The sequence below is a fragment of the Zonotrichia leucophrys genome, chromosome 13, assembly GCF_028769735.1.
Source record: "Zonotrichia leucophrys gambelii isolate GWCS_2022_RI chromosome 13, RI_Zleu_2.0, whole genome shotgun sequence".
Lineage (NCBI taxonomy): Eukaryota > Metazoa > Chordata > Aves > Passeriformes > Passerellidae > Zonotrichia > Zonotrichia leucophrys.
In genome coordinates this window covers 8,701,142-8,772,270 of record NC_088183.1, presented here as the reverse complement: position 1 = coordinate 8,772,270, position 71,129 = coordinate 8,701,142, and the positions used below count along the sequence as shown (strand labels likewise).

Sequence of the window (71,129 nt, the reverse complement as noted above, 5' to 3'; positions counted from 1 at the left end):
GAAGGAGAGGTGTTATGGGTGCACAGACACTGAAGAAGGTTTTCCTTGAGCTCTGTTTTGCAGTCTGGTGCTTTGTAAAATGGCTCTAAGCTGCCTGCTCTTTGCAGTTTTTTTCCCATCTCTCCTGAGTGCAGGGCTGACTCCAAATTGCTCATAACTGTGCAACATTTATTTTTATTTCTTCTCTCTAAGAGATCCTAACAGCATTGTATCTTGCTCTGGTCTTTCAAAAACACATCAAAATGCCATTGCAGTGTATCTAATGCACTTGTGATAATGTGCTCTCAATAAAACAGCTTTCAAGTGAAGGATGGTGCATTGGGGATGTCTCAGTGCCTTCCCCATCTTCCCTGGGTGAGCTGGCAGGTGCAGACCTCTCACCTGGGGCACGAGGAAGCTCAGAACAGAAGTCGAAGGGATGCTTTTGTTGGGCTCAAGATGTTAATGTACAGTTGGTAGGTGCAGTTGTGAAAGAATGAATTGGCCACTGAGCACCCAGTAACAGAAGGATATGGAACAACCCTGCATTGCACAGTCCTGGGAGCTGCACTTGCACCATTTCCTTCCCTGTGGTGGCAAGCAGGCATGAAAATGGAGGGCAGCCAGGTGGGTTAGATTGGGAAATGCTGATTCCCTTCTTTTGCACTAAGGCTCTGAGGTCCCCATTTTTCCTCTTCAGTGTCAGTATTAACTTAAGAACACAAAATATCTTTTTGCTACCTATGTTCTGTCTCCTGGGGAGGACAAAACTTTAGCTGAACCCTCCAGAAGTCCTTTAAGGCTTGAGGAAATGGAAGGGCATAGCACAGATTTGGGTTGCAACTTTAAGCAGTTAGTCTGGGACCTTGTGATATAAACCTATAAAACAAAAGGGATAGAAGGGAATTAATCTGTGCAGAACCAGTGCAGAAACAAAGAAAATCTGCATGGCTGAGTTTGCTAACTCTACTCAAAAGCCTAATTGTCCCTCTTTCTTCCCCCATGACCCCTTCCTCTCACCTTAAACATTTCTAGAACCTGTGTATTTTACCAGCTCTTTCCCTCCCAGAGTCAGCTACACATTGTGTTTTCCCTTCCTCTAGACCCAGTTAATTTTTAATAGACTGAGAAGATAAAACTGGATTTCCTTATACTGTTTGCCCCAACTGGTCTGTAACCTGAAATAGAAACTGATATTTATTTGTTCACCTCTGCTGCTGGGTGGCAGCCCCTGCTAAAACTGTGAGGTTTTATGTAGGAGCATCCCTGTGCTGCTGAAAAAACTCTAATTAAATAATGAATCCATGAAAATGTTTGGGAAACTGTCTGTGAGACACACTGGAGAAGTGCTGAGCTGTGGTCATTGATGGACAGGGGGAAATGTTACTTTTGGAGGGGCAAAGCTGGGGTTGATGGAGGCTCAGAGCCCTGCTCAGTCACAAAAGTCATCTCAGTTCTCATTAGGGTTGCATGGAGAGCTGGGGTTTTGAGTGGGTTCTTCTCCTTAAATGTAAGCTGATAACTGTGTTAGAACACAGAATTTCAAACAAGTGAATTGTAGGTGGGAGTCTTTCTTTCATAAGGGCAACCAAATTCCTGATAGAAGTTTTAAAATATTTGTCAGCCTGGATAAAACTGGAGACTTCTGCTGAAATATAAGCAAAAAAAAAGGATAAGAAGGAAAAGCGTTGGGGTTTTTTTTCACAACAAATTCTCACAGCTCAATTGTACTGACTTGCCTTCAATGTCTGGTCACTATCTGCCTCTGCAGGTGGGGCTGAATATTTACGTGGACATGCTGATTTTTCATTCACAGCAAAATTAAAGTGGTTCCTGGGGAGGGTGAATAAAACACAGCAGGTTTAACACCTCTCACAGGTGCAGCAAACACCTTTCTGTGGTTAGAAGAAATAAACATGCTGCCAGGACATACTCAGCCCCCACAGAAGCTGCTGTGCTAGGAAATCCGTGAGCCTGCAGCACTCACAGAGCACTTCAGCCCTTGCCACTCCCAGTAGCAAGTTGGCAGCCTTGGCCTGAGAAGTTTTGCTGTTTCTGTTAACAAGAGCTTGTTGTCCCAGGAAAGCCTTCAGCTGATTTACTAATGGAAAGAAATGCCTCACTTGGACAAAGAGAAACCTGAGTGTGCCAAGGCAATCCCGAGGCAGGAGTCTGGGGAGAAGGAATGAGTTACTTCATCACTGCTGCTTTATGGCTTTGGTGATGGGCCCCAGGGAAGATTTGGGTTTCAGCTTTATACAGGTTTTTTCTCCCCAGCTGCCTTAAAAAAGCAGAACCTAGCCCAAACTCTATGACAGCACCAAAGAAATTCAAAGCAATTTGTAGTGAGGCAGCCCTTTAATAATGTGATTTTCCATGTTTAAGCACAAGTGAAATTTCTGGCTTATTAAAGAAATCTTCACTTTTGGCTGAAAGAAAGCAGGGAAATCCAAGAGGAGTGAGCTGCAGCAGGGCTCAGGCTGCTGAGCACTGAGATCCATCTCCTGCCACCACCCCCTGTCCCCCCTGCAAGAGCCCCCACTCAAAAGAACAGTGATGGACTGGACACAATAACAGCTTTAAGGCAGGTTTGGACCTTACTCTGAGTCTGGTCTTGCTCAGATAACCACCAGGATTTGATTCATGGATATTTTTGAGGTGGAACAACTGCTTGAGGCTCAGTGGTGTCCACTCTGCTGGAGTGACTGCCTGTGCCCAAACAGTGCCCCACAACTGGGGGGCTGCAGGTTTGACCCTGATGTGCAGCCTCCTGCTCACAGCTGGGACAGGATCTCCTGAGGCACAGTTCTGGACATGGAATATCCATATATCCATGCAATATAACTGTGACCATGTTCACAGGGGTCTGAGGATGAGGGAAGAGGCAAGGATCTGACTCCATGTTTCAGAAGGCTTGATTTATTATTTTATGATATATATTATATTAAAATTATACTAAGACAATAGAAGAAAGGATTTCCTCAGAAGGCTAGCTAAGAATAGAATAAAAAGGAATGATAACAAAGGCTTGTGTCTTGGACTCTCTCTCTGAGCCATCTGACTGTGATTGGCCTTTAATTAGAAACAACCAACATGGACCAATCACAGATCCACCTGTTGCATTCCACAGCAGCAGATAACAATTGTTTACATTTTGTTCCTGAGGACTCTCAGCTTCTCAGGAGGAAAAATCCTAAGGAAAGGATTTTTCATAAAAGATGTCTGCAACCTATAACCCCTCAGTCACCCTTTGCATGGGCACCAGGACACTGATTTTCACTCCCTCCCTATGGGGCCACTGTACTCGAAGGTTTTGATGTAAAATATCTACACATAGAATCCTCTCAACACAGGAGAGAGAAGGGGAGAAACTTCCTCCCATGAAATGGTTTCAAAGTCTGCCAAAGCTGTAACATTCAGCAGCAAAATACAAATGACAATAAAATGATCAGCGATTTAGCAGCAATGCTTTAAGAAGCAGCAAAGAGTTGACATTTGTGTGTGGGAAGAGCTCAGCAGGCACCATCCCCTTTGGGCTCTGGGAAGAGGAAGGGAAAATTATATGCTGGCACTGGAGGTCTGACCTCAAAGAGTGCAGGAAATCTCTAATGCCTTCCCTAAGTAAAAGAGCCCAGGCCCTAGGCAGTCTTCATTTATTTTATGAATTGCGTATTCTTTGTGAAGTCAAAGGTGGTTGCATTAAAGACAGAAACATCTCTGGACACTCTCTGTACTGATTGTCCAGTAAAAGGCTTTTAAGAAATCAGGCATGCTTGTAGTAATCAATACGCCTTAGCTGATTCTTGCTTATTCAATCAATATTATTTCTTCAAGAAAATTTTTCCACAACCCTTGACCAGCTGATGATGGGCTGGAGTTTGCTTCAGAGTCTGATGTTTCAGCTCCAGAGATCAGCAAGATGAGAGGGGGCATCGTGCTGCTCCTGTTACATGGGGATATTTAAGCCCTCACTCTCTTTCCACACCCTGCTCTCCCATTTGGATCCCTGATGAATTTTTTCTCAAGAAGAAACTCTTGGTGTACTGTTTTCCTGCTTGTCAGATGTCATATATAGAGAGGGGAAAATCTACTTGACAGTAAAATTGTGAAACAAGATGTTTAGACAGACTATATAGGCAAAAAAAAAATAGTAGCTACTTTTGTGCACTGCTTCCCATGCTCAGGGCTCAGCTAAACCCAGCCAGATAACATTGCACCATCCTAAATTAATTTTGTTAATTACCAATTTTGTTTGAGAGATCAAAGAGGAGAAAAGAATGAGTGAAGCAATTTTATGTTTCCTCAGAAAATGAGTGGATTTTTCCTAATTCTTCCAATAAACATCATGAGGGCTAAATACTCTCAGTTTCTTGTTGCACACTCAGTTCAAAGCAGTGGAGGTGAATGCACGGTGGTGAGAGGCCACAGGGAAACCCACCAGCTTCAGGGCATCCTTCAAACACAACAGCAAGGCCACCAGCCTGTGACAAGAAGAAGCAAAATGGGGAACTGGTTATGTGCAAGTAAGCACCACAGAGCAATCAAATTAAATGTAATTCAAGTAAGATTAAATTTAAAAGACAATGGCATTAAATTCTAGCTCTCAAACTCATAAAAGTCTCTAAAAGCAATTTCCAAAATCGTAACCATGCTGAGATCTAATAAAGTTTTCACTGAAGAGGCAGTGCTTGACTCAGTCTGTCACTTAGCAATAGGAGAGTTGTTTTCCCTGTTATGGAGGGGATGCAAACAGCTATAATAGTTTCCTTTCTGTTTTACCAAGTACCAAGGCATGACTAAAGTGGTTGGCAATGCTTTAAGGGATGTGAATCCCCAACTTATGCTAAAAATGCTCTTTTGGTAAGACAGGTGTCTGAAAACTCACAGCCTGTTCTGGCCTGTGACCCAACAGACTAGATCCTTGTTTTCTTCATTCAGCAGTCAGCACAACCTGACAGACCTCAATGTGCTTACACAGAGACCCAAACAGAGTGAAATCCATGGTATGGGCAGGTGCAGAGAGGGAGAAAGGGTGATTTGCTTTCCTGAATGTCAGGTTTTGGAAATATCCAGGTTTTGCAAGATTCTGGTTTAATTTCTTACAGGAGATAAGCCCTGGGGCACAGCACTGCAGATGCCTATTAGCAGTGTCTTATTTTTCCTCAGGTTTTTTTTCTTGCTGGTGATAAATGCCATATGAACCATGTGAGATGACAAGCTGCAATTCCCTGTGCCAGCACACTTTTCCTCTGAGTTGTGTCGCTTCTACTTTCCTAAAAATTTTCCTATTTTATGCTGCAGACTGCATAAAAGAGGGCCTGAATTAGTGTAGAAAAGAGCTGTTTATGGGGATAACAACTTATTGTTTCTGTTGATTATGCTTATAAAATATTAATTTGGATTAACCAGAGCGCACTGTGATGTCCAAAGGCAGCTTTTGCCTTCCCTTCTCTGATAACATTTTGGACCTTCAAAAAGATAGGACATAGTCTAACATCAAAAAGTCTTTGAAAAATCATTTTTCAAAGGAAATATTGTTGTTAGGATGTAATGGATTCCTGAAATGCAGCATCCAACTTGTGTAATGTGCTCTGAGGGAAAGGATGGTAATGAAACCAAATTTAACTAATAAGTGTAATTTAGAAAGAGACTTTACTGCAGAGTTTCACAGGAAATAGTTTAGAAACATTCTGCCTGTGGAGAAGAAGGGGTTTGTGGTTCTTCAGAAGGCCTTGCTTCAATCTGCAGAAACACAATGTGGTTTTTTATTAGTTAATGTGAGCAACAGAACCGCTGTGTGCAATCCTGGCATTGCAGTTGTGCCCCCAGTGCTGCCCTGGCTGAGGGACAGCTGCCCCTGCCTGTCCCACAGGATGCCCACCCAAGGGACATCAGTGACTCTCTGCACTGTGACAGTGGTCACAGGGATTTTCAGGTGAGGGAAGAGACGAGAATGTTGACTCCATGTTCAGAAGGCTTGATTTATTATTTTATGATATATATTACATTAAAACTATACTAAAAAGAATAGAAGAAAAGGTTTCATCTCAGAAGGCTAGCTAAACTAAGAACAGAAAGGAATGAATAACAAAGGTTTGTGTCTCGGACAGAGAGTCCAAGCTAACTGGGCTGTGGTTGGCCATTAATTGTAAACATCCAAGATAGGCCAATCACAGATGCACCTGTTGCATTCCACAGCAGCAGATAATCATTGTTTGCATTTTGTTCCTGAGGCCTCTCAGCTTCTCAGCAGGAAAAAATCCTAAGGATTTTTAATGAAAAGATGTCTGCGACACTGCATCACATTGATCATTTAGTCCATTATTAGTTTAAAACCCTGCAGTTTTCTGTGCACAGCTGGCAGTTGCTTCTTGCAGAAAGGAATTTTTTGAACTCCCAGGCCTCCATCAACATGGCAGGGATGAGCTGCACAGCCCCATGTCCTGCTGTGGTGCATCAGCTTCAAGATGTCCCTCATGTCCCACCAGGTTAATGGTCACCCTCTGAGGTCCCCATTAGTGATCTTTTCTCTGCTCTTGTCCTGTTGCTGGGCTGGGGAGTATTTTTGGATGCTTTTTTCTCCCATAGTACTTGCTGAGCAAGAGCTCACCTTGGCACATCAAGGCTCACCCAGAACAAGCCTGTGGAAACCTGATCCCAGGCAGGACTTGGCTTTGGGCACTGCAGAGCCAGGGATGGGCAGCACTCGCGCTCCAGAGCAGGAAGATGATGCTGAGATGAACTGGGCTGGGCAGGGACAATGAAAATGGCAGGGCTGTGCCTTCCCTCACATGGAAGGCAGGCAAAGTGAGTGTGCAAGAGTGTGAGTGAGTGTGAGTAGTGTGCAAGAGTGTGGGTGAGTGTGCAAGAGTGTGAGTGAGTGTGCATGAGTGTGAAAGGGTGTGAGTGTGCAAGAGTGTGAGTGTGCATGGGTGTGGGTGAGTGTGCAAGAGTGTGCGTGAGTGTGAAAGGGTGTGTGTGAGTGTGCATGGGTGTGGGTGAGTGTGCAAGAGTGTGCATGAGTGTGAGTGAGTGTGCGAGAGTGTGAGTGAGTGTGAGTAGTGTGCAAGAGTGTGAGTGAGAGTGTCCCGGTCCCTGCGGTGTCACGGGTGGTGCCCCCGTGTGCTCACCCTGGGCTCAGGGTTGTCCCCTGTGCTGGGCTCACCCTGGGCTCAGGGATGTCCCCACGGGCTGTGCTCAGCTGCGGTGCAGGATGAGGAGCCATGCAGAGCATCCTCGCTGCCATTCCCACAGAAGTGTTTCATCTTGGTGAAGGAAACAGCATCCAGTGTTTATTGAGAGAAAATCAATGCCAGAACAGATCACAAACAGCAGCTGCTGCCTGGAAGGACATTATCCCTCTTCCAAAGCACCTGGCATTCAGGGGTTATGACCTCAGGCTGCCTGGGTGAAGGACAGAAGAAATCAGATCACAAAATTATTTTGCTTCTGTTTTCTTCTGTTAATGGGTCCAGCTTATTTCACTATAGACTGGATATCTAATTATGAAAACACATAATGGAGACTATAAAAATAAGCCATGCAGCTCTTGTGGTGACTGCCACTCTTTTGTGTTCAGCAGATTTCTTTTACCCTTTCAGAGGAGCTGTTGATGGATTTGGGAAAGCTGCAGACAGAAATGTGGTGCTGCAGTGGGGCTGGTTTTGCTCATAGGCAGAGGCAGACACCACCTCTCCCCTCACCTTCAGGCTGGCAGAGCCCTGTGCCCACGAAAATACCAACTGTGTGGGCATGGCCTCCTGGCAGGTCTCTGAACAGAACCATATCATTATAAACCACTGTCTAGCCTGAAGTGCTGCTAAATGTCTGAGCTATCACATTTCCACAGCTCATTCAGGGGTATTTTTAGTGCTGGTGGAGAAAGTTGCTGACTCTAGCTCAAGTAATCTCTCCCAAGGTTTATGGTCCTGATTCAGGGAAGATTTGGTTAAATGTTTGTTTTAGTAAAGCCTCTCTCCCTGCCCCAGCTTTCCCATGGGAGGGGACTGGGCCTCGGTTGCAGGCATGAAGAAAAAAAAAAAACACCTTACACTGGCATTCAAAGTAGAGAAAATCTATCCTGCTAAAATGTAGATCTCATCTCTGTCTAAATGTCATTTCTCTAACCTGTTTCCATTGCTGTGCTGGATTTCCCCAGAGTGGAGGCAAGCAGCCTCCATGCAAAGTGCCTGAGGCTGTTTGGGGCTCAGGAATCCAGCTGTGCAGCACAGCTGGCTCAAGAGCTTGGATTTGTTTGTTTTACACAGGAGTCTCTTGGTGAGACAATGCAGGGAAGGCATTGCTAGGCTGTCACTCACACTGCAAAGACAAGAGCCAGAATCTGGAGTCTTGCAGGGCATTTGTGGTGCTGTTTGTGTGCCCAGTGACTCGCTGCCCCATGGCTGATGGTCCCGTGTCCCTCGTGGGCAGGGATGTGTGACAGCCACACTGAGAGGGGACTCACAGGGCTGGACCCACAGCAGGGACACAGCAGAGGGACACCACGGTGGCCAGCACTGGGGGAAGGGCTCAGCTGGCTTTTCCATGCAGGAGGAAACTCACAGGGGACAGCTGAGGAGGGTTTCTGGGTGGCGGAGAAGTGTGGGGGTACCAGTTGTGGGTTTCTCTGGTTCTGGATTGAAGGCACTTGAGATAGTGTTTCATGTTCAGACTCAGGTGTTTATTATTTCTTATCAGTAAAACAGTCTCACTACTGTGAGTTCAGCAGCTTTTTCATTAGAAGGCACAAAATGGCCAACAATCTCTTGGTACAAGGTCTTTTAAGACTAAACTGTCCAATTAAGAACTGACACCTGGATTATTTTCCCTTTTAACCCAATAATGATCCCAAAGAGACTTCAATGTGGACTTTTCTGCCCAACTACAAAATGCTGTTGTCATTTTATTGCAAAGCTCCCATACCGTCTCAGGGATTTCTCATGGGCACCTCCTTGTAGCACTGACTTCTTCTTCTTCACAGCACAGCCAACAAACTCCAACAGCTCTCCCCTCACCCAGCTAACCCACTCTTTTGGGGCACGCTTCTTCTTAGTGGACACAGCTGTGGCCTGTTAAGGGCAGGCCTGTTTCTAATCTTTGGTAATCAGTGCAGCTGCAACTCCTCAGGTGTGAGACTGCCTTCTGCACTATCTTTATTTTCTTACATTCTATCCCTCCACAAAATGCCACCCAAACCCATGGAAAAGAAGGAAGAAGAAGCATGAAGAAAAAGAAGCCCAGGGTGACACCCTGTGCCCTCCATCTTGCTTCCATCCACAACATACTAAAAATCCCAAAACCTCAATTTCTGACCAAGTGATACCCTTACACTGCTGTCTGCAATCTATTTCACACTTTTGTGGATTCTGGTCTATATTGAAGTCTAGGAAACTTTCTCCATGAATGAGGGTCAGAGTCAGTGCTCCCCAGCAGACAGGGAAATACTCCCTGTGGTGCCCTGGGTTTGCACAGAGCAGAGCTGTCCTGCAGGAGGAGGACAGCTGGGTGATGGGAAGGAGCTGTCCTGCAGGAGGAGGGCAGCTGGGTGATGGGAAGGAGCTCTCCTGCAGGAGGAGGAGAGCTGGGTGATGGGAAGGAGCTCTCCTGCAGCAGGCAGGCAGGGCCCTGGCTGGAGCTTGCCTGTGGCAGGGCAGGTGAGTGGGGCTGGCAGATTGCAGTGGGTGCTGATGGTTTGACAGCACGTGGGAGGAGACCAGCCTTGGGATGAGCTGAGGAGCTGTGAGATGGAGATGAATCAATGAGTTTGACATAAGAGGGAAGCCATGGAGAGAGAGGAGTGATGTGGTTGTGCTGACAAGCCAGGAGATGAGTCTGGGCTCCTCTGAGTGAGGAGATATTTGACAGCAGAGCCACAAATGCTGGGGCCAGAGTGCATTACTGAAATCATCCAAGTTCTTGTCTAATTAAAAATAAATTCTAGAAAATACATCCCATTTAATTTTAACCTGCCAATGAGGATCCAGCAGCAAGTCTTTCTTGTGGGCAGCAATCCCTCAGAGTGGAGGACATGAGCAGGGTCTCCCTTGATACATTTGAGGGGTCACAGCTGCTTTGTGACACCCTAAATGCCACTTCCAGAGGTATCAGCACCCTCCTGCTGAACACGTGCTTCAGGTTTGATAACTGCATTTCACCACTAAGAGAGGGTTTGTAAATAACTCCTTCTTGTGCCATTAAATCCACTGATCATTCCCTGTGGTTTTATTACCTTTGTGCTGATAACTTTCCTCTATGAGTTCTCTCTGAAAACAGTATTTCCTGCTAAGAGCTTCCTTTCACTGGTGGGTGAGGATTAATTAAAACATCCCTAGGATTTGGTGCTTTGCTGCAATGAGGGATAGGGTAGCGGTTTTCCCCTTTTAAAAAATAATCAATTGTCTGCAGGTAGTCTGCATGCTCCTGCATCTCTCATGAGAAATTCCTATTTTTTTTTGCAAGGTCCTTCTTGGACTCACAGCTTTGAATTAGTTGACCATATTTTGAAATTGGGAAGCCCTTTGGCTCTAGAAAACCTCATGGACTAATGGTTTGTTATGGAAACTAGGAGTGCTCTATCTCAGGCCATGGTTGTCCAGCTCTGGAGCTTGATGATGCCTGTTTGTTCCCCTCAGAATTTGGCCATGCCCCTCCAAGAGCAATGGGATGTGGTCAGGGGCTTACATGGGGCTGAGGATCCCCAAAACCTGCTCAGGTTTGGAGTTTGCCCTGGGCTGAAATACACCCTGATTTGTGGGTGCTCTTCACCCCAGCAGCAAGGGGTGCCTGGCCCTTCTCCAGCATTTCTGACCCAGATATTCCCAAACCAGCAGTGTTGGATCTCCCCCATTTGCTCCTGCATGCTGCTGCAAGTCTGTCCCTGAGCACTTTTGATACTTGGGCTGGAAAGAGGTTTAATTTTAATTATTGCTGGAAACAAACTTGTCTGCTGCCCTATTATCTTGCAGGTGTGGCTGACACTGAATTTATAATTCTTCTAGATAGCACAGTTTACACCACTGTTCATCCTTAACTGGGATGAGAGATGCTGTGAACCACGCTGTGCTTTCATCTGTGCTGTACAACTGGAAAGACATTGTCAGGAAAAATTGATTTCTGTTGTACAGGACAACACATAATGCTGTGCATGGACAACATATAATGTGTGTAGCTTGCCTGAAGTCAGTCTCAAGTCCCCTCTCCAGGCTCCAGCAGAGGGTGCAGTGGCTTTTTCTGTCTCCAGAGCCAGCTTTTAGGGAAGGTTGTCTTCCCTCCCTTCTCTTTATCCTTTTTTGTTTGATTGCAAGGCCCTTTTGCTTCCTGAAAACTGAATTTGTTTAATGCCCATAACAAAAACAATCTCTACCTAATCTTAGAGAAAAATACTGCAGTATTATAGTCCATTCAGCAAACATTCTGATATCCAGCTGTCTGAAACCTTTGTCAATAGGCAACAGATGGGAGGTTTATTAGAGTGTGTTTATATTTAATCTTACATTTTTAATAAAGCCTTTATCTATCAAATTGTGTTGCAGCTGTTACAATTTTGTAATACTTTTTGGGATGTGCTGAGCAGTGTCTGTAGTGAGGGCAGGATATTTCTTTCCTCATGTTGCCAGTTCTCAGTATCACAGATGCCACAGCAGAGCATTACCTGGTGCATCATCTGAACTTTAGACTCTTGCTTCCAAAATGCAAATACTGTGCAAAATTAGCTTTCCTTTACAGAAAGAATGAAACCTGTCCCAGTGCTCAAAGGCTGCGCCTTCCAGTGTCTCTATAGGCTGATGGGGGCTTTTTCCCTCAGAATAGCAATTTTTGAAAGGTGTCCATGCTCTATGCACAGCTGGGTGGCAGGAGCCTGACACCACACTGATGAAGCTCTCCCTTGTGGTGCTGGGTTCAGAAGTCATTTTGATGCCTTAAAATTTTAACCTTTACATTTTTCAAATCCTGTACTGCATTAGTGCCTAATTCTAAACTCCATATAGAATGTCAGCTGCTGTCTTCACATTTTGGGCAGACAAAACAATCCCTCTGGGCCTGAAGCTCAAGGACAGCCTACAGCCTCAGGCCCTGAAAAGTATAAACAAAAGTGAATTAGGGGGGAGTGAACTGGGGGAATATGACTTCATCACCTGAAGCTGTAATTGGAGGATTGACCCCTGATATGCAAATAGACCAAACTTTAAATTGTCTGAAAAACGTGTGACCATTTCCATCTTGGGTGTAGCCTCTGGAAGGCTTCTGACTGCCCAAGGTGAACCTATTGAAGGCATTTAATAAATACCCACTTTATTCTCTTAACCTTGTCTAGGCAGCCATTCCAAAGCATCAGCTTGGTTATGATCTTGATATCAACCAGCTGTGAATAATTCCTCTGCCAACAAGGGTCAGCCAAGCTGTGCCAGAGAACTGCTGGGGGTCCATTTTGGTCAGCAAAATCTGGTTTCATGCTTTTTTAAATTGAAAAAAAAAAGAAAGAAGAAGAACAAAAGAACAAAAACCACCAAGCACTGGTCCTCCAGAGAGCCTGAAGGTGAGGCAGGAACAGCCATGGTGAGAGCTGGGCAGCCTCACCACACGGTGCCCAGGCAGGCTGTGGCCTCTGTGTGCCCATGCCTGGTGAGAGGGGCAGAGGATCATTTCCCTGGATTACAGAGCAGGGTTTGATGCTGCAGGCTGTGCTGATCAAGGCCTTGATATTCTCATAGCAAGGAGCTTCTGTGCCAAGTTCCCCCAGTGGCGAGCTGTGAGACAGGGGTGCCAAGTCTCCAGAAGATTCCCAACCTCTTTGCAGAGGTCTGAGGGTTTATTTATTGCACAGTGCCAGTTATGATTGACAGGAATTGGCATGGGGATAATGAGGACTGCTGCAGAAATGATCAGTGGGTTTGCAGAATCTGCTCTTTGAGCACCCAGCATGTAAACTGTGCATCTCCAGTGGGGTGGGGCTTCTGTGGGCTCTGTGGGATCTGGAACATGGCAACTCAACGCAGCCTAATTGGATTCAGCCTCCTAATTTAGGTCTATGGTCTCTTCATAATGAGCCACAGATCTTACAGAGATTATTGATGGGATATCAGTGTGTGTGCTGTGAGCAGTGCTCCAGATTTATTCTTCCTGCAAAGGCAGGGAGAGCCAAGAGCTGGACAATGCTGGGTGTGCTGTGCACCCAGGCACAGCCCCCCTGGCTGCTGCAGCAGCGTGGCCATTGATCTAATGAGGGCCAAAGAGTGATCTAATTCCCGCAGGAGCCACGCTGAGCCCTTCAGCTCCCACACTCAGACTTGCTGCTGCCATGGACAGCTCAGCTCAGCTCTGGGTACAGCCTGCACCATGTGCTCTCCTGCTTATGGGTGTTTGATTGATCTCTTCATTCCGAGCTGTCTCTAGGCATCACTAAAGGGCTTGCTAATTTGTTTGAAAAGCCTACTGTTTCTCTAAATTCCCTCATTTAAATGTGGCATTTCTCTGTGTTTCTATGTGCCAAAATGGTCCTTGTTTTTACACCAGGCTTGGAAAGTTGCCACTGAACCTGCTCAGATGTGGTGGGGTCAGATGATTCAGCTGCAAGTAAGAGGCACAAATTCAGCAGCTCCTTGTTGCTGTTCTCTTGGTAGAAAATGAGAAATTCCCCATCCCAATGAATGGTCTGAGAAATTGGGTAAACTTCACAAATTTGTGAAAGAGGAAACCAGCCAGATGCTGGTCAGTATTCCAGTTTCCCCACTGCTTGTGCTGTGGGTTAAAGCTGATCTGTGTGAAGGTCAGCATTTCCATTTCTGGAGGCAATTTCTCTGTGGAAGGACTGAGACCCCCCATTTGCTGTTGGTGGCCTGGAATGCAGTAGCAGAGCAGAGGAGATCTCTGCAGGAGGGTGGTGTCAGTGCAGGTTGGGATGGATTGATGTGGAGGGCAAGATGAGATCCTTTCATGTATTTCTCAAATGAAATCATGGAATGCTTTGGGTTAGAAGTCACCTTAAAGCTCATCTTGTTCCAACATCCTTGCCACCTTCCACCAGATCAGGTTGCTCCAACCCATCCAACCTGACCTTAAACATTTCTAGGGATGGGGCAGCCCCAGCTTCTCTGAGAAACCTGTGCCAGGGCCTCACCACCCTCACAGGGAAGAATTTCTCCCAAATATCTGATCTAAACCTCCCCTCTGGCAGCTCAAAGCCATTCCTCCTTGTTTCCTTCTTGCTTGTCTCCATGGCCCCTTAGTTCAGGCTGGAGACAGGGTGGGTGGGGGACTCAGCTACTCTGCTTCAGCAAATTTCCAGTGGGAAAAAAGGAATAAAAAATGTAACAAAAGGAATTAAAAAAGGAATAAAAAATGAATAAAAAATGAAGTCCCCTGAGATACCTTCCTGTGTCATTTCTTAAACTCTTGAGTAAATTCAAAGTCTTACTTGGACTTGAGGGAAGAGAAGGGGAGTTGCTCAGGCTCTTCTGCAATGAGCAGGGCTTGTGAGCTTGCCCTGAGCAAAGGGCTGCCCACAGCCCTGCTCTGGTGATAAACAGTCCTGGAAAGCTTTCAGCCAGCTCCTGCTGGCAATTAAGAGGTGACCAATTAATGTGATTCCATGGTGGGTGTTTCCAGCAGGGCACTGAGTTCACTGCTCCATTAGGGCATTTCCCTAATGGCCAAAGCCAGCTGAAGCCATGGTGTGCAAGCTGAGCTGCATCCTGTGCTCTGCATCCCTTCAGGGAAGGAAACTCTGTTCCCCCAGCTCGACATGCTTCCTAGCAAAGAGTTCAAATCCCAGCCTAGCTGTATATATGTTCTTCAGACCTGATGAAGCAGTATTTTCCTACTGAAAAGTTATTCCACCTCCCCTCCCCCTTCGAGTGAGCCTTCATTTTCACTCTTCTTGAAAAAAAAATACATCTTGTTTCAGCTTTGTCCTGGTCTCAATTTTTTTGCATTTGCAGTTAATTTCCTACTTCAAAGAAAAACAGAAAAGTCTTTGATTTACTAGATTGCCTAAATTCAATATCTTTTCCAGAAACAGTGGCTCAGTGTTTCCTAAAAATAAGTTCAAACATTTGAGTGATACAATTTCCTCACTTCTGACACTCATCAAAATCAGCATATTGCATCTAGTACGGGCTCCTTCATCTCCCTGTGGCAAGCTTAGCATAAATTTTATCCACTTTAAACAATAGCTGTGTTTGCCACACAGTGTCCTAAAGCTGCAAGGTCTGATTCGTGATACAAATAACATGCACAGTTGGATACCTACATTAAGTATGTATGATGAGATCACTTCCAGTAAAATCCTGAAATGCAGTAATGTGAAAAACATCTGGTTGTTGTGCATTTGATTTAAAGTTGGAAGTCTTGGACAAAGAGACTATACATTTATTAATGAGTTCTCTGTTTTATGGAGGTTTCCATGCAATTTACTCATTAGACTTCAAAAGCAGGAAATTATACCACCTCTTGATTGAAATTAGCTTATTGGACATCAAAAGTAGGAAAATATATGATCTTGGTGGAAAATAATTATTGCACTGGTTTGGTTTAAAAAAAAATATTTGAATGTAACATAGCAATTCCCTCCTATGAACCCTCCACTGATGCAATATGTCTGTGTTTGTTTATGTGTGCATATGCCAAAAAAAAAAAAAAAGGGGAAAATATTTGGATGCTGGCAGTTGGCCACCCTGAGCTGAGCTGAGCCTGAGCTGGAGGTGCTGGTGCAGGCACAAGGGGTAATCCCAGAGCAGGGACCTGAGGGTCAACACAAATGTTTTAAGACACAGCAAGTGGCCACAGCGTGTCTGTAGCCCAGAGCAAGGAGAAGCAGGGACAAGGAGAAGCAAAGAGAGCAAGGAGATGCAGGGACAGAGCAGCTTCTCCCCATCGCCTCTGGGCTGGGTTGGTGCCTGACCCCTCCTCTGTGCCCCCAGCAGGGCTCACTGGGGCTCTCAGCTGCACCCCCAGCAAAAATGCACTCTGAGTTTGTGTCCTATCCTCAGCAAGCTGGGGCAGCCATAGAAATCCCACTGTTTGGCAAATTGTAGAGAGGAAATCTCAGCAGAGATGGCCAAGAGGATAAATCAGAGCTGCCCCTTGGCAAGTGCAGCAGAGAAACTGGTGGGTTTGGGTTTCTGATTTTTCACTCACTGCTGACTCCTTGCTCTGAGAAGTGGAAAGTACTTGCAGGGGCATTGCAAATTTCAGGGGCATGGCAAAAACTGCCGCATTTCTCTTGTGGTCCTGCCTCACCCTGCTGGGTTGGCCTCTCCCTGAGTGCCTCTGGGGTGAGGTGTCCCTCTGCCCCTGCACCCTGCAGGAATGTGCTCTTGACATCCCCAGAGTGCCATGTCCTGAGGGAAGGTCCCCAGATGTGTGGGAAACATTGCTGGAAATGTTGCCAAGAGCCAAACTGGCCCTGTGTGATCCATTCATTCGCCCATCACCTCTCTTTTCATACATAAATCTTTGTATTGGACCTCTCTGTTGGTCTCCTGTTGTGCCCACGTCCCCACAAATACCCAATTATGGTGGTTTTTTGATACAAAAACCCAGTTATGGTGGTTTTTTGATAACAGGTTTTTCAAACATGGAAGCTGTGTTGGCAGATTAGCCTGGAAAAATTTAAGAAATGTGTATTATAAATATCTATACTTCTGGAATTGCTTTGTGCCACAGTCCTTCTGATGCTGCTCAAAGGTGCATTTGTTTCTGTGTTTTATTTGCTGCTGCTGAGGATTTTGCTGCATTAATCCTCAGTTTCTAATAAATTGCTAGGTATCTATAGAGAGAATTATTATTTTAGTCCCTACAACCTCTGGTGTAGGGAAACAGGGATGGCAGAGCAGTGTATCTCTGCAGCAGTCACTGTGCTGCCCTTAGAAACATGGGCAGTGAGCCAAGCAGAATTTAAACAGTTTATTCAGAAATAACAGTTATTTAGATCTTGCCTCAGGCTGCATATTTGGGATGTGGATACACAAATCCTTTGGCTTGGGCACAGTGGGGATAAATACAACCAGTTTCCACCCCATGTGCAGCTCCCCATGAGAAGGAAAGATGGAAACCTCAAACTGTAAACAGTTTTTCTGACCAGTCACCTTTAACTCTTTCTGTTCTGGTTACTCCTCTTTCGGGTCCAGCAGTGTTTCAAACACAACCATGCTTTGCTGCATGCCCCTGCATGGGCCAGGAAATGTCTGAGGAAACCTGGATGTACAGACCATGACAAATGACCACTTACTGGAAAATGCTCTCCTAACGAAACCATCTGCGCACAGCCTGACTCACCCAGGAGCTGGCAGAGCAGAGAGGCACCTCTCCTGTTTAAAAACCAGGTTAGCCCCATGTATAAATGTTCTTTTCCAGTAGCACCATGACTTTATCCCCCAGGCATGTTCTGCTGAGCCTGCTGTGGGTCAGCTCCCAGGAAAGCACAACCAAGGCACGGCAGCCCCACGAGCACAGCGCCACATCTGCTCTGTGTTTTCACATGATTTATGGCAACACGCTGAAATTGAATGTGCAGATGCATGTGTGTGTATATATGAACAAATAATACCTTATCACTGATCAAAAATCCTGCTTACTACTCTAATGCCAACAAATGTAATTTTAGGCTTCTCGGATCACTTGCTGCCAAAATTCCCACGTAGCATGCTTGCATAATAAAGTAAAGTGAAAACAGCAACTCCATTGATCTTCAAAACCAACTGCACTTCATTTTTCCACATGAAAAGATGATGGAGGGATTTATATATGATATTCCTATATTCCTGCAGTTAAGACTAAGGTACTTAGCAGGAGTTTGGTTCAGTTTTGGGCTGTATGGAATCATTTATCTTCATGTAATACCAGTGAAGGTCTCTAATTATTTAACTGCTTACAGGGTTTATAACATTAGCTCAGATTCCTCACATTAGGCTCTTTATTTGCTTTTTATTCTGAAAAAATGTGATAGCCTTTGGAAGGAAGAGAAACAGGGTTTTATTTCCTAGACAAACAGAAATTGGAGCTATGACTTGGCAGGAAATTTTCTTGATGACTTTTTTACAGACTAGATTTCACTATTTCAATGCTTTTGTGTTTTCTTCTTCCCACTCTGCCTTCCTTTTTTTTTTTTTTTTCCCTTTAAATGGGAAGGACCCTTTCTTCCTTCTTTTCTGCTTTTTACAGACTGAGCAGAACATGAGGCAATAGCACTGGGGACTAACGTCAGTGCCAGACACTTCCCAGTGGGCAGACAAAACAGGAAAGTCAAATTCTAACCTGAAAAATATGAAAAACTCTTGGTGAAGATGCCCAAGGGCTTAATGCAGTCAGGGGCCAGGTACTCAGCTGTCATTGGTGTGGATCTGTGAGCAGCAGTGAGACATCCCTGGCTCCTTGGTGCTGGGATTACACCAGGATTTACAGTGAGACATCCCTGGCTCCTTGGTGCTGGGATTACACCAGGATTTACAGTCTGGGGAGCACAGAGAGCTCAGGCCTTGCAGGTGACATCTTGATGTGACAGGTTAATTCCAGATGTGGCACAGCAATGAGCAGCTGTGCTGGTTTCCATTGGCTCCTCTCTCTCACTGCTCCTGCTGGTCCTCCCTCAGGTAACCCCAGGTCCCCTCTGCTGGCAGCAAAAGAGCCTCAATGGCAGTGAGGAGCCTTCCACAGGTGGCAGGATGGGGTGAATCATGGCCTGTGATAATGTCAGACTCTGCAATCTATTCCTCATTTGCTGAACTAAAGCTTTTGTGGGACAATAGTGCAGTGTGTGCTCAGTAAAAGCCAAGGGAGTGAAGGACAGCAGGGAAACCCGAGCAATGAGAACTAAACAGCCCATGGCAGGAGTGAAGCCTGCTTCCTTCTCTGATTTTTGGTTTAAATGCAGTACTTAGTTAGCATTGAACCTATCCTCTGATTAAAATCAGTGTTTCCCCAGTGTTTCATTGTTAAGAAATAATAATTTCATGCAGGTGTTCATTAATCCACTGATCAGGACATATAGGAATATCAGGCTCTTCTTACCCCAACCAAGCAATCCTCACCTTTGCTGGTGGAGGTTACCAGCCCTGTTTTCAGAGTGGAGGTGTGGTGCCAATCAGGGGGCTGTGGTCAGGCTCTCCCCAGGGCTGCTCCCCCCATTCCTGGTGGCAGTGTCCCCATTTTCAGGCTGTCCCCCGGCCATGCAGCAATCACAGCCACTGCAGGACACTCCACACATGAGTGCTCTGCCATAAACACTTCACACAAATCCTCCAGGGCTCATAATGCCATTTTTTTGCAATGACTATTTTGGCTGAGAGCAGTATGGACTTACTGGAAAATGAATAACCACTGTTACAAGTGTCAGAACCAAACATTTGCATTGCTCCCACTTTCACCCATCTCCTTTTTCCCTCAAGGTCCTCTGTTTCCATCCCACCTTGCTGGAGCCAGTACCTGGGGGTTCCTGGGTGTTCTGGACCAACCCTGTCACTCACTGGAAGATAATTGAATGGTTTTGTCCTTCATGGGGGAGGAATAAGGTGACATTGTGCTTTCCACCATACTGTCTGCTCCTTAGGAGAGCTGCACTCAGCTCCAAAGTCTCCATCACCAATATGAGCTGTGGGAGGAGGTGTGGGCAGCCTGAGGTGGGCAGGAGGGAGGTGCTGGGAGGCAGTGGGTGTCAGGTCTGCTGGGTGCAGCCTGCAGGGCTCCAGGGAAAGGAGGCATGCTCTTATATTAGCACATGAGACCCCAATTTTGCAAGTTTCAGGGGTTTTGGTGAGATTTCCTTTATTTCCACTTACTTTAAGGAGCAATTTCTATGAGGAAACTCCCCAGGGCACTGGGGAAGGGAACAGGGAGCAGGGAAAGGGTGGGGAGAGGAGGGACAGGGCACTGGGAGATGGGCTTCCCCAAATTTCCTCAGGGAAAACCTGAAGCACCCAACTGATGAGATCTTGTTTTGGAGAGAGGCAGTGGTGCTCTCCTAGGGCCAAGGATCTGATAGCAGTGGAGGAAAAAGGAAATAAATCATCCCTGGGAGCTGTGTGAGAGGCAGAGTGCTGAGTCAGCACTTGTGGGCTCAGTGTCACACAGACACATCTTCTGGTGGTTTTATGTCAGGAAATCTGCAGGATTGGTTCCAGCAGCGCTGGCCATGCTGGGCTCCCCTGGCCGATGTGAGTCTGGGAAGGGCTCAGCCTCCAGCTGCTTTTCAAATGGATGTGATGTGAGCTATCCTTTGCAAAATTAGTGGATTTGAGTTAAACCGAGGCACTAATGTCTCTGAGGAGGTATCTGTGTTCTTTCACAGCACATGGTTGTGCTGTTTTGCAACCAAACCTCGTTGTTTGGGATTTTTGATGAGTTGCTCTGTTTTCTGCTTCACCCATTTGTGGTCCACTGCTGTGGAAGCGATGCTGGTGGCAAAGCTGGTGTCACACCAGGCAGAGCATCTCAACCCATGACACCTCTGCAGCACAAAGAGGTGAGCAAGGCCTGACTTGTTGGTTTATCTAGCAAATGTCTGGTGCTTGTTCTGAGGCTGCACTCAGTGTCACACACTCTGAGGTGTTTGCCAACTTTCCCTGGTGCTTTGTGTGTCCCCTCTGGGAACCTTTTACCCATCACTGAGGGTCCTGTTGAGCTCCAACACAGGGAGCTGTGGGCTGGGTCCTGCACAGGTCAGTGCTGAAGCCCATGGACAAGGAATAAATCTCCAGGAGTTGAGCATTTCATCCTGTCAACCTGGGAGAGATTTGCTCAGATGACTTACATTAATTTTAATGGAAACTGTGTGCAGAAACCACAAGCTTAAATCAAGAAGATTATGTCAAAAGAGCAGACTTCATATCCATAAATCTAAATGACAGACTCCAAGTGGGTTTTTCTGTTCACTGCAAAGAACCCATCACTATTTTCAGCTTCTTAGAGCTGACACAATGCCCAGCCTTCATGGGGATCAAGTTTTGGAATGGTTTTTGTAATTCAAAGGATAAAGGAAGAAATCTCCCCAAGTAGGGTCATGTTAATAAGCAGCTGCACTGAAGGAACAGTTCTCAGAGGCTTCAGCCCAAGTTCTGGCTTGGCATCTCTCTGCAGTCTCTGTGCCAAGGTGGGCTGGGCTGCTGAATTACATTTCCTTGTGGTGCTGTGGTTGGGAGCATGGCAAAGGATGTTGCATCAGTCCTGCCTGCCCATCCCAGAAAGGAGACTGGCACTTTCCATGGAAGAAAGGGTCTTTCCTGTCCAGCTGTTCTTCAAAAGTTCTATCCATTAACTGCAATGAAAGGAGGGGGAAATATGACCTTCAGAAATCTCCACAATGGATAGTTTTGATTTTTTTTGAGGATAATTTAGCTTGACAGAGCTCAGAGACCTCTTGAGCTTGTGTGGAGATGGAGGTAGGAGACAAATCCAACACAGCAATCACAAACTGATCAAAACGCAATTGAAGAAAGGGATGAAATTTGATGTCTTGCAACAGGTCAAGAAAACCATGACATGTCTTTGGACAAAGAAAAGGACCTGGCAGCAGGCTTGGAACCAAAATCCTGCTGTGTTCTGTGCCTGAGAGAGCCCCTGGTCACAGAGTCAGAGCCTTCTCCATGAGCAGGACAGGACCCCACCACAGGGCTCTCCTGCTTGTGTGGAAGGAACAGTCAGAAGAATTCCCTCTCTTCCATCCTGAACTGCTCCCTGCCAGCCCTCCCACCTGCTTCTCTTCTCCAAAGCCACCCTGACCTGCTTGAGTGCCTGCTTGAGTTCCAACCTGGCTCATTGGGGCTGGCATTACCAACACAGAAATCAGGCCATCAGACTTTAGGAGAACCTCACAGCCTGGGGCTGTCAAACCCCACTGGTGGAGACAGATCTGCTGTTTGTTTCCTCTCTACAGATCCTAAAATGCCTGTGAAATGTGGTGCCCTGTGCCAGCAGCATCTCCAGGGCAGGTCTCAAGAACAGCTGGGATGGGGATCTCCTCATGACCCATCAGACAGCAGCCCTGTTTCTAGGGAAGGAGGAAAAAACCCTCCTGCAAACCTCTTCCTGCTTTTGGAGGCAAAACAAACCCCCAAAAAAACTCTTCTGCCAGGAAACAGTAGCCACCCCTAATGAACAGGGAGCCACTTGTCATTAGGTTCTTGTCAGTGACTGACATGTTTGTGGCTCTGGACATCTGGAAGGGATTTAGCAGAAAGGTCTGGATCCTGTGACACTGCTAATCTCCCTGGCTGATGGATTGAAGGGAATGAGGTAGAAAGAGAAAACTGAACATCCAAGGGCTGATTCTTCCCACATGTGAAATAAATAAAGGACCTGCTCAGGGAAGAGGGTAAACAAAGCATCCTGCAGCATCAACCACTTTCTCTTGCTTTTCCATTCTCCACTTATTTATTGGAGTTAGCTACAGTGTGCCAAAAGCAAAACACACTCAGACCCACAGGGTTTGGGTTCCTGCAGGGTGGTGGCGCTCAGGGACTGTCCTGTCTCTGACTTCCCAGCCACCTTCCCCTCTTGGATGGAGTGTTTGGGGCTCAGTGATGTTTCCCCACAGAGGTGAAGAGATGGTGATGGTTTCACCATCAGTGATGCTTCCCCACAGTGATGTTTCCCTACAGTGATGTTCCCCACAGAGCTGGCGAGCAGAACTTGAACTATTCCCTATACCACCTTCTGCTACAAACTCTCACCCAGATTTTGTGAGTACTTCTGAGGCTCAGCCTTTGTGCAGGATGACCCCAGCAGACCCCATGGCTGACCTGAGACAAACGTGGGAGTCCTCCCACTGCTGCAGACCTGAGGGAGAGACAATGGGACCCAGAGGTTTAAACTGTTGGCTTCATCTTCCTGAGATGTAGGAAAGAAGAGTTATGGCAAAAACTGGCAGAGAGATTTCCCAAAGTCCAATCTGGGGGCTGGTGGTTGGGACAGACCTCGTCTGTGGGAGACCTGAGCTTGGCTGCAGGTAAAGGGGCTGCCCTGGGTTAGTCATGCTCAGGAATCAGCCAGTCTTACAGAAAAATGCACAGCTAAACTCTGGTTCAAAACAAGGGACATGATCTGCCTTTTCAATCTCCTTGACTACCTGGTTGTCAGGTTCTTCTGAGTGACTCAAATTTCATCTTGACTGAGGTTCGGGAAACCTTCCAGCTGCAAATGCCACTCACAATAAGTTGGTTGTGCTCTTTCCCTCGGTTCAGTGCTGCTCAAGATAACCTCATGCCTAGACATGGTGCTGCTATACATTGTGTACTGATGAGCAACATATTTGAAGTTGTTTCTAGGAGTATGACACATTATTTGGACGATTATCTTAGGCATGGCATTCCAAAAATATACCATTGGATGTCTCATGGGTTTGAGATGGTCTTTTTTTAGTACCATCTGGGCTAAAATAATAAGGGTCTGTCCAGGACCCATGAGCTCAGACCTCAGTAGGATTCACATACAATTCCTAATTTGGACAATTTTGGATTTAAACAGTCACTGGAGGAAAATGGTCAGGGAATTCCCTGGTTCTTCAGTTTAGAGTGTAAATCACCAAAGGCCAGTGAAAGCTACTTAGCAAGTCAAAGATATTTTAGCCAGCTAAACAAATATTCCCAGAAGTAATCTGCTGAGAGAACCTTTAAATGACCTTAAAAAAATGTTTTATCATACTCCTCACTTTTGAGAAGGATTTGTGCTTAAAAGAGCTTTTGGGGAGTTTGACAATTGGATTTTGCCAAGTTCTGGAAAGTTGGAGCAGCAGGTGCCCAGAGCTGGTGCTGGAAATTCAGTGTTGGCAGCTCTGACGTGCTCTGGAGCAAGTCCTTGTGCGTGTTCATAGGTGTGTATTTGCACATCATGTCCCTAAACCCCTGTGGTTTTATTCCTGGCCAGCCCCAGGCTGGGATAAGTGTGCTCCATCTTCCACCTACCTGACCTGGCCTCTAGAAAAAACAGGAGAGTCTGGGATTCAGCAAGCATGACCTCATCCAGGGAGTTTCACATTACTGCAAGGATTAGGACCATATGACTGGAAAGCCCATCTGATAAATATTTGTTCCTGCTCATGGATGAAGCATCTCTGCTGCAGCAGCTGGAGGAGGGAACGCTGTCCTCCTGCTCCTCCTGGCTCTGCCTGCACTCTGAGCTCCTGGTGTACATCAGCCCCTCCCTGGGCTGCAATGAAAGAAGCAAATGTGTCCACTTGCCAGCTCCAGAGCTGGAGAGTGATGAGTGTGGACAGTGCCAAACCATTGTGAAAAGCAGACTTAGAAGAATCAAAAACTAATAATGAAGAAATTAGTCCGTCTTGGTTGTGTTAGAACTGCCAGACTAATCCTGCTGGAATCCTCCCAGGCCAGAGCATCACTTACTCACTTTCTCAGTAGCTGGCAGCTCTGCTTTTTAAAAGTAGTGGTGGAAACTACTTTGGCTTTAAGAAAATCTTTATTTGTAGTGAGGTTTTGCTTCATTTGAATTCCAGATTTCCAGGCACTTGGGGCTAATGGGAATACAAACTCCTATTGCATCACACCAAAGAAATCACTTCTCTGATTCTTCCCGTCAGTGCCCAAAGCTGAGTTTGTTGATTCTTTCTGAGTGAGGAGCCCCACCAAAATCAAGAGCTCAGTTTATCTAAAGAAGAGGAACTGGATTTTAGCCCAAGATGTCTTGCTTTACAACGTGCTATGTCCCCTATAAAATCCATGTCTCCAGTTTCTCACTGCCTTGGCTATGCCAAAGCCCTGGTGCATGTTCAGACATCCTCCACAAGACCCATTCCCACACGTGCATCTCTTGTAAAAAGCCATAAACCTACGTGCATGTGAGCTCAGAAATGTGTGAGTGTGCTTTGCAGGACAAATCACCTGCTTCAAATACTTGACTGAAACCTGTAAAAAATGCTGCTCCTCATATTTTATGGAAAATAAACGGCATGGCCCTGGCTGGCTGTAAAAGTGTTTTATCCAGGAACATATGTCTGTACATTGAACTTGCACAATGAAGGCAATTATTTTCCATTCAGCCCTCCTGACACATATTGCAATGCTGGTTCTCAGCAGTGGTGAGGAAATGGATCCAAACCCCTCCAGCTCTGCCTGGCTCTTTATCAAGGAGCCTCTGCAAGCACTGCAGATTATTTTATTAAATCATCCCCTCCTAGAAGCAATCACTGGCCTTGTCATGTTATCTGCTCAGCTGTAACGAGAAAACCATTGCAACTCAATTAAGGTGTAAGTCCCCCAAAACTCCTCATGGTGATGATGGACTTGCAATATCTCATTGAGAAGTGTGTGTCCCTATGGTTTTGGGGTTTCTAGGTGCATGTGCACCATGGACCGGGGGAAAGCACTGCTTTTTGGGCATGCAGTGGTGAATGGTGTGTCTCTGTCTGAGGAAGCAGAAGGAAAAGGTGAAATGCAGACATGAAGGAGCTGGTGGGGTACAGAATCACCTTCAGAGTGTGATGTCAAAGCTGAAGGAAAGCCTGGGGAGATGTTTTGCTGCCCATGGTGTGGTGCCAGGCAGGAGAGCACATGAGGTTGTTTTGCTCCTGTACCCACACAGTCCAGCCCTGTGGGGATCAATGAGGAGGTGGCATCCAGTGACATCTTTCCGAGCTGTTACAGAAACCAAGAGCAGACATCTGTCAGTTTTCTCCCTCCCAGCTGTGCGAGGCCACTCCAGTGTCAGACCTGTATCAAACAGAATCATTAAGGTTGGAAAAGTTCATCACTTCAAGATCATCACTTCCAAATATTAACCCAGCACCGCCAAGCCCACCACTAAACCATGTCCTTAAGTGTCACAGGGCCACATCAGCACATTTCTTGAACACTTGTATAACTCTCCAGAATTTGAACATCAGGGATGTTACATACTACATGTAACAGATACCAATCACTTTTAAATTTTGATTTTTATTTCAAGCCCTATTTCTTCTCTTAGATGCAGCATCTCTTCTTAAGGTGTGACTCAAACAAGGCAAGGCAGCCCTGAGAAACACTCTGCTGTTCTCCAGTTTCTTACCTTCCCATAACTTAAAGATTCTAAATATTTTTAATGTGCTCCTAACTCTGAGAACCCACAGGGTTTGGATAAACCTTTGGGATTACTTCAGAAGTATGGATAATATGCTGGAAAATGTACAGTAGGGAACATGCTGGCACTTTTGTGCTTTAAGGCTCATTTTCTTCTCTTCCGTAACACATGAAATGCATGGAGAGATTCCTGTGCAGAGACCTCATGCTCTGTGAGCAATGCCCACCTTGCCATGTTGGGTGTAGCATAGTAAAACGTGAAAATCTGAAATTATTGTTCTGAGCCACATAGGCACTTTCTGAGGCTGGCCTTGAAGGCAGAGCTTTGTCATGTTTTCAGGGAGCTGAACTTCATCCAGGGTCTGCAGGCCAACAGGAGCAGCCTTCTGGCTGCACAGCTCTGGTTATGAGATGGTCTATTGACATAATGGGGTTTGTGTATCTTTTTGGCAGGCAATGCCTTCTTCTGCTTGTTCTATTTAACCGGAATTAATGACTACCTTGGGTTTTGTTTGGTTTTTTCCTTTCTTTTCTTTTTTTTTTTTTTAAGGAAGTTCCAATATATCATAATAAACTAAATGAATTCAGATTTCAAAGCTTAGCATCCCAAAATAACAGTCAGTTGTAATTTGGCTCAGGATGCTCCAACGTTTGCTCTCTTCCTGCATTACAACATGGCCTGGGGCCAACCTCAGCAGATTACTGTGCTGATGCTGGGCGTCTATCAGGCCTTTCAATCAGATGGAGCAGGCCAGAAAAAACTTGCTTTTATCCGTTTTAAGGGCTGCAGACTCTGCTTGTCAAGTGGTTTGCTCTCCAGTGATGCCACAGACTTCTCCATGGCTTATGCAGCTATGCATGGAAAGGAATATTCCCCAGAAAGATATGTCAGAATAAGATTCCTTGGGGGTTTTCTACTTCATTGCTGGCTTGCTGAAAATAAGAAGATAAATTGCAGGATAAGGAATAAAATGAGAACATGCAAGAGCTGGAAATGCCTTGTGGGAGAGGTTTTCTATCTCTCTTTTTTATTTTTCATATACATGGATGATATGAATAAGTGACACTGAATTATTCCCTGAAAGTTGAATTGCTACTTCTTGTGACTTCCTGCTCTGTAAATCTACTGTATCATATATCTACAATATTGGGCAATGGGAAGGAGGTGAAAATGGAAAACAGGTGATGAGATACTAGCTTGGCCCATAGCTCTACTCCTGATATTCAGTGGGTTTGTTTTGTATGTGTGCCTGTCAGCAAATGAGAGAGCAGCAGCAACAGAGAGAAAAATACTTTTCTCAAAATATTTAATGTGGGAAGATACTTGCAAGCTTATATGATGAAGTAAGAGAATTGTTTTGTTTATACAAGGGAAGATAAAGCACATTTTTTCATCCATCATAATGATATATTAAAAGGAAGCAGAATATTGTGTGTAATTGCCTTTTTGGCCAGCACTCCCAAGGCCCCTGAGGACAGGACAAGGGGTGCCTGTCCCATCCAGCTCAGGGCAACAACCCTGCTTAAATGCTTGGGGGAGGCACTTCAGCACTGCTCAGTGCAGATTATTGGGCCAGACCTAACAAGACCTACAACAGTATCTTCACTTTTAATCAGAGAAGAGAGACAAACAAACAGTACCTGCACATGGGCATGTAGTGACAGGACAGAGGGGACTGATTTTGAACTGACAGAGGGCAGGGCTGGATGGGATATTTGGGAGAAATTCTTCCATGTGGGGGCAGTGAGGCCCTGGCATGGATTGCCAGTGGCTGTTGGCAGGGCCAGGTTGGATGGGACCAATATTGCATTCATCACATGGGCGATATATTGCATTTATCTCTATTTTATTAGTAAGTTGCTGTACATAATAATAACACTTCAAACATACAGAGGGCCTTTTGGACACAGTTTGGAGTGGAGCTGGAACATAAATCCCATTAATTCCCTGCCGTGTGTGGTAGAGGCAAGTGGGATTAGCTCTCTTCCTTTTCCAGCACGCTCTGGACACATCGAATGGAGCTGTCTGCAAAGGGAAACGAAGAGAATTATGTGATCTTTATCAGGGTCTTTTAAAAAGCCTGATGTGTGAAAGCAGAAGCGAGTGTGAAGGACCATCTGCCACATCGTTAACACTTTGGACATGGAAAGCAGCCCCAAAAGGCAAATGCGGGAGCATTTGGGGTGAAGAAGTTGTTCCAAAAGAACCAGAAAGACACAGAAGGGAAAGATATTCCTCTGATGTCAGTATGGATAGTGAAAGCAGGGAACAAAGTGAGGGTGTGGGATGAGATGGGAAGTATTTCACTCCAGTGTAGGGATGGTTTGTGGTTACTGTCATTTCCCACCAGTTACTGACTGAACTCCCAGCCCGAGGCAGGCAGGAGCCACTGGCTGACACCAGGGAATATTGCTCTGTGATATTCTGAATCTCCCCTCTGGACCATTTGTTGTTTGCTGCAGCACAAATGGTGCTGGAGCTGCTCTGATCCTGCTGTGTCCTGTGCAGGACGGTGATCACTCCTGCCGTGGCAGTGATCTCCTTGCCTGGCGTTCCAGAAACACACAGGAGGGAATGGAATGAACCCCACCTTCTTATTCTTCCAAATAAATTCTGCCCAGTTTCAAACAAAAGCACAACAAAGATGCTCAGAGCTATTTTCAGTGCTTTTTCTCATTGTGAAAACAGGAGCAGAGGCTACTCTGGGGGAAAAGAAATTCAGCCTGAAATCACCACTAAGTTGAGCTCTGAATGAAATGGAGATTCAGCCTGTTGCTGGAATGTGAGGGCTACCAAACATCACTATGACTTTTTATTTTGGGAATTAGAGATTTTTCTGAGGATAGCAGAAATTTAATATGGCACACGAACACAAATAAACCAATTTTAATTTTATGCTGTTGATTATTTACCTTGAAACTATTACTAGAGAGGTGGAAAGGTGATTTTTCTCCAAAAGCTCTCCTTCTAGCCTTTCTGTGCATCTCACATAACAACATGAAAAATATTTATGGTCTTAATGATTCAGTAATTTCAACCTTCAGTTTTGTTTATACAGGAAAAGCTTTTTAAATAATAGATGTTTATTATTGCTGAAGATTTCTTCCTTTGGCTTGGGGTATGTCTTTGGGTTCCTCCCTTTTGGTGGAACAGCTGTTATGTCTGAAATGTGTACAGAAGGGTCTATTTGTGTAAGTGCAATTTTCTACATGATTGATTTTGGAGTATTTGTATGAGTGTGCAGAGAGTCCACTGCCCGTGGATTTCATTTCAAACTAAACATCCGTCTGGAGGCAGAGGTTAAAACAAGTGCAAATCAAAGCACTGGTTACTCACAAATAGCTTTGTCACAGTCTGATAGCCCAGTAGATTTAAATATTTCTTTGCAACACTTGAACTGCTCTCAAACAGATTCTCGAAGCTAATTGAAAGCTTAGTCAGTACAGAAAGTCCTGTTGGAGAGGAATAGTGAATAAAGATGCACTGAAGAAGAACGAGGAGGCAGCTGGGCTGGGAGGGAGGCATGGGGAGGAAGATAAAACCAGTGGATTTGCCAGTGGATTGGCCTGCATGTGACTGGGGGGAGCCAGAAGCTGTCAGGGCTGGCACAGCATGGCAGTGGGGCTGTCCCATCCCTCCCCACACTCACCCTGACCCCTCACTCACCTCTCCCTCCTCACTCTCTCCGTGTTGGTTTAATCTCCAGTGAAACATTTCACTGGGAAAAATCTTTGTCACTTTAATTCCCAACATTTTGGGTTCAACCAACTTCAGCTGGGTACAGTGTGGGGTTTGGTGTCCCAAGGACACCAACCCTTGTTCTGGAAGCTTGTAATAGGAACATGTGGATCCTGGTGGCTCATCCCAGGACAGGCAGCCCTGTGCTCCTGGGAAAAGATGCTCTTTGAGGGTTCCTGCTCCTTGGGGTGTCTGGGAGAGGAGCTCATACTTCTATAAACCAGCTTTGTGAGTGAAAGGGACCTTGTGATTCCCAAATCACAGTCTAGCACGTGGGGGCAAGGCAGGAGCCTACACCCATGGCTTGGCTCTGCCACCATGTGGGATCTTTGATGTTTTTCTTCTCAGAAATTGCAATTGGCTGCTGTTTTCATAGGCCTCAGCAGTTGGCAATGCCTTTGCTTGATTTCCCTCCGCTTGTCATTCTGTTTTTAAGAGTTTTAAGCCTTCCCCTGGCAGAAAAATAATACAATAGCTTGTGGAGGAGGAGTTAGACCAAGGGGTCTAACTCTGACCTGGGAAATGCACAACCATCAGATTGGGCTTCACAGCTGAAAATCTTTGCCCAGAGCCAGGGAACCAAGTCACCCTTTCTGGGCAGAGCACAGATCACTGCTCTCTTTTAAACAGAGAACTGGAGGCTCAAAAATTGCCTCCATTTTATAGAGGTGCAGCTGAGGCTCTCAGGCAATGCTCAAGAGGGTTTAAAACATCACCTTTTCCTCAGAAAGACCTGAGAGCTTTGTTTCTTACCTTTTATGCTGGAGTCATAGCCTTTGCAGGTAAGATTTCATTATTTACCTACTTAGATGGAGGAAGTAATGAAACACTCCCTGGGGAGAGGAAACCTGACTGAAGAATGGTTTAATGAATTTTTTCCAAGAAGCAATTAATAGATTTATTTACTGTGGGGGGAAAAAATCTTTGTAAATTTAAAGTGCTTGATACTGCTAAAAACTTTTTCTCTTTGGCTCAGTGGCTGCTTGCTGGACACATTTCAATTCCCATCCTTTGCTGAGCAGCTGCCCTTGCTGGCCACTGCCCAGTCTGCAAAGCCACAGGAGCATTTTGCACAGATCGGTCCCTTAGGGCAAGTGGCCCCAAAGGACCCCTTTTGCTTCCCAGGCAGATTTAGGGAGGAAAGAACCCTTTGACTTTGATGTCAGTCCAATCAGAGCAAATCCTTTACAAACACTGGGATGCTGCAGTGAATCATAGAATCACACAAAGGTTTGGTTTGGAAAGAACTTACAAGCTCATCTTGTTCCAAGATGGACAGGGATGGCTTCCACTATCCCAGTTTGCTCCAAGCCCTGTCCAACCTGGCCTTGGACACTTCCAGGGATGGGACAGCCACAGCTTCTCTGGGCAACCTCACAGAGAATAATTTCTTCCTAATATCAAGTCTAAATCTATCCCCTTTTAGTTTAAAACCATTCTCCTTTGTCCTAACACTATCTACCCATGCAAACAGTTGCTCTCTTTCCTTTCTATAAGCCCCTTTTAGGTACTGTTAGAGTCTCTAAGATCTCCCTGAAGCTTCTCTTCTCCAGACTGAGCATCCCAACTTTCTCAGCCTAAGAGCTCCTGCTTTCATTTGGTTTGGTACAAAAGGAACAAGAAACTCTTGCCAAGGGTGACCCCTGCCAGTGCTGAAGTCGCTGGGAGTGGGTGACACCAGGAGGCACCGAGGGGACCTGGGGAGCAGCACGGGCGTGGGCAGGGCTGGGCTGAAAGCAGGAGAGCCCCGGGGCAGGGGGATCCCGGAGGGGGCAGAGCACCACCCGCTCTGAATCCCGCTTGGGGCAGGATGGAGGCGAAAGTCCGGATGCAGAAGGAATTGAAAATGAAACGCTGCTCTGGGAAGGGGGATATAAAACATGCCTGTCTGCTTCCCCCCGTCTGCGGGGCACGGAGGGAGCGAAGTGCGGGCAGACGGAGGGATGGAAGGGCGGACGGAGGATGGAAGTGCGGGCGGACGGAGGGACGGATGGATGCCCCCGGCGGGGGGCGGCCCCTCTCCCCTCTCCCCTCCCCTCCCGCCGGGCCGGGCCGGGCCGGGCGGCTCCGCTCCCCCCGTGGGGCCGCTCCCGCCCCCGCTCCGCCGCCGCATTTAACGGGGCTCGCTGCTGCCGTGCCGTGCCGTGCCGTGCCGTGCCGAGCCCAGCCCAGCCGTGCCGTGCCGTGCGGAGCCGAGCCGTGCTGAGCCTAGCCTAGCCCAGCTGAGCCGGTCCAAGCCGAGCCAAGCCGAGCCGGTCCCGTCGCGCTCTCGGCCATGGCGCGCCCGCTGCCGCTGCTGCTGCTGGCGCTCGGGCTCGCCGCCGCCGCCAAGTCCCCGTACCAGCAGGTCCTGCAGCACAGCCGGCTCCGCGGCCGGCAGCACGGGTAAGGGGAGCCAGGGAGAGGGGAAATGTCTTTTTAACCCTTTTTTCCCCCGTGTTTGCCTGGCCCGCGGGGGATGCGCCCGGTGCGGGCTCGCCGCGGGGCTTTGTGCGGGCACCGTGCGGGCACCGCGCGGAGCTCTCTCGGTAACCACGGCTTTCTTTCTCTTCCTCTTATAATAGGAAGAGAAGAGGTAACTCTTTCTTATTTCCTTCTCTTTCATCCCCTGGTAACCTTTTCTCTTTCGGTAACTTTCCCCCCTTTCCATCACCAAACTTAGTGTTGCAGATGTCAGTTCGGACCTTCCAATGTTTCTTTATCAGTTTATCCCTGTTAAGGAAAAAGGAAGTAAAAGTCCCTAGATTTTGAGCCATTAAAAATTTTGTGGAAAGAATTCTCGTTTTTATGAATTTGTAAGAAAAAAACCGCTTCAATGACTCTGTGGAGTCAGCATCAACTTACTCTTTGACTGGAAACCTCAGTTAGTCTTGGAAGTTTTCTTGCCAAAAATAATCACTAATTTATCCATCAACCTTACAAGATAAGGCCTATGGAAAAATGCATGTAGACCTCTCTTGCTTGATACACAGCCTGTTATAGAGTGAGTACTTTGAGTGTTCGTTAATGGGCAGAAAACTAACCAATGTTAATAGTAGTTCCCACTGTTTTTAAAGTTTATTAAGAATTGGGAATGGTGAAAGGATGAAAGACCTTTCAGCTGGCTTCCATCTCTTGGGATGGTGACAGTGATTGAGTTGAAGCTTCTGTTTAAGTGCATTGCTGGAAGCAGGGTCATGAAATGCTTTAAATAAAAAAACTCCCAAGATTTAAATATTGCAATTTGATACATTCTCTGGCAGGGATCTAGGTCAGGATTTATGACAAGGGATGTGCTGTTTGTATGCCTGACCAGGGACACAATCCAACAGGCAAATTCTGAGCTGGTATTTATTTGTAATAGGTCAATAATGCCAGAATTGCAGTGATTTATGTAGAAATACAGTGAATCTTGTTCACCATCTCTGTGTGATGTGAAACTAAGTAAATAGTTCTGCTGATAGCCCTGAGATTGCAGTTTGCTGAGGCTGAATGAGTTAGGGCAGTCCTGGTGTAAATCAGTGCACTCATCTCTGCAGGGAGAAGATTTTACCCTGCACAATTACCAGAGGCACTGGGTAAGATGTGACTCTGGTCCACTCTGGTGCCTTGGAAGACACAATGGAATGCCAGAACTTCCATCTGGGTTGAGATAAACCCAGCGTAGCTGTCCACAGCTCCTTGCTCACTGCTCCCATTGTGATGAAGAGGGTGATTTTTACCAAGCTAACTCTTGAACATACACGGAATTTTGAGCGTTGATTAATGATGTGCCAGAGAGATACAGCAGCACAAAGCCAGCCAAAAACATGCTGGATGTGGGGTGTGTTGTGTTGCCTGCAGGAGCCAGCCCCAGAGGGATGTGCAAGCAGGACTGCCACCCTTTGCTGTGAGCATCCCCCACACCATCAATGCTCCCATTGAGCCCAGAGCGAGCTGGGAGGCAGAGCTTGGCTCCGCAGCAAAACTTGTACGTCTTAATTAACTTTTTTTAAAATGAACCAGCTCAAGTCAGTGAGAGGAGCTGAAAAGTGCATAAGTAACGTTAACATTTGAAAATGAAAATGTAGGAGTGCTCTTCCCAAAGCCAGCCAGCTCTGTGGGCACAAGGTGATGCTGGGCAGCACCATGGCCACAGCCATTGCAGGTATCTGTGCATCAAGTCCTGCTTTTCTCAGCCTCTTCCCAAGGGCTGTCCCTGTCCCAGCAGCTCCCAGCTGCTGCTGCCAAGCAAAAGGCTTTGGCTGAAGGGGAACAATAGGCAGTCTTATCCTGGAGTCAGCGTGGCTGGCTGGGAACGGCATGGCAGAGGTGATGAACTCCAACGAGGAGAGGGAAGAGTGTTGACAAATTCATTTTAAGCCAGACTGGGCAAGGAACCAGGACATGCAATGCAGGGAGCCGCTACTACAGCGTGCCTGCAGGAATCATTGATAACACAGCCCCGAACGGGGGTTTTTCCACACTGAGCAAAAACTGGAAAGTTTTCCCCCATAAGTCAGGGAGGGAGGAGCAGCCCCACAGAGCTGGGAGCAAGGCAGTGAAGAACTGTCCTGGAGGCACAAGGGTTTTCTTGGCAGGCTGCTCCTGGGGATGTGGGGGAAGTGATCAAACAAGTCCTTCAGTAGCCAGGCTTGTCAAGATGAATATTAGAGGGATTGTCCACTGCCGTCAGCCAGATGCTAAAATCGAGGCAAGGTTTGGAATTTCGATGTAATTGGAACCATATTTCGGCACGGCGGGGCCGGGTGGCCAAGGTGGGCTGAGTCAGAGAGCACAGACGTCTCTCTAAGCGATGATTTGGCTTGGAAGTCGCTGACTCTGGGCCAGTTTGCACCAGCTGAAAGATTGGTTTTGTGATTTCTAACTTTTTTTCAGTAGGTTCTTGCTCCTTGTTCCCTGCCTTATATACAGAAACTGAATGAAATCCTTTCATGAAGAAACAAACCAGCATTCCTGGATGTGGCAGCAGTGAGGGAACGATGAGCTGAGTGTCCCCAGGTCCCTCTCTTTGCCCTCGGGGCAGGATGAAGGTGCTGGGACACGCGGGGTCGGATGCTGCCTCCGCAGGGCCCTGCAGCAACAAAGGCTCATTGAAGGCACGCCAGGCTCCCGCGGAGGCTGGCACTGCAGCCAGGAGACCCTCAGGTTAATTCATGCTAATGATGGCAGCCTGGCCCCTCTGGGATGCCGCTGAAAAGCAAGCACAGCCGCAGGAGGACTTGGTGGTTGGGCTGCAAACTCTGCCTTTGTTCATTCTGGGGGGCAGCGCCTCGGTCAGACACAGCAGGACACAGGCTGCTGCCTGTTCTCCTCAGCACAGCAACAGGACCTTCACAAGAGCATCTCCAGACCCCATTGGGAGTTTCGTTTGTGCAAATGAAAAATCTGCCTTGGACAGCACAGAGCGCTTCTGACAGGCTGAAGTGATGATTTATGTGTTTTGCTTAATTATTTGTTTTCCCTTCATCTGCTTGGCAGCCAATACTGTGCATACTTGTAGTGATGGTGCTGCTACTGGGACGTGGTGGTGGTGTTGGGAACCCAGCCTCAGCTGAGCTAAGCATCCTCAGCTTGCTGGAGCATTTGCTACACCTCTGGTCAAGCCCAGAGGCAGCTGATTGCCTTGCATCCCAGATCCATAAATCATATCTTTTGTGCTGACCATGTTCTGCCTACACACGTGGCCAGGGCTGCTGGCCACAAACCACAAGGCTGGTTTGGCCAGGCAGAGCAGGGAAATGCTGTGCTGGCCAAACCAGCAGCAAAGGAACTCCCAGCTCCAGCCTGACCACATCTCTGCTCACGGTGATACCACTTCTTAGAAAGCTGCAGGGCTGCAGGCAGCTCCCAGCAGGGTTACTCACACATGGAACACCAACCACCAGGTTTTCTGGCTGAGCAGGAGCTCTTGGTACCTTATGGGCTGGTACAGCCCTCTTGATCTGTGCTGTCATATCTGGTGTGTTGAAGCAGGGGAGGGCAGTGCCACTGCTCCTTTTCCCTTCATCCAGCTCCTTTTATCCTCATGTCCACAATTTGCTGAGTCTATCATACAGTCAAAGTTCTGGGTTAGATGCAAGTCTGTAGGCTGATAAATATCTGGGGTTTTTTTTATTGTTATTGTTTTTTTTAATGCCCTAGATAATAAAATAATGGTTTATTTTTTGCAAATCCTTTTTGCAAGGATTTGTATTATTGCATAATTTCCCGGGTTTTAGCTGAGTTTTGAATTTTAAGTAGCTGTACACCATGGAAATTCTGACCAAAGGATTTTCACTTGATTTCTTTATATTTTGGTGAGAGGTGGAACATGGAAAAGAGTCAGGAATTTGTACTCAGTGAAAAAAGAGATGCTCTGGCAGAGTCAGGAGAGATCTCTTTCTCTGCTTCCTCCACTTCATGGCAGTCATTGTAGGGCTGAATCGAGCAAGCTGACTTGCAGCTCCTGAGGTTTCCCCCCCTGCCATCCCAGCAGGGCTTTTCAGGCTCTGTCAGGTGGGCTCTGGCTCCGTGCTGGGGGTCACCATTGGCAGGGGGAGGCTGACAGGACCCTGTTCTCTCTGTTCCCTGCAGCCCCAACGTGTGCGCGGTGCAGAAGCTGATCGGCACCAACAGGAAATATTTCACCAACTGCAAGCAGTGGTACCAGAGGAAGATCTGTGGGAAGTCCACGTAAGTCCCTGGGTGCCAAAGACCCCCTTGTGGAGGTGGGAGCTGGGTGGCAGAAGCAGATGGCAGATTTGGGATGTCAGAGCCCTGGTGTGTGTGTCACGTTGTGTCCGGTTTAAAAATTGTGTGAGCTTTTTACCCCCTAAGAAATATTTGTTTTTCTAAAACACTTTGATGTTAAGAATGAAAAGTGCCATGTAAACATGAACCCTGATGGTTTATTCTAATTGCATTTCTATATATACTTATATAGCTCTCTGTGCTGTAATGAAGTGTGGGCCAGATGTTTTCTAGTACTGTCTCCATGATAGGCTCAATGCTGCCTAGATTTGAGAAATAAAAAAGGGGAAAAAAACACAGCCCAGAGCTGATGGATATTGGAGAGAATGTAAAATTCATCTCCGTCTGTTTGCTTTGGAAGGGAAAACAAATAAAAAGAAAGAGGTGTCAGCTTTAGCCAGCACTCTCTGACTCCACCAGGAAAGTTAATCAGACTTGCAGGCCAATTCCACGTCTAACATTGCAAACAATAATATTCAAGTAGCTGTTGCATGAAGAATCTGTGTGAGCAGCCTCGGGACATTCTTTTGGAAGATGCAGTCAGCAGATAATTAAGGCTATGCATGCTTGACTATCTGCCAGGCAGCAGAGCAGGAGCAGAGAATCTTTTTCCTTGCTGTAGTCCAGGCTGGGCTTTTGGAGTCCCTTGCTGGCCCACAGCATGGACCATCCCAACACCCAGGGCAGTGCAGAGATTCCCTGAGCAGGCTGTGGGATCAGAGCTCTGGGCCAGTCTCATCCTGGATCTGCAGGGTCAAGAACAGAGAGGAAAAACAATCTCACTTGTTTCCCTTATGGCTCAGTGTAAATGGTGATTAGATCTATAGAAACATGCTGTTCTTCACTGCAGATTTGTGTTGCCATCATTGGTTTGTGACACCTGGCTGTCAGCATTCATGTGTGCTGTTGGTGTGGGGAGGAGGGAAGCAAACCTGGAGTCATGGCTGTGCACAGCTTTTAGCCTTTCATTGTACTTCACATGAATTTGTCCTAAGAAGGAAAATTCTGTACTTCAGGAGGATGTATTGCTGCCTGTACCATGTACTGTGCATGTACCATTGTTATGCTTATGTCCAATTTCTTTTCAGAAAAAAAAAAAAAGGAGAGGCAATGTTGTAAAAACAAGCAACCAGATCCCCTCCCCTTAATTCTACAAACAGAATTTTGGGAGGGCTTAGCTTGGGTGATTAGAGTTCAGGCTGTCATCTTGGCTGAATAATGGTGCTTCTTGAAATGACGTGGACAAGGTTATGGCACAGCAATATGGTCTCATCATTGCCTTTGCTGATAACAGAGCAGCTCAGTGTGTCTCCAAAGAAAACACAACTCAGCTGTGGATGTGGGAGAGCTTTGCTGCTCTGGTCACTGAAAGGCAAAGCAGTCCAGCCATGGATTTCTTTAGTTCTGAAGCAAGTGAGAAGCTAACCTTAAATAAACCAAGAGTGCAGCTGTGTTTGGCACACACAAACTCATCCACTTATCTCCAGGAGGAGGTGGAATAACTGGCATCTGGCAGCATTTCATTATTTCATTTGAGGAGAACTCTTTCATTTGGGGTGAACTCTTCTACCTCATTTTCTCTGCTTTTACCCAAGTGTCTCACCCAGTGATGCATCACTGAGAGAAAAGCACACAGACCATTAACCTGCCTGTTAACCTATGAGGTAATCTTTCCATTATCCCCAGAATTTGCTCACTATTCTTTGCTTTACATCATCCCCACAATGGGTGTTATTGTCTTCCCTCCTCCCAGTCATTCCTGAGCCTGGGCCCTGCTCTCTCCTTCAGCAGGGCTGGTGCAGAACAAAAGACACGTGCCTTGACTCAGAGTTTCCAGGGGACCCTGGGACAGCTCTGATTACAAATGTTTGCATGTGATGGCTCCCACTGGACGTGGTGTGCCTGGCATATGGAAGCAATCAGGAGTCATTGGGGCTGTAAAGGACAGGATGCATTGTGCTGTAGCAGTCAAATTCCTACAGCAGTGACAGGAGTTTGATGCTGTGCCATGCTCAGGTGTCAGAGCCCAGGAGATCAGGTGGGCACAGCTGATGGTGCTCAGCATGAACCTCCAAACTGGCCCCTCCTGTTGGGCTGAGCTGGTCCGTGACAGGTTTTGAGAATACCCTGAAATCCTAGGAAAAAAATCTGGATTTGGCACATTTATCATAACTGGGTGGGTCCAGCCTTTGTGTGGGATCTGTGGTCAGCAGTTCCCTCCTAAAGCTGTGTGGTTGCTCCTCTCACAGGCAGGGGGATCCCCCATCAGCACTGGGGAATGGTGGAATGCATAAGCATGGTCAGCATGGTCATTTTCTCCTCCTCCTGAAAGGTTTTTCCCACCTGAGAGCAGCAGTCCTTGGGAGGAGACACTTGAGCCATCTCATCAACTTCACATTTCACTCTGCTTTTTCCCTCTGTATTTGCTTAAAGGGTCACTGGTGCCACAAGCTGTTTGTGTGTTCCAGGTGAAAATGCCTGGCTCTAGGATGATGGGTTTGGCTGCTTTGATTTCCTTCCTTTTCCTGCTCTGAGCACCTTTTCACACAGGCGGTGGGAGGGAGCTCAGTGAGGGAGCAGGACCTGCTGAGCAGCAAAGCTGAGCTCCTGCAGAGCTGGCTGTGAGCAGAGAAATCCATCCCTCAGCAAGGAAGGCAGAGCAGTTCTGCACTCCTGCAGCACAGCTTCACTCCTGTGCAAGGGCCACATCCTGCATTGGGAGGCTCAGAGTGACTGGAGCAGCAAGGAGAGCCAGCCTGGAAACCACAGATGAAGAGTTCTACCTCTTTATCTGCTTCTTTTTTTCTTTTTTTAGTTTGTTTTTCTCTGCTGAAGTATTGGCTCACACAGTTACAGGGAAATTAGATAGAGGATTTATGTAGAGTTTTTATCTTTGCTGATGAAGTGAGATAAGATAGTTGGCAAGAAGTCTGACACTGCTTTGATTTCAAGGAGCACTGAGACAAAAGTGTTTTGGTAATTAGGTAACTTTCCACTGCTGGTTATTACAAAGTCAAAGACAGCAGCATTCAGAGTATATTGTCATCATTTTGCCTTTGTATTTTATATTTTTCTCCTTCCCTTGTGCACTGGACTCATTCTTCCAGAATTTGGCTTGCAATGGAACACATCCCCATACACTGTTTTGTCTTGAGAATGAAGGCAACCTCAGTTTAGAAAAAAATTACTGGCCCTTATTTTACAAAAACAAAACATATGGGCTTTATTACAGGAAATTATTACAAATGGATCTTTTTTCACTAATATATGCCTAAGCTTATTTTTATTACCTTGAAAAATGCACTTTAAATTTAATTTCAGCTCCTAAGAATGCAATAGCAGTGGAACAATGACTAATAAAAGCCTAAACTAAAGGAGCTTTCTTCTGCAGGCTGACACAAATAGACATTAAAGAAATAGTGTTTTAAAACCAGGGGCTAAAAAACTATAGATTTGACTTGAAATTACTCATTGAGGAGGTCAGGAAATTGTGGTTGAGGCATTGCGGAGTGGATGACAAATGCTCTCTGTGCGAGGGCAGTGCCAATGGAGCCCACGGAGCAGGCAGCAGGAGCAGGGATGGACTGGGCAGTTCCAAAGGCTTTTGTGCAGAGCCCACAGTGTGCAGCAGTGCCTGGAGGTGCTCAAGGGAAGGTCTCCTCCCTGGGCAGCAGAATGAGGCTCTGACCCAGCTGGGGCAGGACGTGCCAAGAGCAGCCTCCCTGCCCCATGGATGTGTGGGGGAAAGCAGCACTGGGCATCCTTCAGCCAGGCTCTGCTGCTCCTCTCTGGGGGCTGGAGGTGGCTGCAGGACCACTGGGGACATGCCCTGGGGTCACCCCTGAGCAGCCCCTTCAGTGGTGCCCATGGATGGGCAGGGTGGGCTTGTGTTTCCACCTGCTCCACCAGCCATGGGAGGCCAAATGCCTGAAGCCAAAACTGTTTTATAACCCTCAGATGAGATTCTGGCTCCTTGCAGGTGCCAGCCCTTGGCTGAGCACCTCTGTGTTCACCTGGGCCCTTGCAGAGGTTTGCCAGAGCTCAGGATGGTGATGAGCCAGGCACACACCAGGGGCTGCTGAGGGTGCCAGGCGCACACCAGGGGCTGCTGAGGGTGCCAGGCACACACCAGGGGCTGCTGAGGGTGCCAGGCACACACCAGGGGATGCTGAGGGTGCCAGGCACACACCAGGGGCTGCTGAGGGTGCCAGGCACACACCAGGGGATGCTGAGGGCCACCTTCAGTGGGAGAGTGAGACAGGGAACTTGAGGGAGGCCCTGCCCAAGTGGAGCTGGCCCTGTTTCTGCCCTGGTGCTTCTTGCCATGAGCTTTCCTTGCTGCTGGAGATGCCCACAAGCCCAGTGAAAAGCAGGAGGTGCAGTAATGGAATCACAGGATGGTTTGGCTGGGAAGGGGCTTCAAGCACCATCCAGTTCCACCCCCCTACCATTTGACCAGGTATCTGCATCCCTTGCCAGTGCCCTCCCCTGCTGGCAGGCACCAGGGGCAGCTCTGAGCCACTGTGCCACAGGCTGTGCATCCATGTCCTGCCCCTCTGGAGCAGCTCATTAATCTCCAATTGATCTGTAAGTAAAGCTTTTAAAGCCTTCGTCAGCACTTTGGAATGATTTCTCTTTAATCAGCTCTTCATCTTTGATTACAGGTCTGAACCAAGGGAACTGTCTAGACTGGATTTAGTTTCTAGGGTGAAAAAAAGGAAAATTGGAGGTAGGGGAGGGAAGTGGTGGGGGAAGAAAGTGTGTGTTTCCAATGAACACGAGACAGGGGGGCTGGGAAAGCAGAGCAGCAGGGTGTTAAGATCTCCAGTAGTCAAAGGAAGGGATTGCTTTAGGCAAACTCTTTCCCACATGGAATATATAATGTCTAGACAATCAGTCTGGGTTTGGTTTGTAATTCTCTTAGGAAACCGTGACACAGAATTTATTTGCTTCTGTCACACAAAAGCAGGTATTTGTTTCACTTTCTGGCTCTTAATTACCCCGAAGAATTCCCTATTAAGCCTCAGGCATTTCTACTGGTTGTTAGAATGATGACAAATATCTGAAGCTGGAGGATTTTCCTCTCTCTTTGAGAGAGTGTGCTGACCCTCAGCAGCACAGCATCCTACTTGTCTCAAATTCAGCTGGGAGCACAGAGGAAATGCTTGTGCTTGGGAGGAACACCTATGCCCTGGCTCTCTCAGCCCATCAATCAGGTGGCCTTGCTACTTTCACCCCAAGCACAGAGCAGTAGGTGAAAGAATCTCCTGGGAAAAATAAGCAGGCAACTTCTGGATTGATTTTTTTCTCCCTGTTCATTTTTTCTTTTTTTTTTCTTCTCCTTCTTAATATCAAGCCACGTTCCCTCAAATGGCCACCTTTGAGAATCAGATGATTGTTTCCCATTGAGCTGCAGATGATGGATGCAGTTTGCAGGAAGCTCTTGCTTATTTAGGGTCTGAAATCAGCAGGACAGCCCAGGATGGTGCCTCTGACCCCTTTGGATTTACAGGGGGACAGTGCTGCCAGGCAGAAAGAAATGCTGCTCTGAGGCTGCTCCCAGGGACACAGCTGAGCTGTGGTGCAGCCCAGGCTGCCTGTGCATGCACATTTCACCACTTCAGGGTGGAATTTCTCCTTGCAGGGTTTTTCCCAAGTCCTCGTGCCAATGCACATATCTGAGAACAGGGTTCTCCTTCCCCTCCAGGTCTGTCTTGTGGGTTTTGCCCATAAGCAAGCAAATAATTTCTGGTGGTGGACAGAAAGAGGGTGAAATGAGAGGGAAATGCTTGGCTGGTTTGGTCGAACAGCCACGGTGGAGCAGTGATGAGATGTGACAGCAGCAGTCAGCTGAGGAGATCCCAAATCCCATGGGAAATGTGCCCAGATGAACCAGCACTGGCAGTCCTGTTGGGACTGTGGGATCAGTTTCCATCCACTGCTTGTATAAAGTCTCCTGGAAAGTGTATTTTTGAAAAGAAATTGTGCCTGCTTTTATTCTGTGGAGAAATTGGCAGCATGCAGCCCTGAAAGAGATAAAAGTGTGGTTAGTCTTTTGTTGAAGTCTGTATTTCTGAAGAGTCTGCTTGGAAACATCCCCAGTATGGATGGACCCAGAATTATATAAAATAGAGAAAAAGCTGTGAGACACTGCTGGTTAATCTGCTCTATCCATCTCTTATTGCAGAGTAATCAGTTACGAGTGCTGTCCTGGATATGAAAAAGTTCCTGGAGAAAAAGGCTGCCCAGCTGGTAAAAACATGTTTGACATTTTTTAGACTTCTTAAAATTATACAGCTGCCTAGTAAAGGGAAATGTTAGAAAATTGCTCAAAGTGGATTTGATTTTTGCAATTTCTGCACAATATTGCCACGAACAAGCCCAAAATGGGCTCGGTGGAGCACCAGCCAAGAGTCAGATCAGCTCCAAAGCATGCTAAATGTTCCAGACAACTCAGAACCTTGGATGTAATTGAACTTAATCGAGCATGGGGAGGCCATAGGGACCTACTTATTCCAGCAAGTAATATATCTGTACTGGAAATTCAATTCAGGGGAATGACAGAGTAAGAGACAGCTCTGCCAATCTCTGCTCCTTTTCATTTTCATAGATTCACAGAGTGGTTTGTACTGGAAGGAACCTTAGAGTTCATCTGGTTCCAACCTCCTGCTATGGGCAGGGACACCTTCCACCAGACCAGGTTACTCCAAGCCCCATCCAACCTGGCCTTGAATATTTTGGCTAGCATGGGGTTAGCAAAGTTTTATTTAGGAGAAAATACAGTTGATACTGGGGGGAATAAACTGAGTTTATTGAAGAAAGCCATATCCTGCTTTTGCTTTCAGAACACTTCCTTCCACAAAAGTCTGATGGCTCCAAGTTAACCACATGGGCTGGTGCGCATGGTCAGTGGACACTGAGACCAGCAGTGTCCAACACCAAATCCCAAAAGCCTGAGTACAAACAGGATTGGGTGAAAGCAATCAATATCTTTGCTTGCCTAAATCACATTTGTATAAACCCAGAAAAAGTCCATTCAAACTTCCAAGAATACAGTAGATCCTGGATTACACAGCTGTAATTGAGGGTGAAGCTGTCAGGCTGTGATCATTTATTATCTAATTATTGAACAGACCCCAGTCCCCTGGTGTGCTGCACTTCCCAGCGTTCTCACCAGCAATGCTTTAATTCTCCCAGAAGGAGGAATGATGGTTTTGGGAACTTAACCTTCTCTTCTTTCAGCTCTACCGCTTTCCAACATCTATGAAACCCTGGGAGTGGTTGGCTCTGCCACCACACAGCTCTACTCCGACCGCTCCAACCTGAGGCCAGAGATCGAAGGGCCTGGAAGTTTCACAATTTTTGCTCCCAGTAACGAGGCCTGGGCATCCTTGTCTGCTGTAAGATAATCCCTCTGCTTCTTCCTCTTCCTCTGGTTTTCCCTAGTGGAGATCCAGCTCTGCAGGGGTCTGGCAGGATAGACAGAGTACTGATAGAGGGAGGGCTGTGGATTTCCAGGAGGGTTTTCATTGTAGTGCTCCATCAGCTCCAGAGCTTTGCTTCTGAAGGATTCCATCACCAGAGAGATGTGGATGTAGAAATCCCCTCATTCAGTTTTCCCTGCCTGTTACCATTAGAGATTCACTTGAGACCTGCAGCAAGAAGCTTCCTATCCCTTACCAGTTTTCTTGTTGACCCTTGCATTGCCATTTTGGTTGTTCTTAATTTGTACAAATAGCCAGTCCCAGCTGGAGCCTCAGTAATTCCTACATGACTGTGTCCCATGCTCAATTAGATATACATTTCCTTTGCATTCATTTTGATTTTCTCTTTCCGTGTCTTGTGATATTTCCACCCCTGAAGTGGTCACTGCTGTCCTGCTGCTGCTCCCACCCCAGTCAAGCATCCCTGTGAACAAGAACAACTACTAGGGCAGGGAGAGGGGGATATTTATGGGTCTCTCCACTGCCAAGACTCTGTCCCAAATGCCCCAGCAGAGCTCCTTGCAGGGATGATGCTGTTGGGAAAGGTCTTTTAGTGTATTTGTCAGTGGCCCCTTTGCTTTACTGCTCATTTCAATGCAATGAAATGAGCAGTAAGTGCACTCTGGACTGCAGTCATCCCTTTGTGTGCCAAGGACTGGGTGTCAGAGCTCTTGGCTGCTTTTTTAGGGCAAAAGATAAAGATTTTAGAAAGCTGAGCTCTTAATTCACACACATGGCATGAGGCTGAATGAATCACTTGATATTCATGCCCACACCCCCACCTTGGGAGTCCCTTGGGAGCAGCCAGACCTCCTGGTGCTCTCTAGCAGATGCCTAATTGCACTCAGTACTGAAAAACTGATTTTTCTGATTTTCAGGAGACCCTGGACTCCTTGGTGAGCAACGTTAACATTGAGCTGCTCAACGCCCTCCGTTACCACATGGTGGACAAACGGGTGCTCACAGATGATCTGAAACACGGCACCACCCTCAACTCCATGTACCAGAACCTGCCCATCCAGATCCACCACTATCCCAATGGGGTAAGGCACTCACAGGCTCACTCTGGCTCGGGCTGAAGGGACCACAGTGGCTCCCCTGGCCCAGCCTCCCTGCCCAAGCAGGGTCAGCCCTGAGCACAGGGCACAAGATTGTGTCCACATGGTCATGGATGCTCCCAGTGAGGGACACCTCATGTTTCAGTGCATGCTCACCTGCAGAGAAGAAGTTCTTCCTCATATTAAGCCTACCCACAGCAGGCTTGATTTCCAGCTGCCTTGCAGCTCCTGCACTGTCCTGGGACCTCCAGGACTCTGTAATGCTGAGGTTGACAGCTATTGATTTAAGATACATACTATAAAGGAGTTTGAAAATTATAGTTTTAAACAGATGTTTTCCTCAATGCTGTTGCAGCCCACGCTGCTGTGTAACTCTGCTTGCCCAAGTATTGGTTCTGGTTTATTTTCTTAGTCTTGAGGGTAGACAAAACCACTGATTTTCAAAGCTCTATAAACTTGAAGTATTTCAAACATTCTTGATAGAACATTCTCACTTTTGGTGGAAAATTTTAAGGCAAAATTAAGGAAAATAAGGTAGGATATTTTAAGGAAATACAACTCCTGCTCTTGCCGACTCAATAAAGTGCTTGCTGCATTTGAAATAGAAATAGAAAAGCAACAGAGGCTGCTTTACCTTCTGGTTTTATTGCCTGTAACACCCGTGGGTCTCTCCCTGTGCAGATTGTGACAGTGAACTGTGCCAGGCTGCTGAAAGCTGACCACCATGCCACCAACGGGGTGGTTCATGTCATCGACAAGGTCATCGCCACCACCACCAACACCATCCAGCAGATCATTGAGACTGAGGACAGCCTGGAAACCCTCCGGGTCAGTCAACTCCAGCTCTCCTTAAAGATGCTCAGGGCAACCCACCCCCAAAAAATTGTCCTGAAGAGCTTTGCCAGTGTCTTGGGCTGTGACCCTGGAACTGCTGATGAATTCCTTGTACCAATGTACAAGGATTTTGTACAAATCCTTTTGATTTAGGAAGAGAAGTGCTTGCTATCAGTGCAAGTAGGGTTTATGACAATAATTGTCACCCTTCTATGGCTGCTCAGAAAACAGACACTGAGTCTGTCTCCTCACTCTTGTAGAGGAGTCTCAGCCTTGGGAGATATTAACTGTCCCAATTTGATGTGTCCTGCTTTATTTGCCTTGGTATTTGCCAAATTAAGGAAAATGCACAGGGGATTTGCAGTTAGCCAGATGTGGGTTCTGATTGGAATTATTCACTGGAAGTACTGTGAGCCTTTCCAGGCATATCTGGGTATTCAAACTAGCTCTCAGTCTTGCCAAAAAAAAGGGCTCTTGTACTCAAATTTCTGGAACACCAGAGGACCATGGGGCTGGGTCAAATTTTTAAAGGGACCAAAGTGCTGAATGAAGCTATTCAGGATTTTTTTGTAAGTCCTCTGAAATTATAAAAGCCTCAATAAGTCTGGCCCTTAGTGTGTGCCTGGACAAAGTTTCTGACCTCTGTACTCTGGCTGAAAGTGTTTTTCCCTCTGTCCTTGTTCCTGTGCAGACTGCTGTGGCTGCATCTGACCTCAGCAGCCTGCTGGAGAGCGAAGGGCAGTACACCCTGCTGGCTCCCACCAACGAGGCCTTTGAGAAGATCCCACGAGAAACTCTGAACAGGATCCTGGGAGACCCCGAGGCCCTGAGGGGTGAGTGCTTGTTCACTGGGGCCATTGAGAGCCTGAAGAGCGTTCTTCAGAGCTTCTAAATTTTTTCTCAAGGACAAGTCAACAGCTCCTTGATTCACTCTGACAATAGCTGCAGTAAACAGATGTGACAGAGTCCACCTTTTTAACTGGACAGCCCAGCTCCCTTTGGTTGTAGATGTGTGTAGACAGAGCAGGAGTGGCATCCAGATATGGATGAGGGAGCTGAAACAGTCCCTTTTCTGAGTTTTAGCTCTTTTTGCAGTGGTGATTTCTATTGATCCTGCAAGATGCAAGAAAAGTAAAATCCAATCAATGTAACTTCCCCTGACAAGTGAGTCAAGTACCTACATGAAGCCTTTTGAAATTGGCAAAAGTGTATAAAAAGTGACTCTTTTTAGGCATTTTATTTCACAGGCAGTGGAACTGAAATCAGCTCAATTTAAAATGACTGCATTTTATGGAGTACACCCTGGCCATGGAACAGGTTCCCTTAAAGCTGTAACACTTTCATAGCTGGTTTTTGCAGCTCACTAAGGCGCTCTCCTCTCTCACAGACCTGCTGAACCATCACATCCTGAAGTCAGCCATGTGTGCTGAGGCCATCATTGCTGGCCTGACCATGGAGACCCTGGAAGGAGCCACCCTGGATGTGGGCTGCAGTGGGGAGGAGCTGACCCTCAACGGGAAGCCCATCATTGCCAACAAGGATGTCCTGGCAACCAACGGCGTGGTGCATTTTGTAAATGAGCTGCTGATCCCAGACTCAGGTACTGCTGCCTCTCTGCAGTGTTCTTTCTTCTGCCTTTCTTTTGTCTATTTTGCCAAGGAAATCCTGGATTTAGAGGGCACAGTGATGAGTGGATAACCTTTAATGCAAGGTTACTATGTGTTGCTTTTCTTTTCAGCTAAGACTGTGTTTGAGTTGGCACAAGAATCTGAAGTTTCCAAGTCTACAGACCTTTTCAGACAAGCTGGGCTCAGTTCTCATCTAACTGGCAGTGAGCGAGTGACCCTCCTTGCCCCAGTGAATAATGTGTTCAAAGGTAAAGCAGGGATTAAATCCCTTTCTTCCATCACTTTGGGCCACAGATCTTCTTCAAACAGTTTTCAGCCAGATTTCAGTGCACAAGTATGCAAATCCTCTCTCCAATGCCTCGAGGCACTGGCATCCAGGTTTACAATTTAAAACTGATGTGGATAATGCTCTGTATTTGAATGGTTTTTAGTGGCTCTATATCCATTTTAAGTGAATCACTGGTTCTTTCCACACTTTTTGCTGCAGATGGACTCCCCGTTATTGACAGCAACATGAGAAACTTGCTCCTGAACCACATTGTTAAAGACCAGCTCTCCTCTAAATATCTGTATCATGGACAGAAGCTGCAGACTCTGGGGGACAAGGAGCTGAGGGTTTTTGTGTACCGCAATGTGAGTCCCTGCTGTGTGCTCTGCTCCTCGGGGCTGGGGGATGCTCAGGGTCTGATGCTACAGCAATTGTGTAAAAAGGGGAAATGAGCACTGTGGAAAGCACCAACATCTCTCTTTGGAAGCATTCTAATGGAGCTTTCTTTTCTGTGATTGTGTTTGCAGAACCTTTGCATTGAAAATGCCTGCATTGCTGCCCATGACAAGAGGGGAAGGTTTGGGACCCTCTTTAGTGTGGACAAAATGTTGACTCCTCCGACTGGCTCAGTGATGGATGTTCTCAAGGCAGACCATCGCTTCAGGTGACCTTTTTGCTCTTCCCAAGAGCCACTTAGAATCAGAACAGCTGCCAAAACAGTTTCTATTTGTTATGGGTCGTAGTCATGACAATGTATATGTTTTTCTAGCATAGAAAGATCATCCAAAACCATGGTCTCTCTAAATTATAGGGGGTGAAACTTCAAATAACCCTCAGTCAACTGTGAGCCAAGAGTAAGTGGTTCCTTTAATACCACAAGAATCTGGCTCTGAGGCCATGTCTGCCCATCAGATCCACTGTAGCCAGACTTCTCTGACTCCCCAAAGCATCTGGTCCCCATGGAGTCAGCACTCCCAGGTTGATTTGCCCTTCTCAGATGTTCTGGTTGAACCCCTCAAGCTCATTTCCTCCCTAATCACCATTTTGGCCATTTGATTTACTGCACCCCTGCAGGATTTCACATTGTAGCTCCCCAGCTCTCCCTTGAGCCCAGCACACAGCTGACCAGTGAAGTGTTGTGCAGTGAAGCATTTGATGCCTGTTTGCTTTGCAGTACCTTGGTGGCTGCAATCCAGTCTGCAGGGCTGACAGAGAACCTCAACAGGCCGGGAACCTTCACGGTGTTCGCTCCCACAAACGAAGCTTTCCAGGCCATGCCCCAGGGGGAGCTCAACAAACTGCTGGGTGAGCATCTCCTCAACACTTGGGTGATGAGCTTCTGTGTGGGACTGCTGTGAAACCAGGAGGAATGGCCAAGTTTCTCTGTTAAATCTCATTCTTTGTCGGTTGGAAGGATGAGCTTCCTACCCAATGGAGTTGTATGAGCAGAAGCTGAGGATGCAGAGAGTGGCACTGAATTCTCCAAGTGGGGTTTATACTGCCTGTGTTCTTGGAAAACATGCTTGTAGTGTGTGTCACAAACTCACTGTGACTTAATTTGGCTGTACTGGTGGTGTAAGTGAGATAACTCCCAGATATTTCTAAAAGACCCTCTGCCTTTTTCAAGGATGAAAGAATGAGAATGTGACTCTTGACAACAGAGGATCAGAGTGTCTGCAGTAAGTTTTGCAAAGAGAAGACATAATCCACATACAGCCTCAATTTACACTGTATGAAATTTAAGTAATAAAAGGCTGGGGCTGTTTCTCCTTCTCCATGTACATGGACAAAGCAGGAGTTCCTGTCTAATCCTGGGAAGCAAACAATGAACCATTCTAGCTCAGACAAAGACCAGTATCCTGAAAAGCAATGGCATGCAGGCTGGGTGTGGAAAAAAGCACGGGAATGTTTAATTACTCCCTTCTGGATAAGCAGCATGATCTTTTATTTTGTTCATGTTGAAAACTGGTTGTGGCTGGAAACAATGTCAGGTATTTGAATGTAATGTCTTGTCATTAAATCCCAGCCAAACATTGACATCATAATTTGGGAAGCATCTACCCATGGTAGCTGGTTATCCTTTTAAGTGCAGGGATGAGGAACCAGTAATATCACTCTAGTCTTATGCTTAACATATAAATATTTCAGAAGTGTTTTGCAGCCATTGTAAATGGCTGCAGGAATGAAGATTCCCAGATGCAGACACTTGAGATGTTCTTTTCTCACACAAATGTTTAGCTTATGCCTCTGATGAAGAGGTGGATGGTGCTGGTGAGGGTGTGCAGAGTGAGCTGTAGCCAGTCTAAGGAAAACCATAAAGGAAAAAAACTTGCATACAATCTTTGAAAGAATTGAAAGAAAAAATCCTCCTTGCTGAGGGAGCTGTGGCTGGAGGCCACCTTTGCACTAGCTGCCTGTAGCTGACAGTGACTAGCTGGCAATGACTCTGTCTGTCTGTCTGTGGGGCTTGCCAGTGACCCTGTGTCCTCTGAATGAGAAGATGGAGAAGTGCCGCTGGCCCAAGCTGAGCACGTCACCACCTCTTCTGGAACATAGATGGTGCTGGGAAAGCACCTCATCTTCCCAAAATCTGTTTCAAAGCACAGCAGTTTGAGTAGAGACTCAGTGGGGTGGTATCAGTCCATGAGACATTAATGTCACTTCTCCTGCACTTTTCCCCTTCCTACCCAGCTGTGAGGATTGTTGCCAAGTGACACTTGGCCTTGGTGACATTTGAAAATACCAGAATGCCCTATCTGCTTCCTTATTTCACATGGGTCTTTCCCCACCCCATCCCAAACTTCCTTGGGAAGTGAAAGCAGCAAGAGAAGCAGGTTCATTCCGAGAAGCAGGTTATCACTTGGCACAGTGAGAGAATGAGGGATGAAAACCCAAGAAAGAGAGAATTCATGTGTAGGGCAGGCTTGGTAGGTACCAAGGACATTGGGACAGTGTGCTTCTGGATTTGGGAACCTGACCTGCTCCAGCAGGAATGGCCTCAGTGCCCTAATCGGGTCCTTCTGCCTGCTTTTTGGTGTGAATTGTTTGAACAACTTTACATTGTTTCTTCACACTTCTAGGAAATTACGGTGATTTCCAAGTAATTCCATTCCAGCATGTGGAATATGGGAAGCAAGTAGTGATGCTGGTTTGCAACTGTAAAAGTTTTCTTCCCCCAGGTAATGCCAAGGAGCTTGCCAACATCCTCAAGTTCCACGTGGCTGACGAGATCCTGGTGAGCGGCGCCGTCACTGCCCTGGTGAGGCTGAAATCCATGCAGGGAGACAAGCTGGAAGTCAGCATGGTGAGTCACCCCAGATGGCATTCTGTGCTCAGCAGGGCTGTCCAGGGTTTGGTTATCCATGTCATGGACCACAGCTCCTGTCTGTGCTCATTTGGATGGTGTGGGAGCATCTCCACGGTCCCACCAGTGGTGTCTGGGCTGTACTGGAGGGACTGTTGCCATTGTTCAATTCCACAAGCTGGAAGAATGAAATGTGGTTTGCTTCAGCTTTCTCCCCAGAAGACCAGTTGTAAATGATTTCCAGGAGCTGCTATAAATTTAACCCTGAGTCATGGGGGGGAAAAACATAAATAAATGAGATGAATAGCTTGTTCAGCTAACATATCTTTTTGTGTAATGAAAATGATCTCTGCATGGGCTCCCTTAGCGCAGCAGAGTTTATTTAGATATATAATTTCATTTCAAAAACTCTACACTACATTAGGGGATGTTGGATCCTCTATTGAGGAAAAAAAATCATTTCAGAAAATAAGCAATCATGGCTTACTCTATGCATAAGAAAACACAAAGGAAAAAAAAATAAAATGGAAGGGACTGTGTTTCCAGGTGCATTGAAGTGGCCAACGTGCACCCTGGGCTTTTCCCATGTCCAGTCCTGCTCTGCCCTCTCCTGATCCCATCCCCACAGCCATCCCCTGGCAGGGTGCTGGTGGATGTGCTCTGCTGCCATGGGACAGCATTCCCAGCCAGCTGCACTGAGGAAGTCCAAAGCCTGCCAGCCATCCCAGGACAAACTGCTCAGGCTATAATTTGTCTTTATATTCTCCTTAATTGGCAAGAGGAATGAAAATGCCTTCAACCATCCAGTAAATGAATGAATGCAAAGTGAATTGGTTTTTTTTAATACCATTGGAAATGACAACAGATTCTCATCTTCTACATTTTTATTTCTTTCTTTTCCTGAACAGAAGAACAACATAATACATATCAACAAGGAGCCTGTTGCTGAAAGTGACATCATGGCCACAAATGGTGTCATTTATGCTGTGAATTCTGTCTTACAGCCTCAGGGTAGGTCCATGGTGAGAAATGTCCTGAGAAAATTGTTACAGCAAAACTGCTTTGGGAGGGATTGGGGACATGGGGCAATTGCTTCAGTTTGGGGAGGAGAGATTAGTCTGTAGTGGGATTTTCAGCAGAAAATAGTGGAAGGAAGCAGCCTGCATGCTCTGACAAGTATTTCAATGCTCTCAATGTCCCACCCTTAGCTTCAAGGCCACAAGAAAGAGGTGATGAGCCTGCAGATCCTGCACTAGAAATCTTCAAACAGGCATCTGCATTATCCAAGGTAAAAACTGTGAAACTGCTGACACTGCATTTTGGTAACAATTATTGGAAGATCATGTCACATTCATATGCTGACTTCCAAGGAAAGTGAGTGTATGTGTTCCATGGAATGATCCATCCTCTCTTCTTGCATGATTTAGTAAGAAATTGTAAGAAATAATAATTAATTAGTATTAATATAATTATTAATTATAAGAAATAATAATAAAATAATATTAATTGTAATATAATTTTAATTATATTCTATGTATATTATATACTATATATAATATATTATATACTATATGTAATATAGTAGATATATTATATATTACATATTATATATTATATATTATATATTATTTATTAGTTATTAGTTATATAATATATAATATATAATATATAATATATAATTATATAATATATGATTATATAATTATATAATATATAATACATATAATATTATGTATCGTTTTAATTATATATCAATAATTATAAAAATAATAATAATTTTGCAACACAAAGCTTCAGTTTGCAGCATATTGAGAATGTAACTTTGGCATGATACTATTATATATCAGCTTTCAATAATGAAGAGCCATCCATCCATAGGTGTTGGGGACCAAGGATAACTATATTGACATACAAACTGTTCCTGTGACTGTTGGAGATTTGTTGAATTTATGCAAACCCTCTATTTTCTTTCCATGCAGGTTTCTCAGAGGAATCCTCGACTAGGTAAAACAACTTAATTTCCATCAATTTTCCATCATGTCCCCCATCCCTAAAAGAGAGGTTTCTCCTCTTCTCTTGCTCTGGGCAAGATGTGGCGTGGCTGGGGGGAGAGGGGCAGGGGGATGCTCTGTGCCACCCACCCAGCCTGATTTTCTCCCGGCAGCCCCTGTGTACTCCCGGATACTGGCCAGGATGAAGGAGAACTCAGGGGGATTCTGAGCCCATCATGAGCAGCCATCAGTCAGTGCCTCCATCCCATCCACTCCAGCTGACAGCTGAGGAGAAGGACACAGAACCGTTTTTAAAAACCAAATGCCACCCTTAAATTTATTTTTGTTTGCAAAGAAACGGATAGGAAAAAAGAAAAGCCATATATATGTATATATTTTAAGACCATTTTTATTTGGTTTTGACTTTGAAGTTCCCAGACCAAGGAAATGTTTTGAAGTTTTTTTGTTTGTTTTGTTTCATTTTTGTTTTGTTTCTTTTTTAAATAAAGTTATTCACCATCTTTCAATTTTTTGGGCTTAATAGGTACATCCAAGGGCTTTTTATTTTTTTAAACAAGCATGTCCTTCCTTCTTCCCTTGGATTTTAAAAGTCTTCCATGAAATTCTGATCTGCAGGCTTTTAACAAAATTCTCTCTATTGACATTGAGACAATTGCATAGTTATAAGCTATGGTTTGAAGTATTCTCTTTTATTTTTTTAACTGGGGTCTTTTTTGTGCCTATGGTTATAACTGTGCTGCATTCTGTTCATGAGATTTGAAATGAGAGTTCTCCCTGGCTGAAGCCTTCCAGTAAATGATTCATTTTTAATAATGGTTGTTTTTTAATAAAACTTAAAAATAAAATCAAAAATATAAATATAAAAAGTGATGACAGTGCTTGGTTGGGTTTTTGCTTGGTTTGAATTGCCTGATGGCAGCAGGTGATCAAACCTGAGCACTGGGAAGGAGGGGAATCAGATTTGGCTAGATCAACATTGATAGGCTTAATAGTTACTTGAGTGGAAGGGCAGAGCATTTCTGCATTTCTCCTCTCTGATCCTGGCCTGGCATCATTTTTTGCTGGTGTTCTCATAAGCACTCACTGTCACTCTCCAAGGTGCACAGGGACAGTTAGTTATAGTTGTAGTTATAGTTAGTTATAGTTATAGTTATCCTTAACCATGCACATCCTCCCAGCCACCTTTGCTGGCAGCTGGAGCTCAGTGCCACATTCAGTCCCCATCTGGCTTCAGATTCACTCCCTGGTTGTTGGTACCTTGGTGAAATCCACGTGAAACCCAAAAAAGAGAAAAGAGAAAGAGGGAGTCAAGTGCAGAACACAGACCACTCAAGATTATTTTGCTTGCTCTGGCAGAGAAATACCCTGACAGTTCTCCTTCTATTAAAAGCCCAAACTGAAATCCCACCTGCTCAGAGTCATCTGCATAACTCAAATGTGTGAAAAATACCCAGCTCCTCTTTTAGCTCTTTTATTTCTCTTCCTCACCACCCCTCACCCCACCTCTCCTCATTTTTCTTTGTTATTTTCTGGCACGATGCAGCCCTGGTATTTCAGGCTGAGGAGGAACACTTCCAGCCTCCTAATCCCAGCAGCCCAAGGCAGAACAGTTGCATCAAGACATTGGATTTTGGGGGAGGCTCAGCTTCTTCCTGTTAAACTAATGACTGTTCCTTCCAAAGCCTGAGAAAGAGGGAAAGCCATGTCAAATCTGCTCTGGTTTATTTTCTCTTCCTTGATGCTTCATAATTGAGAGATATAAAGTCCTCACCACTTGGAAGGGTAGAAAGTAGGTCTGCTCCTCATCTAGGTGAGTGCCCCTTGTTTACAGCTTTTGGCATCTGGCTTGGTGACTAATTGTTTCATTGCAAAATGAAGATGCTTGAGTAGACAGGAGTAGGGAAAACTGCTTAGATAAGCTTAACAACCACGAGCAGCCCCATCTGCTGAGACAACAGTTTTCATCTCCTGGAAATACAGCCCTGGCTTTTCACTCCATGGCTCCTGGGCAGGTGTTGGGATGTGTGGTGATGGGGTGATGATCTCCTTTGTGCTTTTTGTGTGGCCTGGCTTTGCTAGGCTTGCTTTTGGAGGTTTATGAGTCCCAGCAGTTTCCAGTATATAGAGGTGCATTATCCTTTCAATCCAATTCCCTTTTTGCTCTCTTGTTATTCTCCCTGGTGCTTTGGCAGTGCTCCCTGCCTCACTCCTGCTGCCTGTTCCATGCTCTGAGCTGCTGTGGGTGCCAGCAGCAGCCCCCAAGTGCTGTGGGTGGGAGCTGCTCTCCCTGTTGTGTTGGCTCTGTCATTTCCCTGGACCCTACAACCTGGGCAGCCATCTCAGGGTGCCTTCCCACAGGCTGCTGGGCAGCTCCCCAGGACTTTGGTGTCTCCAGATTACAGCTCATGGTGGAAACTCTTGAGAGTTCCTAATGCTCATCCTGCTCCAAATTGATTTCTCATCCCTCTGTGTTCAGGCAAGGATACACAGATGGATTTGATCAGTGGCTGAGCTGTCTCAGTTGATCAGTAGGGACTGATCAACTTGCTTTGATTCAGTGACACTTTGGGGATGTTTTTCCCATGGATTTGTCACTGTGCCTTACCCAGTGATGTGAGGGTGAGTGCTGCCAATGATTCCACCAAGGGGAACAAGATGTTAACGCCTCAGCCTTCAAGGGGTGCCCAGGGATGAAGCAAGAGGACAGCAAGCAGCTGAAAGATGGGGAAATGAGGAGTGCTGAAATGATGGGAATAAAAACTTATCTGTCATTTTCTGGAGAAATCTTTTTAATATTTTTTAAATATGATGAAAGGTGGAAGTGAAAGGAAGAAGGAAGTTGCTGGTGCTGAGGCAGAACAAAACCTCCCTGGGGAAGTGCTGGCCAAGGGGCAGAGAGCTCCCATGGGCACAGCTGGGTGTGGGAACCTGAGGGATGTCCCAGCCAAGGGCTGTGGTGTGATGGAGGAACTGGAACTCCCCTGGGTACGCATCCCCTCCCAGAGCTGCAGGAATATTCAGATAACAGCACTCAGGGAAGGGGAGAAGCAAAGCCCCATTCAGAAACTGCTGAGTGAGGGTCAGGGCAGCCTTGGGATGAGCATTTGGGATTGGCCTTCAGTGACAAACAGCACTGGGTGTCCAGCACAGAGCCAGTCTGCACCAGGGGTTTGGTCTCTCAGTGTTGTCAGAGCATTTCCTCATGAAACCCAGCCTGTGTGAACGTCACCATGACCTGGAGCCACGTCTGTGCTCCATGGGAACTCCCTTCAGGACTGGGGCAAAAACAGTAAACTGAGACCAAATAAGAGTCTTTTGGAGGGGATTTTTGCTTTCCCCTCCTCAAGAGTCAAGAGTGTTTTTCAAATGAAAATTTGCAGGGATGTGCAGCTACCCTTGTTTATTTTTTAGAATAATGATTCCTTCATTTGCAGCAATTCCAGTTAAGCAAAGTAATTAAATGCATGCAGAAATCCATTTAGGAAAAGTACAGCTTTTAAATGTGTTCTATGTCCCAGAATGATGCCAGCATGGCCAGGCTGCTGCTCGTGGGTCACTCCTGTGCCAGAGGAGCCCCAGTGCTGTCCAGGGTTGGGTCAGTGAACAGAAAGTGGTGCCTCTGAAGGGCTGGAAAAGCAATGTTGACTGCAAAATGCTGTGTTTTGAGAAGCTCCATGATGTGGTTTTGCTCATTTACATCTTGAGATACGAACCAGAGGTGCTTTTCTTCTAGAAAATTGTTTTTTGCTGTCTGGCAGCCTTCTGCAAAGATATTTAAGGCAAGAGGAAAAGCAGCGCTGAGCTTTGTTCCAAGGGGATCTCACACGCAGGGCTGCAGTGGAAAACACGTGTTGCTGCAGTGTCAGGGGGATCTGGGAGCTCTGTGTGCAGGGCTGATGAGGGAGTTTGGAGCTGACCTGCCCTGAGAGCTGTGGGGGAGCCGGGCTGGGAGGGCTGCAGGGTGGGCAAAGGCAGCTCTGTGCCTCACTGGGGGAGCCCTGGAAAGGAAAAAGCCTTTGCTTGTGTCAAAGGCCAGGCAGAGGCTTGAGTGAAGCCAAGGCAGCGCAGGCAGATGTGCTGACCCCTGGAAAGGGTCACCTGGAGATGGGGGAAGCCACCCATAGGCTGTCACTGGAAAACTCTACTCCTGCTTTTGTGCTGTAGGGAAATAAATTCTTGCTTCTACATGTGATTTATTGGAAAGTTAGCTGGTGTCCCAGGAGGAGCAAACAGAAAAAACAATGCTGAAAGACAAGCTCAAAGGAGCAGTTGAGATCAGAGGCATTCAGGCAACTCTTGCTTTATTTTGTTTTTCTTTGGAGTCTTTTTTGGAGACACATTTGAGAGATTTTTCAGAAACCTTTCAGAAAAATATTTAGGGGGACTTTCTTTCCAGCAGTGAATGATCCCTTACTGTTTTGTAAGATTTTTATGATCACTTTGCAAAAGCTCAGCACTTTTCCTAGGAGAAGTCAGAGGGTAGCAGTGCCTGGTGAGCCACACACTGTGCCATGTGGAGGCATCTCCTGCTAAGGGAGAATATTCTAAGGATTTGTTTTCACCTCCTGGAAAGGAAGGTGGCAGGAAGGGTTGGTTTGCTGAATGATGCCATTCATGATACTGAAAAGCACTTTACAGAATTGCCATGGGCTGACCCATGCACATCTGTCCTGCTACACTTACCCTTGATTTTTCTGCAGCTTTTCAGAGGGCTTGGCTGCCTCTGGATTTTAACCTGTGTTCTTTCTCTGTTCAGCATTTCCATCTGAATTTGGAAGTCACACATTTCTTTCACAGGATGCAGCTTGTGCATCAAGCCCTATTAGCCGGCAAATGCAAAACTCATTCTATTTTAATTGCTCCTTCGGGGAGAAGAATCAAATTCTCCTGTTTGGAAAATAACTGTGCAGAAGCTGAAGGCTGTCTCAGGCATTTGTTAAATTTTGCAGAGGCAGGAGGATAAATTCCTGGATTTCGGGATTTCTACCAGTCCTGCTGTGTAGTCTTCTAGCTTTCTACCTTTGTTTCAGAGTTTGCAATTGGAACAAACTACCTTTCTCAGGAACCTTTAGGGGGAGATCCCAGATAATCCCCAAGTATTACAATCCTTTCTTTATACATGTAGCACTTGGGAAGTTACCAACCTCCACAAGGGAAGAGCCAGAGGACTGCTCTGAAAGAAGGTCAAGTATCATGATGGCCATGACAGCAGTCATGAATTTATAATTAAGGCTGGTTTTATAACAGAAATCTGAAGATAGATCCATTTGCTGTAAACTCTGGGCATCCTAATCCCATGCTCATCACAAGTGTGTGTTCCCCTACCAATGTGTTTGGCTCAGGTGATGTGGCTTCCAGCTTGGAGCTGGCATCTCAAAGTTCAGGATGTGTGGCTGGACCAAGCCTGGCTACACCTGGTCCTCCTCATAGCCAGGCAACAGATCCTCACCGTTCCTATCACCCAGAACACAAAGTTTCAGACAGAAATATTGACAGAAATATTGACAGGCTTGTCCCTGACGATGGTAGATCCATCATGGCCTGCTGGGAGGTGTCCCTGCCCATGGCAGGGGGTTTGGAACCACATGATTTTTCAGGTCCTTTCCAACCCAACCCACTGTGTGTGTGACTCTGTGATTGCTGCCCTGGAAGCTGAGGGGAGCTGATTTTGCAATGTGGCTCACATGGATGGCAGGGACACACCCGCCGCTGCCCGCGGACGTGCGCTGGCACCACGGAGGGAGTGAGGCAGCAAAAGTGGCTGGTTCCTTTCTGTGGCTCGTAACCGAAGAGCAGGAAAAGTGCAATAAACAAAGCCAAGCTGCAGGGTAGTCACGCAAGGCAAGGGGAACTGAGGAGCATCAGCAGAAAGGGCTCCAGGACAGAGCATCTGGAGCACTTGAGGCTCAGGAAATGCTGCTCTTCAAGGAGCTCTGGTGCTGCTGTGTAGGACAGGAAACAGGCTGGGGGTGAGGCTGTGCCACTCTGCTTTTATTTGCTCAGCACATTTTGCCTCTTTTTACGTAACACCAGCAAATGAGGAACTTAAAGTCACTTCTCCCATGAAAGTTTTTTTACTGCAGAATTATTTTATGGAGTTTCTTCTTCTGGGCTGCCTCTACCTTACATTCCTGAAATAAGCTGCGTAAACTGTAATAAAATGAAATGTGCTCTAAAGTTTTCTGAAGCTACAGAGGCTTTGAGTTAAGGACCCAAAAGACGGGACAGTGAGCAGGATCAGCAGTGAGCTGTGAGCCACACTGGGATGGCCTGGAGCATCTCCTGTGCTGCACAGCTCCTGGGGCAGAGCTGGGAGATGCCCTCCACCAGGAGTGCAGACAGGGCAAGAATGATGCTCATTCACACCTGACTGCCTGGCCTTGGCCACGGGAAACTCTGCTTGCCAAGAGGCCCCAGCTGGCCCTGGCTGTGCCACTGGTGTCCCTGGGACACAGTGCAGAGGCTCTGGGTGCCCTTTACACCCCGCTGTAGGTGTAGCAGCAGGGAGGTAACAGCCAGAGCACAGGGGAAAGAACTCACTGGCACATGTGTCCTCTCCTCTGAGCAATCTCCCCCTTGCCCAGCACCTTTGCAGTAAAAAGAGAGCTGTCTTTCGTGACAGTGGTTTCTGAGGGAGCACCACTGACTGTTTTTTGGGTTTGCTGACTCCCAGGGTGAGCTGGCTCACTGAGGAGGCATGTTCTCCCTCTGCCCAGCACAGAGCACTGGGGTAGCCAGGGTTGGAAGTATGTTCATGCAGGAGGATGTGCATCAACTGCACAAAAAAATCTTTCTGAGTCCAAGGACATGTTGAGAAGTCTGGAGGCTATATTTTGTTAAGGACCAGATCAGTTCAGATCATATTGGAGGCTATTTAAAAAAGGCGAGATGAAATTTGCCCTGGGAAGCCCTGAAGGGAGGTGCTGGCTGCCTGAGGGGCAGCAACTTGCCTTTGGTTCTGCAGAGCTGAATGCTTCACAAAGCTGTGGACACACCTGGCAGGGAAATCAAAGGCTTGTCTTCATCTGGGCTCTTCCTTCTGCCCTTCACCCTGACTTGCTGATCTTTAGCTCATATTAATGAAAACTGGGGGAAACTGAGGTTGATGTAGCAGGTAGAGGATGGCACCAGGGTGGTGTAAAGGGAGAGGATGACACCAGGTTGATATACCAGGGGAGGATGACACCAGGGTGGTGTGCCAGGAGAGGATGGTACCAGGCTGGTGTACCCAGGCAGAGGATGGTACCAAGTTGATATACCAGGGGAGGATGACACTCTGGGATGTCAGGAGCTGCCAGGCTGGGAGAGCTGCTTTGCTTGGAGAAGTTTCTGCACTGCACCACCTGGGTAAGCCTGAGGGCACTGGGGGAGGGAAGCACAGTGAGCAGTGCTCAGAGTAGGTGGTCCCAGGCCTGCTGACCAAATGTTCCTCCTGAGCTACTATATTTGGACAGCACAGGCGAGTGATTTCACTCTGCTGTTGGAAAACAGCCCCCCTGAAGTGGGGCTGCTGGCTGCCAACACCCTCCTTGCAGAGCTCACAGCTCAGCCAGCAGCAGCCCCTCTCCCCCAGGGTCACCTCGGTGCTGCTGGGGCTGGGGGGCTGCACAGCCCCATCACTCACTGCTTAATTGCAACCAGATCTCCCCAGAAATGTCTGCTGAAATATTTATAAATATTATAGCCAGCAGCTGCTGATGCCAAACAGGAAATTTTAAGCTGAACAAACTTTTCCACGTTTCTAAGTGGGGAAAGTAAACTGTAGCTAAGATCAGTATTTAAAAAAAAAAAAAAACCAGTCTAAATAGCAACAGGCTTCCAGTGTTCCATATCCTGAGGGAAGTTCATGGTTTCTTGAAGTCTTGGTTCTTTCAGCCAGACCATTTTCTATCTGCATATAAGCAGTGTGTGTCTGCACAGTGATATAGGAGGTGGCTTTAAAGAAGAAAATTAGGTTATATCTCCACACAGACATGGTTAATGTAATTTCAAGGGGAAAAAAATGAATACACAATTTAAAAGAAAACCAATGGGGCAGGGATCAGGCTGGTGGGGGCAGTGACCACCTGAGGGAATGGAGCCCTGGTTTATTTTGCACTTCATGTTTTGTGCTTTCCCCTCTTTCTCCCCTCTCAAATTCTTTTCTAGGACTTTCTTATTCCTGCTCATTCAGAACTTGGTATTGGAACAATATTTTTGAGCACTAAAACATGGAAAAAATGTAACACTAAATCTTCCTGGAATTAGCTATTTTAAACAACTTCTGCCATTCATGAATTCATTAAACACAACTTCAGGCTAAAAAGCATTATTGGGCTTTTAAAAAATGATTCATGTAATTTCCTAGTCAATAATATTGAAATAGAGATGGAATAAAGCAAAGATCCTCAGTGCACATATAAAATCTGAAATTGTATTCTTTGAGCATCTTCAAAATGAGGTGCAGATCAAAAACTTTGAGTCTTTTGAAGAATAAATTATCAAAATAACTCAGTTGATACCATTCCCACAATTGCCTCCATATACAGATATTTTTCATCTCTTTTTTCCAATTAAACTCTGCTCTCTACACTACCTTAGTGGGAAGAGAAGAATTCTCTGATGCTGAGAATTTGTTTGTTTGGTTTTAACTTGTGGCTGTTGGTAGCAAATCCTTATCCACTTTCTCTTTGTGAGTTAATTTTCTTTGAAGCAGGTCAATGGTGCATGGTGAGCTATGGAGTGCAGAGACTGAATTGCATTGCACCCTCTGGGTGGGTTTTGATGAGCAGAATCCATCTTAAGAGGCAAAAAGATTGTCCAAGGAAATGAAGTTTTGAGAAATCTTGTAAATTTTAGAGACTAACGGTAGCACCATCTCAGGAAGCTTTTATTGCAGTTTAAAGTGTGGAGTTCAGCAGGAAATTTATTCATAGCTTTTCTACTTGAATGGATCTGTTTTAATTCTGGGTGGGAAATAAAGCACCCAGGGGGCAGCCCTGGGAGTGGTTGAGTTTATTGTGAGACTGATAAAGGAAGGTCTCAGCCTGGTGTGGGATGAAGGGGAGAGATGATGGTGAGCACTCAGAGACACTGCAGGGGCTCAGAGGTCCCTGCCAGCTCCCTTGGCAATGTGGTGTGCTACACTGCCAGCTCACTATCCAGAAATTCATGGGGTGGGAAAACTGCAGGATTTCATCTCTAAAATCCCACTTTCCTTTCAGCTTTTAGGTTTGGTGTCTCTCCCTTGGTACCCAAACACCCTGGGAGATGCACATAGGGCCAAAGGAAGGGCTCAGTCTCCATCCTTCCAAAGAGGGGATACTGGCAGAAATCCTGTCTGTTCTCACCCCACGCATGACAGAAAACTTCCCATTGCCATTACTTTTAAACACTGTCACTCCAGATAATATGTAGAAAACAAAGCGGAATTTTTGACCAGCAGGAGAAGTGGGGACCTTTGGATCTTATCCCCATAAATGTTCTCAGTCACAATGTTTTTTAACAGGATTCCTTGCTAGTTCTTTGTCACCACAGAGTCCATCCTCAAGCTCTCTTGAATGCTGCATCTCTCTCAGTGCACAGGCTTGCTAAGCTATAGTCTGTCGTGCCTGAGTGACTTTTCCCTCAGGAATTGTTGGTCCTGCTGTGGAATGGATCCATCTCAAACCTTAAATCACCTGCAGCAGGGGCTTGATTCCTGCTCTCAAATCCTGCCTGAGTGCACACACCATGCACAGATTGCTCAGCAGCTCCCTGTATGTGCAGCACCCTCCTGCCTCCCCTTTAAAGTGTCACTGGGTTTTCCTTTCCCTCCTCAACAGCAGGGTCCAGGATCCGCAGGGCCAGGACAGGCATGGTGGAGCATGAGTCATGAGTTCTCCATGTTTTGGCTTTGGGAACAAGTTTCTGAGTCTAATTCAAACCAGACAGTGCAAAAGAAATGTGGCTTTGAGCCTCTGCAGATGCGTAGGCAGTCAGGAGGGGCATCTCTTAGCAAAGGGAAATGTTTTGTCTCTTTTCTAGTTAATACTTAACCAGGAATTAACTGGGAGTTAAGCATTAGGAACCCCCAAAGATACCAAGTGTCACCAAGTGAGGCTTGAAAAAGCAGTTAAGGCACTTCCCTGCCCTTGGGTAAGCTGTAAGTCCCTGAGCTCTTTGATGCACTGCTACAGATCTAACAGGATCTGGAGTGCATAGACTGGGCACTCAGCTGCTGCTCTTCCACACCTGCCTTCCCTCCAGGAATGGCTTTTCATAATCCTGCCCAATGGCTTTGCCCAAGGGCTGCTCAAAGCCTTGATGTGGATCTGGCACACAGAAACAAGGAAACTCAGCCCTGAGCTTGGCTCTGGGCTGTTGGGCATCAGCACTGCTGGAACAGCCCCAGCCCCTGCCTGTGCCCTGTGACTCCTGCTCTGACAGCAGCTCCTGTCTGCTGCCCTGTGGCTCCTGCTCAGGTTCTCCATGGTCAATGTCTTCCTGTGGCCACAGGGATTCAGCACATCCCAAACACACAGAGACAGGACAAAGCAACTGAACTGTGCTCAAATGCTATGGCTGTGACAAGGAGCTCAATTTGCAATTCCAGTTTGGAAAGGCCAGCAATTAAACCCATTTTCTGCATAACTGATGAGAAAACTCTGGCTACCTACCACTAAACTCTAAATAAGAACCTGGTTCAGAAAGCACTTTACTCTTCCCAGGACAGGGTAAGCTCAGTGGCTTTGGGCTGTAGTTACTTCTCAATCTGTGCCCATTAGCTTGGATGGGCATTACCTGATTCCTACCCACTTTTTGTAATTCAATTTTAACATTCTCATTTAATTCTCATATTTTAACATTTAACATCCTCATTTAATTCTCATAACTGATGAGAAAACTCTGGCTACCTGCCACTAAGCTCTAAATAAGAACCTGGTTCAGAAAGAACTTTACACAGAACAGCTCTGGGGCTTTGGGCTGTAGTTACTTCTCAGTTTGTCCCCATTAGCTTGGATAGGCATTACCTGATTCCTGATTACCTGATTCCTACCTACTTTTTGTAATTCTATTTTAACAGAAATAAGTACAAAGGTTCTATTCTGCCATTCCTCTCCCAGACTCCATGGATTCCTAGGGAATGGCAGGACCAGAGCAATGCCAAGGTGGGGTTTGGTGGGGTTTTGTGGGAGCAGAATGCCAGGTCCTGCAAGACAGGGCTGACTCACTGCAGACCAAGGAAAACATTGAATCATGAGCACGTTGGTCGGCACCAGCCACAACCAAAACCAGCATTCCAGAGAGCTCAGAGCCAGAGAGCACCAACAGCTGGAACAGCAGGACAGGGGAAAAGGAGCAAGTTACACATCTAACTGCAGCTGCCCACTGCAAACTGGGTTATTTAAGGTAAACTGGGAAGTCCCTGAAGAGCAAAAGGAAAATTGCTGGCCAAAGCACAAAGTGTGCCAGGTCACTGCTGAGGTGGCACCTTTCCTCCTTGCCCGGGGCACTGGAACTGCAGCACTTGAGGATCTGGTCTGGAATTTTTATTGCATTTAGGAGCAAATTTGTTCTGGTTTAGGAGTTTTCCAGCGAAATTCTTCTTTGCTGGGAATTGTTGATTCACCGAATGTAAAACTTGGGCACAATGAAATCTTTCTTGTTCTAACCTGGGTGGGACCTTTGGTAAGAGACAATCACACCAAGCTCACACTCGGACTGGAGGAACTGAGGTTGGTATTTTGGGCTGGATTTAGGCAAGGGGAAACTCTCCCATCCCTCAGGAGCAGCTTGGGGCTTTTCCCCACCCAAGAGATCCAGGAGACCATACAAGGCTCTGGGGGGACTCAGGCAGTGCAGTGAACTTGGGCAGTTGAATGTTGGGCAGTTCCTGAGCTGGCTGGCTCCACACAAAGCTCCAGGTGGTTTCTGGAGTCTGGAGGAGAGGATGTACTGGGTGGCAGCTTAGGGTACAGTCATGAGGCATCCCTTGAGCACACAGAACTTGCTGGGGATTTTAGGAGGAAGTTCACATCTCTTCTTGGCTCCACAATGCAGAGAATTAACTTGTCAGGTTTAATCAGGTTTTGACTTTTCCTGGCTGCAATAGTGGAACAGCTTGATTAAATCCTCCCATGGGCTAAAATTTCACCTTGCCTGTTTATAGCCTGCTTCTGGTTCTTCATCACAAAAGCAATGACTATAACGTCAAAATTTCCATTAAATCCCTTAAAACTGGATCTTTCAGAAGGACTGAGGCTCTGAGGCTCTGCTGTATTGGAAGCTGTGGTTGAACCTACTCACATGCATGCAACAACACAGAGCTCAGGCTGTAGCACAATGCCAGGCTCAGGGACAAGAGCACAGTGCCCAGCAGCCTGGGCAGCCACCTCTGAGCAACTCTGGGCTTGTTCACCCCATGGACTGGAGCACATGTCTCTTGTTGGGCTGGCTTGCCCCTTACAGTGCCACGCTTTGGTGACTTGTATGTGCCACACACTGATCCAAAAGCAAAGATTTGTGTTACAGCTCTGAAGCAGCTTCACCCACCAGGGATCTATTCATAGATGTACCCTTGAGTTATCTCCTTCAGCCCACACCTTTCTGGAAACCTTCTGTTACCCTTGTTATTTTCTACCATGTCCAGAATTTAAATGTGTGATGGAGCAGCACCAGCTCCCAGCCCTTTCTGTGGTGGCCCAACGCCTTCCTGCCTTGTGTGGCTGTGGGACAGCTCTTGGTTTGGCTTCTCCCGTCTCCCATGGTGCTGGGAGGATCACAGAAGAGTTTGGGCTGGAAGGGACCTTTGAACATCACCTAGTGCAAGCCCTGTGCTGCTGCAGCTCAGCCCTGGAAGTGCTTTGGCTGCTGCTGTCAGACCAGCAAATCACAGAATGGTTGGGGTTGGAAGAGATCCTAAAGATCACCAGGATGCAACTCCCCTGGGCATCTTCCACTGTAGCAGGCTGCTCACAGCCTGTCCAACCTGCCCTTGAATGCCTCCAGGGATGGGGCATCACAGCTTCCCTGGGCAATCTGCTTCTCCACTCAAATAAACCTTGAGTAAACAGACACAGAATCTGTGTACAGATAATAGACACACATAACCTGTATATAACTGTTTATAACTGTATATAACTATACAGATAATAGACACAAAACCTGTATATAATGTACAGATAATAGACACACAACCTGTATATAATTCAGTACTGTAATGCCACTGCTGCCTCTGGCAGCTCCATCCATGCACACAGGGCATGTTCACATCAGTGTGGCCTTTCAAAGCATGGCACAAGATCTCTTTGGGAATGATTCCCCATCCTTCTGCATCCATGTGCTGATGGGATGCAGACATCTCTAAAGCTTGTTCTCCAGTGGCTGCAATTGCTGCCAGCTCAATCTGGCAAAGACTCTGGAATTTGTTCTGTGTTTCATCTGCTGGATTTTAATGAGGATTTTTTTCCTCCATCACTCTACATTTTGCACAGACAGATGCCTTGCATTTTATGAGCCTTATGTAGAAAACCTACCTCTAGTGTAAGGTTGTAGTGTAATGATGTTTACTATAAACTCCATCCACATTCTTCTGGTTCTAGTAATTTGTTTCTGGAGAATAGATATCCATGTCTCTGGCAGTCAGATATGTCCTAACTGTGTCACACCATTGCTGTAGGAGCAGAACTGCTGTCACTTGCAGCAAGCCTGTGTTTTTATTTGTTCAAGGGTGACTATAATTGGAACCTCCTGCAGCCACTGAAGCCAGGAGCCTTTTGGCTTTAACACAGTTTGCTGAAAAGGCTAATGCAATTACTTACGTGAACTAATCTGTAAAGGATGTTTTTCTGTTGTCTCTGCCTTAATTGTTTCCAGCTTATGGCATGGAAATGTTATTGGCCCTGGGAGGCCAAGGGAGGAGAAGGGAAAGAAGAAATGTCAGAAGCAAATGGAAGATTTGGATGAATATAGGAGCTTCTTGGAGTTTTTTCTGCTACTCCTGAATTCATTAAATCATGGGAATAAAGGTAAAGCTATTTAAATCACACTTGGTTGAATAGGCCTTGGTCTGCCACAGGGCAGCTGAGAACTGCTCTGTAGCTGCAAAACTTTCTTAAAACAGGTCAGGCTGGTCTCCAGGTGTCTCTTGCTTGTCCTCAGCCTCCCTTCTGTTGCTGGAGCAAAGAGCTGGCTCTAGTAAAGGTGTTTGGGATTCCCTTCCCTCAAGAGAGCCACAAGCAGGCTGGCCCAAGTGGCTCCTCTGGGATTCTGTGGATTCCCTCTGTTGATCTGCTGCTCTGCATCTCTGGGTGTTTTTCAGGAGAAAAAACTTGGAGAGAAGATCTGTCCATTTTCAGCACTTGTACTACTTGAGTAGGAAGGGTCTGTGAGTGAGCCTGGAGCATTTGAGCTCCCTGGTTCTGAGGGGGATGTTGGAAGCAGTGTCTGACTCTGCTGTGTCTCTGCAGGCTCCAAGCATGCATGTCAGTGCTCAGATCTGAGGGCAGCTGTGCTGCACAAACCTTCCCACATCAGAATGACTCATTAGCAGAGCCTGGGCTGAGGCCATCAGAGTTTGAGTCCAGCTCCTCTTGTGTTGTCTCCAAGAGCCAGGCTGTTCCAGAGGCTGCAAGGGCTGGATGACCTTTGCTCATTAACTACCACACGAGCATCTCTTCCCAGCAGTAGCCTTCCACATGCTGAATTACTCACTTGACATCTAAATTTTAATGGAAAATGTCTTTTTTAATACTGACAGCTATTCCCTTCTCTTGTTCATGTCCAAACTGTAGCCTTTTGGATAAGCTTCTGCCTGGTTTCTCCAAAGCAACCATTCCCTGCAAAGGGTAAGCAGCAAATGGAAAGAGAATGTTCTTTTGAAGCACTTGGAAAAAGAGGTCAGGAAGGGCTGCACACAAAAGTGAAAATTTTAATGGCAGGTAAAGAAACTAGAATTTCTCATTGAAAATGCCTGTTGCTGTGCTCTGGCTGTTCTTTCCAGACAGTGAAGTGTCTCCTACAGCAGCAGGGCAGGGGAGGTAGCTGCTGCAGAACGTGGCTTGTCACAGTGTTCTGCACATTTTTGTGTTGTTTTCCTGGGATGGTCTCTCATGCTACCTGTTCCTCCTTTCTGTTCCATTCTGAAAATGAAAATAACTTGTTGTTTCAATGCTCACAGCCCAGTGCCATCAAAAATGGCAGTTCTGCTAAAGAAAATATAAGCAAGTTATTTGCCTATTTACATAGGGTTCCTTCAAGCATGTCAAGTATTACAGTTGTGGAAAGAGCACAGCAGTTTTAATATATTCAGACTGTACATTGACAGCCTAGGGATTTCAGAAAACATCCCCTTAAATTTATTGCTGTTTCAAGCTTTCATTCTGTCTACAATATTTTGTGTCCAGGGCTTTCCTTTGCAGCCAACTCCCCATCCACAAAGTTGTTTTAGATATGCTACTGTACTGTGATCCACTTTAACCAACTATTAACCAATGTTTCATAGCAAGTAGAAGTACCTTGCTTTGCCCTGTAGAATCAGGGCTGATTTCACTGAGCCTCAGCCCAAGAGCTGTCAGTTCCCTCCCTTCAGATGTGGCTAATTTTTAATTAAAAATATGAATTGATGGCACACTACTTGAATAGTAATTTTTGGTCAAAACCAAAACCAGGATAGTGCCACTAGGTACCAAACCCAGTAGGATTCCTCTATCATGTGCCATTTTTTTCCTTGGTTGTAGTCAACATGTTAAATTCTAAGCATGACCCTAAGGTCTTGAAGAAAGCATTTAACTCTGATTTTATTCACAAAATATTTTGTTTCTATTGCAACCAAACAGCTCAGGTCTTTGCCTGGGCGCTGTGGTTTTCAAAGCCTGTGGCTCTCTGTGTGGTTGTGTTATTCCACTATGCAATCTGGAATGCTGGTGCAGATGGAGAGCCAGGCAAGGGCCATGCACCCACCAGCTGGCTCCTGATTTCACATTTCTAGCAATCACTGGTGGTGGTGTTAAGGCACACTGGAGCCTCAGTTCCTCTGGGACTGAACTGTTCTGGAGTCATCAAGAAATCCTTCAAAAATCAGCTACAAATCTCAAGTTTCAATTTCTTTATCATCTGTTAAACATCAGCACAAATATGTGTCTGTTGCCATGTAATTAAGGCTATTTCAATTTATTCAACAGTATCAGGACTTGGTGGACTTTCTGTTACTCCACTGAAAAGTGGAACAAGCTGGGTGTGGGCTGGTAAATGGAAAATGTATTCTCTTAAATCCTTTAAATCCTTCCTCTGCCACACTTCAGCAGCACCATGTGCATAATAAACTGTAGGGGAGAAACTGAGCTCCAGTGTGGACAGATGTAGGTCTCTGGGCATCACCCTCTCTGTTTCTTCTTGTGGAAAACAGCCCAAAGCGATGAAGCTCCTCAAGTTTGGGGGGTTCATTTTGGTCTTCTGCTTCTGCTCAGGACCCTTTCATATTTTAACAATGGACTTTTAGCTTTAAAGGCTGTTCTTGAGCTTGTCTGTCCTGCCATTAGTGACCACAGATTGCCTCTGTTCTTGTGTGATGGTAGAATTATTATTATTATTATTATTATTCTCTCCTTTCTCCTCTGTGCACTCTGTTTCTCCTGTAACCTCTTGGACTTTTTGCCCTGCAGATCCTCCAAATCACAATGAATTTCAGGGTTAAAGAAAGAAGGACTCTTGACCTTTGCTATTCCTCTGCTGTACTGTCCCACACAGACTGAAGAGCTGTCCCTTGGTACGACCTGCCCTTGTAATCCACAAACTTTCAATAAGAGGTTACAGCAGGAGAAAGTGAGGAGAGAGAGAGACAAATGAGGCTTCCTTTAAAATAAAAATAAAATTAATGGGATGCTGAGAGGATGTAAAGATAAATGTCTATTCTCCCAGCACTCTTGAAGTTCCTGGGGCTGCAGAAGGTGAATAGAGAATTAAAGATGCATTTAGACATTGGCCTCCAGGATGGATTTCTCTCTGGAAGGTGTTCTGGCTTCTTCCCCAGTTTAACAAACCTCCTTGCAGACCTGTGTCATGCAATAGTCTCTCCAGCTAAAAGTGATGCCAAAACCTTCTCTAGGAGTTGAAAGAGATGCAAAATAAAGTTATTTTTGCATACCTGTGCTGGTCCAAATTCTGCTGAAATTACAAGTATTTTACAAGGTTTCAGTATTTTGTTTCTATGTATTTCTATAGTTCTGTTCCCTGCCTTGTGGGAGAAATTAGAACTGTAAAAATATCAAAGCAGTGGGATCCTCCAGTCTTCTCCTCTAGTAAAATGATCCCACCTTTTATATGACATTTGAATTGTCCAACCTTTCCCTATGATGTGAAAAACATGTTGACAATATTGAAATCTGCTTAGTTTCTGCAGGAATTATTGCTTGAGTTTGGTGCCACTGTAAATTCTGGCATGCTTTTACAAGGAAGATGTCTGGAGTTTCGTTTATAGAAGAAAATTAACAATAAGCATGTAAGACTGATAAGAAAAGCTCTGCTTGCTTTTGAGCCAAGCAATTAAAACAGAGGAAGAATTGTAAATGAAAGGAAATCTCTCCAACTATCTAGATTCTAACTTTGTTCCTATAAATTAACTTAATTTAATTTAATGGAATTTTTCAAAGCTGAGAATTACATTTAAGGTGGAAAAATGAACTGTCATTCAACTATTCTTTTAGAGGTAATATTACATTAATATTGATATTTTAATATGTTTTTCTCCCTCAGAGAAAATCTGAGCTCTTGTTTTTCAAGGTGAGGACAATTTAACTTCTAACACCAAGAAATGAGGTGTGGAAGAAAAGCACTGAGGTGTGCAGGGAAGCTGATCCAGGAAGGTGACAGGATCACATTATACACCCAGTTTCCATAGCCTGAAAAAAGTTACTTTGACCATCTTTGACATTATATTGAGCCTCTGGCTGTAGCCTATGAAAAATGGGAGTTCAACACCTTCTAGAATTACCCTTGGCCAATCATGCCATTAAGTGGAATGGCAGAGTCACCACCCAGAGTCACCATCCCCACAAGTGCTCAGGAAACAAATGGACGTGGCACTTTGTGACATGGTTTAGGGCAGAGGGGAATTAGGTCAAAGACTGGACTTGCTGATCTTGGAGGTCTTTTC

At 46.1% G+C, this 71,129-nt stretch overlaps 1 protein-coding gene across 1 annotated transcript; it reads left to right on the top strand.

The window, feature by feature from the left end:
- Positions 1–31,848: 31,848 nt before the first annotated feature.
- TGFBI (transforming growth factor beta induced) lies at positions 31,849–53,523 on the top strand. The gene is made up of 17 exons (XM_064724825.1): positions 31,849–32,103; positions 36,274–36,372; positions 42,617–42,681; positions 43,672–43,829; positions 44,792–44,956; positions 45,653–45,799; positions 46,497–46,638; positions 47,193–47,405; positions 47,544–47,681; positions 47,921–48,066; positions 48,229–48,365; positions 48,876–49,006; positions 50,881–51,005; positions 51,914–52,016; positions 52,214–52,293; positions 52,985–53,009; positions 53,170–53,523. The coding sequence occupies exons 1-17, from the start codon at positions 31,994–31,996 to the stop codon at positions 53,223–53,225; spliced, it is 2,040 nt and encodes a 679-aa protein (XP_064580895.1). The 5' UTR covers positions 31,849–31,993; the 3' UTR covers positions 53,226–53,523.
- The last annotated feature ends 17,606 nt before the right edge of the window (positions 53,524–71,129 follow it).

Bases quoted from the DNA above. Each gene is read 5' to 3' on its own strand.
- TGFBI (XM_064724825.1), top strand. From the start codon at position 31,994: ATGGCGCGCCCGCTGCCGCTGCTGCTGCTGGCGCTCGGGCTCGCCGCC. The intron at 43,830-44,791 runs GTAAGATAATCC...TCTGATTTTCAG, and splicing joins CCTGGGCATCCTTGTCTGCT to GAGACCCTGGACTCCTTGGT. The intron at 52,294-52,984 runs GTAAAAACTGTG...CTTTCCATGCAG, and splicing joins AGGCATCTGCATTATCCAAG to GTTTCTCAGAGGAATCCTCG.